This window comes from Helicoverpa armigera, chromosome 1 (genome assembly GCF_030705265.1).
Source record: "Helicoverpa armigera isolate CAAS_96S chromosome 1, ASM3070526v1, whole genome shotgun sequence".
NCBI lineage: Eukaryota > Metazoa > Arthropoda > Insecta > Lepidoptera > Noctuidae > Helicoverpa > Helicoverpa armigera.
In genome coordinates this window covers 941,506-1,013,594 of record NC_087120.1, presented here as the reverse complement: position 1 = coordinate 1,013,594, position 72,089 = coordinate 941,506, and the positions used below count along the sequence as shown (strand labels likewise).

At 36.8% G+C, this 72,089-nt stretch overlaps 5 protein-coding genes and 1 long non-coding RNA gene across 7 annotated transcripts in view; 3 read left to right on the top strand and 3 right to left on the bottom strand.

Annotated features, from left to right (window-relative positions):
* LOC110379128 (ephrin type-B receptor 2) overlaps positions 1–8,254 on the top strand; it is an 11,734-nt gene extending 3,480 nt beyond the window's left edge. Inside the window, exon 1 of the mRNA XM_021338650.3 lies at positions 1–8,254. This exon is cut by the window's left edge and continues 3,480 nt beyond it. The gene's annotated coding sequence lies outside the window, so the exon portion shown is untranslated.
* A 4,672-nt stretch (positions 8,255–12,926) lies between these two features.
* Positions 12,927–24,237, bottom strand: LOC110379116 (UDP-sugar transporter UST74c). Its single transcript, XM_049840783.2, has one exon. It carries the CDS (start codon positions 24,079–24,081, stop codon positions 22,993–22,995), a length of 1,089 nt encoding a protein of 362 aa, XP_049696740.1. The 5' UTR covers positions 24,082–24,237; the 3' UTR covers positions 12,927–22,992.
* A 636-nt stretch (positions 24,238–24,873) lies between these two features.
* LOC110378022 (protein bric-a-brac 1) lies at positions 24,874–48,062 on the top strand. Of its 2 annotated transcripts, none has more exons than XM_021337106.3 (8): positions 24,874–25,552; positions 28,692–28,865; positions 29,291–29,469; positions 30,048–30,155; positions 31,647–31,720; positions 32,156–32,396; positions 36,455–36,532; positions 42,086–48,062. In XM_021337106.3, the coding sequence occupies exons 1-8, from the start codon at positions 25,367–25,369 to the stop codon at positions 42,207–42,209; spliced, it is 1,164 nt and encodes a 387-aa protein (XP_021192781.2). In that variant the 5' UTR covers positions 24,874–25,366; the 3' UTR covers positions 42,210–48,062. The 2 variants fall into 2 exon arrangements, with proteins under 2 accessions (XP_021192781.2, XP_049696726.1); XM_049840769.2 differs by lacking the exon at positions 24,874–25,552 and adding an exon at positions 25,916–26,065.
* LOC110378792 (cytochrome b-c1 complex subunit 1, mitochondrial) lies at positions 47,873–49,737 on the bottom strand. The gene has a single exon (XM_021338206.3). It carries the CDS (start codon positions 49,677–49,679, stop codon positions 48,282–48,284), a length of 1,398 nt encoding a protein of 465 aa, XP_021193881.3. The 5' UTR covers positions 49,680–49,737; the 3' UTR covers positions 47,873–48,281.
* Positions 49,738–50,377: 640 nt separating this feature from the next.
* Positions 50,378–64,119, bottom strand: LOC110379370 (uncharacterized). Its single transcript, XR_010276623.1, has 3 exons — positions 63,925–64,119; positions 51,832–52,089; positions 50,378–50,529 (listed from the first exon to the last, which is right to left on the bottom strand). It is a non-coding gene; the product is annotated as an uncharacterized LOC110379370 (long non-coding RNA).
* LOC110379353 (cytochrome b-c1 complex subunit 1, mitochondrial) lies at positions 55,731–58,023 on the top strand. Its single transcript, XM_049840734.2, has 2 exons — positions 55,731–55,917; positions 56,499–58,023. Exon 2 carries the CDS (start codon positions 56,568–56,570, stop codon positions 57,957–57,959), a length of 1,392 nt encoding a protein of 463 aa, XP_049696691.2. The 5' UTR covers positions 55,731–55,917; positions 56,499–56,567; the 3' UTR covers positions 57,960–58,023.
* Positions 64,120–72,089: the final 7,970 nt, after the last annotated feature.

Sequence of the window (72,089 nt, the reverse complement as noted above, 5' to 3'; positions counted from 1 at the left end):
GCTGTGCAAGTGATCTTTAATGATAAAATGATGCATTTTGTATATTTTTCTAAAAAACTGCCATAGAGTTTAGATATAGGAGTAAAGGACTTCTTTTCATAGTGATGTTAAGGAAATTTATTTATGATATTGTGCTGTTTATATTTCTTTTTTACTGTTTTTATGAAACTGTTGTATTTGTTTAGTGGTAATGCTTGAGTGACAGGTACTGAATTGCCGGCCTAATTTCAAGACTACTGACATCCACTTGTGGAAGCTTTATGACTACCGTTATATAGGTACTATACAACGAAAGATTTAATTCTAATTTTATTTTGATAATCAAAATTAATATATCCCACTCCGGGCTGAGCATAGAAATAAAGAAATTTATTTAAAGAGAAATTATGAGGTGATAAATTTATTTTTAGTTAATTGGTAGCCAGTGTAGCATACATGAAAACATTATTTACGTATGTAGACTGATGAATTAATTTTATTAATATTGTGTACTTATAACTTTGATACATTCTCTTTACGCTTTTGAAGCTTGTTGTATAAGTTTCTAATAACACAAAACATACAATTATGAAGACACTGTCACGTCATAGTCAGGAAAATTTTACGATTTATGTAAAGATAAGATATGTCTAAATTGTAGTTAGCCAATTTTTCTGTAATCTTTTGGAAGAATATTATGTGTATATTCAAGAAAATTTTAACAGAGTCAAAGTGTTTGCTGAGTGTGTGTCACCTATTCTATAATAGGTTTAACTGACACAGCTTTGAAATATTCGTTGTAGGTTGGCTAGGGCAGAAAGCTGACAACAAGTAAAGCCTGTTATAGAATATTCAAAGCTTATTTATGCTGAACCTCAAAAATTGTGATTGAACTGAAGTACTTAACTAATTTAATAGATTGTCACAAAATTGCATTTAAGTTCATACATATTTACTCCTTTAACATCCATGTACATAAGTTTGAATTATTTAGTGTTAAATTGCTTTAAAATGTATCTCAAAAAAATATTTTTTAATTTTTTGGTTTGGTAAGGGTGGAGACACATGAGTACCTCGATTTTATTTTCAACATTTGGCAGCTAAATAAAAGACTGATTTACATTTTCATTATCAGGTTTAAGTTTTATATCAAAGTTCTGACAATAAGTACAAGCTTCATTATCAGTAGGTACTTACATTTTACTTACCTTAGATCATTTTTAGTCTAATATGAATCACCAATTTTATTTATCATACAAACATGCACACTTGACTCAGATAATGATGCCCAGTTCTCATGTCTCGTTATGAGTCATCTGATGAGTTTTTTTAAGAATTTTGGACACTGCCATAGGTGGTAATAAGGCCAAGATACAGTCAACGTTATAATTATTTTAAAACTTATTATCTTTGACACACAGATCTCACAAGAAATGCCTCATGTTGAACTTAAATTGGAGTGTCTCGTCTGCACCCGGCCTTACACTGCCTGTAAATGTTAACAATGCTAGAATTAATTTTATTTTAAAAAGAAATTGGTTTATAGTTGTACCTATTGTGAAATGCCAATATAGTTTTAAGTGCTTTGCTTCAAAACTTGTGATGTTACAAAGCGAATGTATGTAGATGTTTTGTGCTTGGCGCGCTCCACAGCTAGCGATAGACTTGACTACTGCCGTCTACACCACGTACTCTACTATTTAATCAGTGATTTTGTATTCAGTTTATAATCGTTTATTCGTAATTTAAGATGTTAAGTTCATATTTTTATACAAACGTAATATTATGTGGTGGCAGCTAGTTGGTCAATTCACATTCATGATCATTAAAATTGCTCAATTATCAAATTCATCTTGTACATTTGACAATTACAGATATCTATAGCATTTTATTGATAGCTGAAAACAGCAATTTTACTCATGTTTTTCAGGAAACACTTATTATTTTGATAATATAAGTTTATTTAACATTGTCATTTGTGTATATTGACTGATTGCATTTATTTTTGTGTGAAACATTTTGCAACTGCGATTTGCGAGCGGGGTTTTATTTTATAGAAAGTTAATTTGATATCTTGCGCCCAACTTACTGTGCTCACTCACGATCATCATTTATTAATTACTTAGTAGCGGTCACTACATCTGCACATAGCTAAATAATACCAGTGTTTAAAAAATAAATTTTAAACTTATCCTCATTAAATTCGGGCCTTTGTCACTAACACAATGTTCCAAAACCGCATCCAATTTAGGAGCGAGGCTGCACATTACATATGCAAATTATCTGCGACTTAACTTTAATAACATATTTATAAAAGAGGTTTGTGTGCATCGGCTCAGGTAGTGGAACCCGTTTCGTTTGTTTGAGCATCGCGTGCTGATCTTAAATAGCGTTTTTCCGGCGCAATGCTAGCTTCATACGGTGTGTTTATCTCAGTTTTATAACGTACGCTGAACTATTTCGATTCTACTGTCTGTTTATTTTCTCTTCTTTGTCTATTGGTTACATAAACTGGATTTATTAGTGTGTTTCCTTGCGTTTGAAGTAAGCAGAACTTCGAACCGATATGAGACTCGTATCGTGAACTGCATACCTAAGGAGAAAGGTTATATCTGCTAGGTAGTTGGTTTGCCACATTAGTGACGTCATCCCGTGTCGTTCGCGGTGCATCAAAATACATCGGCCATGACAAACGGAGAATAAGTATCTATAAACGTAATTAAAATTTAAAATCCATTTTCCAATGATTGAATGTTTTTGACCTGTAGAGTAGGTACACATATTATCTTGGGTAAATTTAATTTTGAAGTAAACGTGTCATTTCAATTTAATTTTCAACTACTATCCTAGCTACTATATAGCTTCAAGTAAATATCCACCATTTCAGTTTTAATGCTAGGGTATGACGAACGCCCTTTGATCCAAATTATAGTAATTATACATACATAGTATATACATGTGTATGTGTGCGCAACTCGAGTCTCCGGCTCACGTCAAAGGTCGTGTAATCTCTGCCAAAAAATGCATCAGTTTTTTTCCGCGACGCGTGGTCAAGTGGCCCAGTCTGCGTCCTTTTGACGCTCCTGCATGCCACGAGCGCTTGCACTGACGAACATAGTTTCACTTATCTTGTTTTAAAACATTCTACTTTTAAAAAATCGAGTGTCTGATCACTTCTATTTAAATTCGACGTCTTTGAACTTGACTCCGATAAATTATACTTGTCTATTATTAATGTCATTTGCGTGCGACGTCTCAATAGATTTTCTAGTGCCGTTTTATTAAAAATGGAGCCCTGTCTCTATTATTGAAATCTTATTTTAACAAGTATATATAAATTTAACTCCATTTGCCTGTGATGTTTTATGTCGAAGGATAACCCAAGGCCACATTTAAGCCATGTGGTTTGATTAGCCGTAAAGCGTGCCTGGGACGTTAGTAGGGGAGAGCATTTTAAGCTCCTACAGTAAATCAATATCAGACAGTCGTCATTAGGCAATAAATATTTAGCTTCAGACAGTCATTGTTGTAGGTATTCAGTGCAATGCAGTTTCTAGCTTATGCGATCTGGCTTGCTAAATAAACCACGCATCACGTGGTATATTTTTTCTCGCGTATACCACCCTTGTTCTCTCGTTTAATGTCATCCCGGGCAAGAGATGAGCTGAGCGTGTTACCAGATCAGCAGATACTCTCAGACAGTGTTTCTGCAATAATAACTAATTTAAAAAAAGAAAAGATCAATCCGGTTATCCTATTCCTGTACGTTCGCGGATCTATGCTATTTTCGTACTATTCTGTCTCTTATCTCTCTGCATATTTAAGGGCGCCGAAAACGGCTCTCCGAATTCTATACTCGATTTGGCTTTTTAAATTGTCGGGCTAAAATAGAGGCACTTTGACTGACAAAATATTTTTAACAATGTTGCCTACGTAAAGATGCAGTAAAGCTAAGTAAATAACATCTTGTTTGCCATAACCGTGAGAGAATCGAGTCGCGGGTTCTGTGCAAGAGCACGCATTATTTCGCAAATTGTCACGGGTTTCAGTCGCTGGGAGGCGCGTGCGTCGCGACCTCGGTGGTCCTAATGCCGCCATTTTGTCTCCGTCAAAAGCCGCGCGAATACTAAATATTGTCTTAGTTTACACCTCCATTGAAACCTAGTATTGTCTGGACCGTTAGTTTAATCCTAAACTTTATATTCTGAATTATCATTAGATATCGAATATATAAAATACGCATTTTTACCGTCCGCAGCCCAAAAGTCAAAATTCTAAGATCATTCCGGATTATCATATAGGTCACAACTGTTTTTGGCCATTTGATTTTTTATCAAGTGGTTTTGACCCCAATGATGTGTTATCATGCCTATACGTAACAGTTTTTATCTAATTTCCGCATCCGCTTAACTATTTATTAAAATTAATTAATCTCTATAGAATGGACTGTATGGCGGTCCTTTGGTACGCGGCATAAAATATATTGCTATTGAGCGAGTTATATTTCAATCATATTAATCCTTTTGTTGGTAATTAAAATAACGCTGGATAAAGGAAAATGCAATTTTATATTTTTCATATCTTTTTTAATTACACGTTTGCATTGCTTCACAATAATTTTCCCAAAGCCGGTTATATGTAATAATATTGCGAGAGTAAATTCATTTCGAAGTTTTTAATCCCGAAAACCAATTTACATGTGTATTCAATTTCGATATCAAATATAATGTTTCTGGGAAATTATTTAAAACTGAGTGTTTACGTAGCACGAGCTATTAACGTGAATTCAGTGTAGTTTTAATCCCTGTTCCGTAATTCGTAAACGATATATTCATTTCTGTGTAAAAGCATTCCCTATTCACGTGTTTCTGTGAACAATTTGGACGGGTTGCACCGTGTAACAAGGGTGAAATTCTATCAAAAGGTTTCGCACACATTTGTTGGCCAACCACAAATGTGGCCGAACTCGAACCATTCCATGGAGTTCACCTTTGTTGCGCATTTCTCGAATCAAACGGGCGTTGCGTACAATTGTTTGTGTGCTTTGGACAGTCGATCAGATGAACCGTTTGTGCTGCACCCTGTGTGCCACAGTGAACATTCCACTTAACCGATAACCAGCCGTTGAATTTCCGCTAATAGATCAAATTAAATTGTTTATCATAACGTTTTAACGGTTCAATCCACACTCCACATTCATATTTAAAAGATATTAAAAATTATCTCTTTATTTTAAAAAATATTATAAGCTATCAATAAGGCTCGGTCAAAAGCTCAGTCTTTATTCCTATATCATATCGGATGGAAAAACGTATGAGCTAGGGTGCCTGGTCACGTGGTAGTATTCGGGAGCGTTACCGCAGGCGGCTTTGACAGGCCTCCGCTTTGTGCAACGTAACCGCGCTTGTTAAATCGAACGTATCGGAATAGATTGTATGTCATCCGCACTGCCTGTCAGGTGAACGGGCTCGCTGAAATTCTAACTTCGATTTGATGGATCAAGTTTAGATTTTCAATCTATACACTAGCTAAATTGGCAAACCTCTTCGTGCTCTCGTAGATGAAGACGTCACTGGGATAGTTAACATGTTTATTTTAACTCTAGTTATTCCACGCGATTCCACCAACGTACCAAGAGAACTTCTTCCCATACCCGGAAAAAGACTTTTATGTCCTTTTTTAAGATCTAAACTAGCCGTGTACCAATTTTTATTTAAATCGGTTCTGTAGGCGCGAAAGCCAGACAGATTAATTAAAACCTATGCTGAAAATCTGAAAATGAAATACGTCCTATTGAAATATAAAGTCGTTTGCTCAATTGCATATTGGTTGGTACCTAAATCCAATTTCCCGGCCACGCGTGTTACCTGTCCAATTCAATAAATCAATCAATTCCGCGGAATGGCATTGCCTGGTGCGGGTGACAATATGCCCGATATCCATCCACTACCGATTACCTCTCAACCATTGTACGCATTCTATTCGGCTAATTGAATATTGTTATCTATAGGAATTACTGCTTTTTAATTGAAAGGTATTAAAAAAACTTTAAAAATAAAACCCCGCTCGCGAATTTCTAAGACAGTCGTGCTGTGGTCGTTATTGGTACGTATAACAGACCATGAGATGTGGTCTTTTGCCAATAAGTTTTCTGCAAGCTTAAGTTATATATTGCATTTGAAAACGCCATATGTGTACAACTTGCTACTTGCTCCCTCATCTCTGCTTGAGGTCTCTTATCTGTGCCAAATGACTCCACATTATTCTGTCCTAACTGTATTTAATATGCCTATAATATTTATAAAAAACTTGATATAAAAACGTTTATTTTCAATATATATTGTCTTCCATGTATTTGTTCGATGATGGTTCAACAGATATTAATCAATAAAATACAATTTATTTAAATCGTTCCATTGAAAAATTTCGATGGTCCAATTAATCGTTTTCCTCGTAATATAACTGATACTCATGTAACATATGAATGCAAAATTATTTGAAAAAACTATTTGAATATTGAGTCGAGTGTATGCTTTCACGACTGACTGAACAGAGAAAAACTCTCATACGATTTGTAATTAAAAGTATAGCTGCAATCGTGTGTAAAAACTTGTGTACCAATCAACAATATTTTTTCATAAAAATCATCTCTTTTTGAAGTACTTGTAAATTGTGAAATATTGTGCCACTCGAAACAGTACACTGATTTTAATAAAAACGTTGTTAATTGCAGTAAATATTTATCCTTTGTTTTTGTATACGGCACACAATGTTTTACACTTGATTTAGTTTGTACGTAAGTGTTTGCCATTCTAACGGTACTCTAAACACAGACATGAATGAAACATTATTTTTGGCTAAGTGTTAGATAATACTTCAAAAGGGAACTATAAGCAATAATATATGAACCCCGAGACCTCGTACTAATTATAAGTGGAGTGCGGAGTTCGCTCCGAACGTCTGGTTAATTTTTAACTATTGCTAAGAGTCTGCACTCCGTTTGTTTTTAAAACGGCTTCCGAAGTCTGAGCGTCTTTATTTAAAACTTCATTAGATATTGATACGTTGACTCTTTGATAGCTTAAACGTCGTCTGATTCCAATGAGTTTGTTTTTAAAAAGGTTTTATTATTTTTAAATTGCGGTAAAAGCTACTTGAGCTGTAAACGATTGAAATAGCTCTGATTACTAACCACATGCTAACCTTTGTGTAATTATAGCAAGGTTAGTAGTATTGTGCATAATGATGGTTTATCCTAATAATGGGTAATTTCAAACTATAGTAGAAGTATCAATGCATGCTTTTCTGAAATTAACCCTATTAACAAAATGCGGTCCTCATATTTTGCATACTCAACTCCTTTTAGCGCCCGGTCATTAGGCCAATGCTCAACTTGTGAACCAGCAATTTTAAAATTTTATCGACTCTCTAAGATTAGAAAAGCCGTTTTAAAAGAACAGCAGCCTTATGAGACATGTCTGTGTTTTGATTCTTTAACTAATTAGTGCCGATGACATTATCAGAAGTACTCTACGTTACTTACGCCATTATATCTTGCCTTGCAAATACTATGTTTCACATTCTTATCATTCCTTGCCATTTTGTACTGATTTATTGTAAACTTACCCGTTCTGTTGTATAATCCATGTTCGTAAAAAACAAATAGTTTATTATCTGCACAATTGTGGTCATATCCACCATTTTGTATTCCCATTTTACTGTGATCTTATGTATTTATAGTAGACATAATTAGGATTGCCTTCATGCCACGATCACACCAATTCATAGTTCATACTTATAAATCATTAAGTATATAGAAGTTTATATCTACATCTAATTTTATTCATGAATTTTTGACACTTGAAATATTTAATAGTACATTTCATATATAGATATAATTCGATCACTTTCATGGCAACTTTTTATATTCAAGGACGCTATTCATTGCCTAATATAGGGTTAATTAGCAATAATCATTTATCGCAGGATGGTCAAGTAGAGGCGATACAAATAAAAATATTTTTACAACAAATGCCACCAGATATTTTTCTATAAATCTTATATTGGAACCTGGCAATTTTGCACCCTTTGCTGTGCATTCATTGGACCCCATGTAACCCACTAGTCGATCTTCTAGCGTCCACATTTATACATTAACCTGGAAACATTCATCTCTATGTTAGATATTTGGCCTCGGCCCAGCAATATCACCACCGAGAGTCATCCCCACATGAATAATCTCGGTTGCGTGAGCCGTGAGCGCCACAACTTTTTTTTTATTATCAAAACATAAAAACATACAATTTTCTGTTACAATAGCACAAATAAACCACTGAGGTTTGTCCTTATTAACTAGTTACATACATTTACACTGCTCTATTGTAATCGAACAACTCTTAACTTGATCATCCTGTATAATAAAATATTATCAAAAATTCATGAATAAATAACGCTTGACAAGGTTGTCGTAGGTCACGCTCATAGGAAACCTAGTTTTTATACGTGAATCGGCTAGTTTTAGCGAATGTAATGTTCGCGAACAAGGATAGAGTTCATTAGGTGTACGATTCGAGACGTGCGGCAACCTCGCCACTCCTTCATAACACCAAACCCATTCAATAGTTACAATCTAATAAAAATAACATTTATTTACTAATACTTAAAAGAATTAGCTAGTATAAATGAAGAATATAAATAAAAGTTTTGATACGTTGGACAGACAATCGAAAACAAATTAAGTCCAGTATTTGAAGGTTAGTCTAAATCTCAACGGTTAATGCAAATGGCGGATTAAATTTTGGTCCTTTTACATTCGGGCCAACTTAATTCGTCCTTTGTGTTATAGAAAATGAACTTAATTGTTTACGTAATAAGATGTATATTGTATCCGATAATAACTGTATTCGTTAAAGCAATAAGTATGCCTCGATTATTAGACAGTGATGACGGACAGGTTACAGCGTCCATCTTGAAACGAGTTTTGTCACAAAATATGTTTTCTCATTGGTTTGCGCTATGATTTAAAAGCGTATCATTCATTCATAGTCACAAGACTTCATTAAACTGGCGCCCGTTTAATTTAAAAGTTATTGTTTTACTCATGAATGTGTGCAAAGAATATTTATTGATAAACTGACCTTTGTAAATTGAATTCTTGCCATTTATATAGCTAAAGATGAGCACACATTTTTAGGCAAACAATTTCCGACTTTACCTAAGTATAAAGGTCGTAAGATGTCGTAATAATCTTTTATTATATTTATCGTTGGATGTATGCAGCGAAGGTTAATGAGGTTTTTGAGTAATACAACCGATTGAACAGTTTCTGCAAATACATTTTCAAATCCATGCATACAGTGATTGCAACCAAGAGGTTTAATGCTTATTTTTTTACATTTATGGCCGAGTTTTACAACCCATTTGTAATCAACGCGCAAACTAATAGAAAGGCCTGATATGTGATACGCTGTTAAGCCATAACCTTAAACGATTAATTAGTTTTAAATGCTTATGCAGATCAAATTAGGAATAATTTTTATCAGACGCAATTGGAATAGGAACCGTAGTAACACCAATCATAGCCTAATTAATTATAACATAGAGTGATGTTAGATTTTATTTATAAGTATTCTTTTTATATAGATTAAGCAGGCGTGTGGTTAGGGCAGGTTTGTTCCGGCCTCGAGTATATTTTGATCGCTACGCGCCTGCGTCGTATACAGAGATAGAATAAATTAGTGCAGTTTTAAATCTTTACTATCAGTATAGGTGAAAGAAACAATGAAGTGTAAGCTTGGCTATAATTTATGTAATAAACTATTGATATTTAATATGTGTTGTTATTTCATTAATCCCCGAAGTGATTGTTAGATATACCTGTCTATAGTACACAGAATACATTGACGCATGTTCCCGGCTAATTATAGGCAACCCTCCGTGAATGTTGTAAGAGTGTAGTATTCACTCAATACCCTCTGGAATGCGAACTAATTTACAAAATTGGCTATGAGCTCTTCATCATATCTCTTTAGTTCGCTTTTTTGACGAAAAGCATTATCAGAAGAGTGTTTACAAACTCAAAAAAGTCAAAGCTCCTTATTCTGTGTTCATAAGTTACAAGGATGTAAGTATGTACATAATATTAAGTCCCACTCTACCCTGCTCTTAAAGCGTACAGAAATAATAAGTACCTAAAACTAGGTAAATTATAAAGAAAATAATAACACCTCAGGTTGCTTGCTCTCAAAGTTTCAGCAGGCTATAAAATCAATTGTTTTATGTTTCTCAACATTTGATGTGACGAAACTACGGTGTAAACAACAATGCAACCCCATCTCCAATAAATTATTGGGTAAGTATTTGCAAAGTGTCGATATTTCTACGTGTACAAGGACAAATTGCACGCAACGACGGATCAAAACGATTTATTGCAGAGATAGTTTATGGCCTGAGAATGACAAAACGGACGGGTCGTGTGACATACAGCCTGGGCCGAAACTACCGAACCGCACTCAAAATTAACATGCAACCATTTATTCTCAAGCAGAATTTAATTTAGGTACAAAATATCACGAACAGTAGAGGTACGTACAATGTTAGCCGAGTAGCGTTACAGGTAAACTCCATACTTCCAAAAAAACGAAATAGGTAAGTATGATGAGATAATAATGACGGTCTAACCGGGTTCATTTCGAGTCACCCAATTTTAGGCTCCGCTGAGATCCTCCGTGATGTTGCGTTTCACCTGATGACTAATTATGAATTGTCATCAGCAAACTAGAAGTCGCTTTCACTAGCCATTTGTTGGACAAATATTTACTTAAGCGGTTAATATGTAAAGGCATTTAGCTCAGTAAAGATGCATAATTTTGCAGATAACGTCTTGTCGAAGGGTTAAATTGAGCGAGGCCTGTTCCCGTTTGAAGGGTTTGGGCGACAGCGACGCTGACGGTATAATTGCAGCCACACGACACTAATTTGAACGTTGTAGGTATTATGACTGTGTGATGGCAGGCACGGACAGTCTCTTTACGAAGTTTATAACACTTAGAAGAGAGATTAAAATTCAAATACATGTTTTTATATTTCAGATTTACCCATTATAATGTAGGTAAGTATTTATAACTTAACCTAATGTAAACGAGTATATAATTAAATTCACAATTACATTTAATGAATATAAACCAATTTACCGTTATATAATCAATTCAAGAGTACCTATAATAAATTGGTTTATTTGGATAAGATAGGCGGCCAGACGGATTTTCGGAAACGGTGGCTGTTCTCTTAAAGGAGATCAGCCGGTTGTGCAGAACAAAATACTTGTAGTATATTTGTATTAAGACAGATGTACTCTATTCCCTCACTCACATAGTCCGATGGGACGGCATCGCGACACGAGCGATTTCTACCTGACCCGGGAATCGAACCCGACTCTTTTCACAGCAGTCGCTCTATGCGATTACAAGACCATCGTTGCAGTTAGTCTTAGGTACGTTGGTTGTTATTAGTATTATTTACATGGCCACCTACTTAATATTCATAACTAACAGTATTTCATGTAACATACATCACAATTAAATTACACTTTAATTAATTGCCGAGTTATTCATAATAGGCACGCACGTGTTGCCTTGACATATTTTTGCACCGAGGCAATTAAACAAAAGTACCTACCTACCACTTTTTGATGTTCTGAGTATACTCCATTTGAGTATGCACTCAGGTAAACGTAAACTATCTTGATAGGTCTTACACAAACTTATAAAAAAATTAAGTAATACCTACTAGTAATATTGATGTTTAGCGGCATCTCAGACTGAATTTTTAAGTGAAAAGTGATATCAGATTGATTATCTTCAGTTAATTGCTTAATTAAATGGAGTAAGTCACCTATAGTTCATATATTCATCCTGTAATGGTATTCACAACTACCAATTAATCCGAGTCAGTTAGGACAGTTAGGTACCTATTGTGATTGGCTGATTACCTATCTAAGCAAAGGCTAGGACAACTAGCTATTCTCTCACCTGTGCACAATGCAGGCAGATTAGACCGATTCTATCTATGATGATCCATGACCATCAGTACCTAGGTACTTACCTATATATTGATTGCTGGTTACTTCTTTAAAAAAAACCGGCCAAGTGCGAGTCGAAGTCGCGCACGAAGGGTTCCGTAGGTACCATTGTATATAAAACGGACAAAAAAAAAACATGTTTGTTGTATAGGAGCCCCCCAAAATATTTATTTTATTCTAGTTTTCAGTATTTGTTGTTATAGTGGGAACCGAAATACATCATCTGTGAAAATTTCAGCTCTCTAACTATCACGGTTCATGAGATACAGCCTGGTGACAGACGGACAGAAGAGCGAAAACAATAGGGTCCCGTTTTAACCTTTGGGTACGGAACGGAACCCTAAAAAAAATGCGGGCGCTTATCTGCGATCCATGCCATTTCAAGGAACTTTATAATTGTGAGATTCCTCGCTATTTTAATAGCAGTAATTAATACCAGTCAAGTGCGAATCGGACACGCGCGGGCTTCTTGCATCACAATTTAATTTGTCCTAGGTATTCTGTTTGGACGATACTGGTGTAATAATTTTAAGATTGAAGATGCTTTATTTTTGATTCAGTTACTTTGTACATCACTCCCTGTACAATAGTTAGTTATTTATAGTTAGGTAATTACATCACCTCCACAAAAACAACAAGAGATTTAAAGTTGGAGATCAAAGGTTAAGGTTTAACGTTGTGTAATATTTTAAAGTAAATAACTAAGAACAGAAAAAGAAGAGTTACTTCCTAAGTTCATGATTTGCCCTAAGTTGGAGAACTTACCTAAATTATATTATTAGATACTAACCTCTTTTACTCAGCCAAGTTTGCACCGACAGCCTGTAGGAATAAAAATAATTGTGAAGGGATAAAAGAAAACCACTCATCACTGTAAATATCTATATTCCTTTATCGAAATTGAATTATACAAAATAATATGGCTTCTTCACTTTAAATAAGGTAAAAGCTAATTAAATTAAAATTTAGAATTTTACAAATACTTTATTAGAAAGGAACTAAAAAATAAAAAAATAGCCCAAATTTTTATGAACACAGCCATATGATCACGATAATGATCACAAGATCAGCAGTTGATGAATTTAATGGTCTGATACCAACTTACAACTAGGTTTATATTACTGAACTTACTCATAATAAATATATAGTCATATAGCATACGTACAAACAGATGAACAGTCAGTCGCAAAGAGAGACTACAAGAGACATTTATTGCACAAAGTGTTATTTGTAAAAACCAGACCCAAATAAAACTAAAGCGGAAATTTTTCCATCAAGAATCTTAGCAATGTTTTATGATTTGAAATTACTACGTGAGGTCTAGACTTGACAACGCGTAAATTCCCTCGCTGCAAACCTGCATTACTTTGAACTTTATTTGAATACCCTTAAGGATAGAACTTGTCAAGCACAAAATCAGTCGCGTTTGGCTGTACACGGCGGCTCTGGATCCCACAGGCATAATTTCCGGAGTTCCTTTGCTTTCAATGACAAGCTTTAGGAGGATATTTTAAACAAGGCCAAAGAACTTGCTATACTCGTTTTATATAGCTTTTATATATACGAATATCAAGTGCATTTCTGATTATAGTCCTCACATTATTGACACAGCTTGCATTACAGACTACTCGAGTTTGCAACTGACTGATATTACAACAGTTATCTGTAATTTAAACGAAATATTACATTCACCCTTAACTTAAACTTTAAAGTAAAAAAATAAACAGTCATCCTGACTTATACAATGTGTTATTAGTAATAGTACCTAATGTTTTAAATAATATTCTATGGAAAATGAAGTTTTTACGTCAAGCATATTCATTATCTGTTGAACAAAATATTACTTGAAAAATACATAATTATAGGTAAATTGATTTCATTGTTTTATACATAGTTATATGTACACGTATGTACATAGATCATTCCCATTGTATTTTCATATAACTTTCACTAATATTTTGATTCCCATGCGAAGAACTTATGATAATCATTCCGGAGATAAAAGTACACCTATTATAAAACGTAGTTTTAAAAAATACTCTCAAACCAAAAACTTATTTAATAGTTCTTGATGGTTTAAAACCTAGAAGTTTAACCCTAAGCCGGCATTTTTTAAGACCACGTTTCATATCAAGATGTTTGGACTTTACATTTAAATCAACAATCAGCTTTAACTAAACTCCAAGTACTTGCAAAAAATATCATAATTCTTAAACAACGGTCCAAATATGTACGGTATCTTGCACCTTACATATCATACTTTGAATAGCAAAGGTGTAAAATTAATTTTACAGAATGCTGGCTTTGTGTGACACTTTCCAGCTACCGCGTACTTTCACTGGACAATTAAATTGTTAACTAGAGTTCACACGAGGCCGGCTAGCCATGAATCGTTAAAATGTCAACGGGCCTGCTAGGAAAACTCTTCTAAACTTTTAAATTAAACGTCCAGTAGACGGGGCCCGATTAAAAATCTGCCAACAGCATTAATCGCTTATTGGCAGCTTTGTAACTTCATGCCAAACACCATTTTGCAAATTGTAAATCTATCAATACATTCTTCGTATATCGCTGACAACGAGGCATGATGGCTTAGTTAATGCTGACTGTCTTTTTAAATAATAACACATCGGAATAAACATTTGATATAGTAATAGTTTATAAATAAACGCTTTTATGCACTCTTTTGCGATACAGCTAACCTCATCATTTCGCAATAAATTCAAACTGCAATAAACGATCGATAAGGAATAGTTTATGCTAAGAATAAATTATTGCATTTGCTTCTTATAAAATATTTAAGAGACGATACTGAAATATGAGAAATGTGCGCGAAACCTTAACACTAATTAAATAATTTGATAGTACTTGATAAATTGTCCTATTTGCTTGTTAGAACAGCGTTGTGGTCGAAGAATAGCTGCTAGTGAATATTGTATGTCCAGCATAGCGTTCACAAGTAGGCTAATGTACTAGCATATATCGATTTTAAAGGCTTATTGAATTTTAAAGCGACAAAGCGGTTTAAATTGCCACTGCAGCCTACAGCAGCGCTTCGCCTAGTAATTTTCAGTGATTAGGCGAACGTATCACTGCACGCTACATGTCGACCAAGTAAAACGACGGATTCAATAATAAATTGTACCACTTGACGACTAACGTGTCACGGAAATAGAAATATAAACAGCACGTAATGACCTGACTAACAATATAATCGTCTCGTTAGCCTGTCAGACTTAAACCAATACACATCATTTATTTATCTTTGACCACGTTGCTCAAAACAAGGCGACCACTAAAGATCTAACATTGCTCGCTATTTTAGAATCTATTACAATTACAATAAAGTCTAGATTATAATCTTATAATTAAATTCCCATTTTCGGCGTGTGATCCCATCAATATGGCTTGGACATTGTTGGAATAACACGGATGTACACACTATCATAAATATTTGTTAACATTATATAGGTAGGTATATCTATAAATGCTGTATTAACAAGAAAATAATAGGCTTACACACAAAACTTACGTACAAGAAACTATTACGAGTGGTTTTACAATAGGTTTTTAGAATCTCCTTGCGTTATAGACTAAGTTTGAAAAGTCATTTTCAGCGTTGACATGATTTCGGAGTTCATACAAACTATGCTATGAAAATATTCCTTACATTTACTGCAATAACAAATAATAATATATCTAGATATAATATAAATAAATTCCTGCTAACGAGGCACTTTCAAAGTAACTACATAAAATACAATATACATAATGTTTTTACTTGATAACAATCTGTACAGTCATTATTGCGATTGTCAAATATGAACATGGATGAAATAAGAGCTTTGATTCTCGTGAGCTTTAATCCCATTGTTCTTAATTCAGTACGAGGATTTTAGGAACGGAATACCAAGGACCGCGATACATCAAAGCGGTGAGAATTTCGTTGCAAAAAGGGATGCTGCTATACGCCGCATGTAGCTTCATCCCACTCACTGTACAGTGATAGCAAAATCTCTTCATGTGGTTTCAGACTGATATAATCCTACATCTGAAGATTTTGTCCCCCGTGCATAAAGCCGTCTGGGAAATTGCACATGTAAGCAGGAAAGGACATTGAAATGTGGACAGATTTTAGTCTCTAGATATTCTGTTTGAAAAGCAAGATATGCTGTGTTTCTACGGTTAAATAAGGTTTTAGCGCACATGAAAATTCTCTGCATTTTGAAATACGGACCTCAGTTTAGGTGGAGTGTGTTCATGTATTAACATTTCACGTAACCAACTTCAGCTAGGCTCACGCAGCTTTGAAACAGGCTGTTTATCTTTGCTTCAGCGGTTTCGATTCCCACAATTCGAATATTTGTAGTTGGCAAAGGCGTACCTAGTCTGCGTGAGTGATCATCGGTAATTCCCAAATTCGGAAATCGAGTAAACAAAGTCAGGTCAGGTCAATGTGGAGCCAAGCCAAATAGTTTTCTATCTAGGTAAATCTGAAGTACTTTAGATACTTATACGTCGACGAAATATTCAAAAAAATAACTTGAGATCAAGTAGTTAGACATTCACCGCCGTGAACGCGTAATGAATACAAATGAACGTCTGCAAAGAACAGTTTATTTTAATCAAATTTATCTCGAGCCTCGTGTAAACACGTAAGCTGTGAATCATCACTCGTTAGGTAATAAAAAGTAGTGTTATATGTAAAACAAACCAGCGGTACAGAGCATCCTGAGACCAGGATATAGTCATACGAGTTATATTGCAAAATTGCAATCGTTAAACCACTTTATTGGTGCTCTGAGAGACTGATTGCACTGTCTTAGATTTGCATACACCCGGCCTATACTATCTCACAGCGTAACCAAGATTTGGTCTTTTAATACAATTAGATAGGAATCTAGGACGAAAGATAGTAAATACTCGTTAAAGCAATATTCTTAATCTGTTGCAAGTGTTATAAACACGAAACTTAAACGATAAGATAGCGTGATAGCATCGGCATCTCAACATTTAGAACATGTCCGCATGTTAACAACATTTCCGAGTAATTTTGTATTTTATTGTCAACTATGCGTACATTTAGATCTAATACTGATTACAGAACAAACATATAAGCTGATAAAAGTTTGATGCGCTTACATTTTCCTCGAACAATAGGTACGCGGTAAAATATTCACTTCAGTTAACTACTTTGTATTTATGAACACCAACTACTCGTAGTAAGTACTTAAGTACTTTACCAACAAGTGGAAATAAAGGTACAAGTATTTCAAAACGAAACGGTCGACCGCTTAGTTCAAACAGACTTTAACGAAAATGTGCTTTGTATAGAATTTAATTAATACGCGGCGAGTTGAATAAAATAACGACATGAAATAAGTTGTTTCGAGAATTATAAACAGGTTGCTTTCAAAACTTATCACTGTGGGAATTATTCCGCGCACCCGTATGAAAAGGAACCTCAAGAGTATACATATAAATGGGCTTTCTCACAGTGGAAATAAATTCAAATCGATCTAGTATATTCCTGAGATTAGTGCATTCAAAAACAATAAACAAACTTCACCTACATATACTGGTACATGTTCTCGCAACTCTTCATAAGCAAAATCCAATGAAACTAAAAATAGCTCGATCAGTACCGAATATCGAACAAGCCTACTCGGTTCGAGAGGTCTGGTGGCCGGGAAGTTCCCGATTCAATAGCACGTGGCAATTAGTAGCTTTTGCATCCCATGCTAACATACAGATATCTTTGTATACCTGAATTCAATACCGTACTTCAATTTAAAAAAAACACGCTCGATAGAATATATCTTTCAACTTTTTATATCTGAAATTGAAACTGAAAAAAATACTGGTCTATATTCTAGTGCATATTCAGATATTTAAGATAGTTCGCCAACTTTATACCACATTTCATAGTGTGGTTAATGTTCGCTTAAAAGTTTTAGCGCGTCGGGATTTCAGCTTTAACTTTTTAGCAAAGCACTTTGTGGATGTATGTACCTTCAATTCGCTAGTTAATTTAGTACGTTAAACTTTTAAATACTATTTACGAGCTTCAGTAATAGTTCAAATCCTAAAACACGCTAAATTATTTTCAAAAAGGTTGCATATTTAGTTACAAGACAATAAAAACAAGTAAACAGTATTTTCAGTATAAGCGAGTAAATATACAGAAAGGTGAGATTCTCGGCTTTCAGTCTACGTATTGAATACGAAACCAATTATACTGTAATTGCTGTAGAAGTACCGAAGTAAATACCTAGGCAATTGCATTCGAGGAAACGTGAACCAAGAGGGTGGAGTCGGGGGCACTGATTGTATTTTATTTTTTTAACTTTTCTACTGTTCAGGGTGTTTAGACAAAGCTAATAAAGAGTAGAGAGAGATGTAGAGCTGGGATAAGAGCTTTCTTTTTAGGATTAATTCCTTATAAAACACAAGGAGCACTCTTTAGTTTTTCTCTTTGAAAGAATTAGATAGATGGAAATAAAATGAACATTCGCTGTTTTGATGCACCATTAAACTATTCTGGATTACCGAACCATTTTCATTTTCAGTTGTCGAATCGCCGATTTGACAGGCGACAGGTACACGGTTCGCTATGGTTTGGTTATAGTTAAATAACTGGTGCAATTCACCCTCGGGCTGCGTTCAAACCAAACTGACTGCCAGCCGTCGAATGTCAGCGGCATGGACGCATAACGTACCGTCGGTTAAATGTTAACGTAATTTTTTATGGAAATACAATAAACTGCGTAAAGTTCGCTCACAAACGCGCGTATTTTTTGCGTCGCGTTGGCGTATTTTACGACCATGTCGGGGCGAATTTTACGCGCGTATTTACCGCATTATGCAAATTCGATTTAAGTTACCGTAATGTGGGAATTTCGAAGTAATTATACATGCAATATATTGTTTTATAAATAATCTTCAGCTGTAAATAAACGAAGTGAGAAACTGTATATTGTTTATAGGAACATTGAAACAATACATTTGTTTATTGAAATGCAGAGTAATTGTATTTCATTATATTCAGTAGGTACAAATAAGCGCAGATACGTAATTGTATTAACTAATGCCATTCGAGGTGTTAGGCTAATTAATAATTATGTTCACACTTGCATATAACATAATCTAATCAGTTTTATAGGATCTTGATCAATTTAGATATGCAATAAATTGAAATTATTATCTTGATTCAATTAGGATTCATCGATAAGTTTGTTTGAAAAAAAAGAATTTTCATTGACCTATTTTTTAAATTGATTTCGTTTTTTGTATAGTTTATAAATACATATGTTAAAGGAAACACGTGAACTAATGAATAAACAAACACGTATCTGGTATTAACTAAGAGGCATTTTCAGCAAATGTTTGAAATGTGTGTATCTGAATTGCAGAATTTTTAATTAACTTTTTCGCATGTTAAAATTTTCGTTTAGATAAGGCTAAATTAAAATTACAGATCATAAAATCCAATAGAGTTTGTGTTTTTCAGTTTTAAGGAATGAAACCAACTGGACAAGCCATTGCCGTGCGTTCCTGTACCAAATCGAATGGTTTGCACAAAAATACCGAATCTTTTAGTAGTATAGGTGCATCGATTACTTATTAAAATGGCATTAGCGGTTTTCTCTAACTTTTCAAAACACTGACGAACTTTCTGCCAAGAATTCGAGTCCAACAATGTTCTTAGAATACACTCTTACTCTTGCTTCGCTAATCCTTTTGCTGTTGTTAACATATTCCAGTCATTAAAACCTTTTGAAACATACACACGAATCCTTAAAACCGGGATTCACTCAAGTGCCCGTTTTTTTGCAAAAAAGTTCTACTGTCGCCTCGCTCCCGTTCCTAAATTGGTTGACTTTTGTTTCACACAATATCACACGGCGGTTCTAGTTGGTTCAATGCTCGAAGTTTTCAGTACTTTATCTTATCGCGGCCATTAGTTTATACATGCGTATATTAACATGTTTACACTAAATAGGTATTGCAAATTCAAAACTATGACGGAAACTATGGAAAATGCACACTTATTAAAGAATAGAGGCTTTATGTAATTTCTTACAGTAGGTAAATAAGCGTTTCTAAGTCACATTATGTAATGCTCAGGTACATAGGGTGATTATTATACCTTTTAGTGTCGGTAGGTAATTCACGCTAATTCAAGCAAATTATTTCACACTATAACACTAATATTATAGAGGCGAAAGTGTGTGTATGCTTATGTTTGTTACTATTTTAAATACAAACGGCTGAATGGATTTTGATGAAACTTGGAAGTAATGTAGCAAAGCCTGTAGTATCTTATTGATTAGAAAAACATCCATGTATAATGTAGGATTTTCACATTAACGGAGAAGAAGTCTGTAGGTATTTTGAAATCGGCCAAAAACTGAAGTATGATTATAATTTTTTATTAAATAGTATTTTGGTACCCTTACATTTTAAAAAAATCGAGGTAAATTAAAATATAAGTATTAAATATCATGTTCATCCTATTTGCAGAAGATTGGTTACGATGCCTAGTTTGATCAATTTAAGTCCAATTGTCTGGTCCGTCCATATTTCAATATTATTAAGAGAAACTGATTCATGTGTTACAATCTATTTTTCAATCAACATGTGAATAACAAATAGAGTTCAATTTAATTGGTATAAATCATGGAGAACGAAATGACTAGCAGAGATGTCATAACGCAAAATCTCCTAAGAAAGTAGCGCGCCAAAGAGCAGGAGTTCGGGGAACGAGGAACGATACTAGCTCCGCCCTTACATGCCTTCTATGGAACCCGCCCATTATTTTCAAAAAGACCAATCTTTGACAGATAAGTTTTGATTTGACAAGGAGCCCAACCGCTTCGTTAGTTCGAGTAACTGACCACATCTACTTGACCTACAAGAAGGCGCCTGACCTACCATCCCCTTATGGCATTTCCGCTATCTTTCCTTCATCTGTGGTATAAATATAATAACGGTGTATGTATGTATTTACGAAAATATCTTAAAATGCTTACACTAATTTACAATATTTGTACTAATATGATTTATTGAGAGATTAACCTATCGCAATGATTAATATTTTTTAGATCCAAGTTCACCAACAACATAAACTTCAGTTTTTTCTTAAAACAACTGTTTACTTTGAAAAAAGATCTCGACGAATTGGGAACCGTCTCTTTGGGAAGTCGGTTAAAAATTAAGCGTGAAAATTCATAGTAAACAGTTGTTTTAAGAAAAACGGATGTTTGTGTTGTTGAGGAACTAGGGTCTGAGTGTGTCAACATTAAATATTGGGCAGGAGAGATGCTTAGCTTATGTTCTTTCAAAGTGGCTAGCTTCAGGCTATTACATACAAACAGAAACATCCACTATTGTCTATACTTATAAAACTATACAATAACTATATACTTTCCTATATTCCTGTATAAATATTTGATAAAATTCACACATATATTTATTTGTATCTTGGCTACTATAAAATCTAAATAATGCACTAACATGATAAATATCAGTCTATTAATCTTCTCATAAGGCTTTTTCCATCTTTACTTGGAGGTGAGATTTTAGTAAATAAGGTATCCTTGGTGCTACTAAATATTTTGAAATTGCCATTCAATGTAGAGTTCAATCTCAAAATTATCAAAAGACTTTAAAATTTGAAGAGGTTGAAATCAGCTCAGAGTTGCTTAAATAATAAAGTTTCAATCTAAGTCTTGTTACAAGGAACCATGCTAAAGCATCTTAGGTAGGCAATTCCTGTATGAATAACCTTTTTTACACATTTTAAATTATCATTGTTTATGCGTATTTAGTAAGAGTGTTACATAAGCTAAGCACATCTCCAGCCAGATATACAATCTATACGTATAAAATGCCTATTTCCAACTAAGTTATGAGTAATATATCCTTTAAAATTTTCTATAAAACTAAGCATTATGTACAGAGCCTCATAATCAAAAAATATTCTCTTAAAAAATCATTTTGCAAAGTTTTGTTGATCTTCTATCAAGCTGCATTTAGTTTTGTGTTCTGTATTTATTGAATAAATAAATGTGTGGTATAAATGTGAATTCTGTGTGTTTCATTTAAGAAAATATTATAAATAGCTAATGTGTGCTGTTATATACACTTTACATGACAATACAATTTTTCTGTACAAATATATCTCCTGTATTACTTATATAATATATGGTTTATAATAAGTAAATATTTTTGCAATAGAGTTACAATATAAATATTACAAGATAATGTATTTTTATTACTGAACTGCAAATGAAATGCTGAGGTGTACATTTCAACATTATTATCAGCTCGTTTAAGTGTATATTAACAGTTATGATAAGCTTGAAAACTTAACAACTTTGCCATCAAATACTTACAACAGTAATTATAGTTGTTACATCATATATATTTTTTATTGCTCATTAGAGAATCAAATAAATATATTATACACAGAGCATAACATATTTATTTTATGTTTCTCATTATGAAGCTTTAAGTATAAATTCTATACAATCTCGGCAATATTATTGTTACAAAATATACTAAAATTGTTATAATATAGATAAATATTAATAAGTCACCATGATTTGGTTACTATGGCATTAATTGGTCTCATTGACCATATAGCTACAAAACATTTAATTAATGCAAATAACACTGGATCATTCAATGAATATTGTTTGATATCACTCATACCCAAAAAAGCTGGTTGCATTTTAGATCTATTGAAAATGTTACTGCTGCACAGGGATTGTTGATATTTCACGAATGAACTTCATAAAATATGTTCTGTACAAGTTAAATGATAATAATATGTATTTACATGTCACTCACTGTCACAGTCATCTTTGGCACCACCTTCAATACTATACTAGATATGTAGAGCACTGAGTCGGTCTCCTCTTACGGTACTGCTATACGGTGTCCACCTTCGAGTTCTCCACCAGGATGTACGAGGGAGTAGGCTTGCGCTTGAACGTTACATATGTGTACAGCAGGCTGGCCAGCACACTGATGTTCAGACCCACAAAGTTCAGCCACGAGAACACATAGTCACCACCAATAACCATCCCCAAATATGTCACCAGGATATTTTTCAGGCAGCCAATGATTGTGGTGGTGAGTGCACTATTGTACTGAGTGCAGAGCATTACACTGTATGACAGAATAAATCCCATCACACATGACATTAGGAACTGTGCTAGGAACAGGGAGTCACCCCAGTGCTCATATTCTGCAGATCTGTGTAAATCACCAGTTGCCCAAGCAACTACTGCAGCTGGGACTATCATGAACAATGCGTTGTAATACATGAGGCCATATTTACCAAGGTCTTGGGCATCCAGTTTCTTCTTCATGTACACACCATTGGCAGCAGTGAATGCATCATTGAGCAGCACCAGAGTGTATCCGGACACGGAGAACGTGACGTCATCGGCGGCAGCCAGCAGGGCACCACCAACCATGGCAAACACACTGGTTTGAACTGACCAGGAGGCTCTCACGCCTAACACGAACCTCTCTCCAAGCATCGTCATGAGTATGCTGAAGCGTCGCAGCGCCGTGAACATCGGCAGGCTGAGCTCCTTGGTCCCGCCGAGCCCGGTTGCCATGTTGCCGAGGTAGATGACTGGCAGCGGCCATATGCGCCGCACGATGCCGCTGTCCAGCGCCGGGAACTGCACCACCTGGAAGGAGCGGCCGCTCCACAGCACCATGATCGTGGCCACCATTTGGCCCAGGCCGAGCACTTGGTACGAGGGGAAGGCGTACGTCGTAAGCACAGTCTTGTTCACTACGGTGATCATGAATGAGGCCAGCGCGTAGAAGGACGCGCTCAGGATCTTCTTGAGCATCTGCGCTCGGTCGGCGGCTTCCGCTTGCTCCTGCATGCTGAGAGCCGACATCGTGCCACCACGTATGTAATTAAAGTAACGATCTACACTAACATGATCGATTAGAGAACGCGTCATAAAACCTCGCGGTCGGTCACGATTTAACATGGATGTTCGTTCACGCACATTACACTCTCATGGTCAATTCAATGATCCTTTCATCAAAAGGAAAATAAAAAAACAAAGCCCTGATTAAACGGCATGCCGAGCTGTGCATATTCTACTAATGAAATGACAGTTCAATGACTTCGACTTGACATTGAGTTGAGGTTGACATTTGGCATTTGGCGACGTAAACATTCGGTACATCTTGAATTGAATATTTGAATGCATTTCCATAACATTTTATGCCCTTCATAATTTTTCTCCTAAACTGCTAGCTCAGATTTGATGATTTTGACTGTCGTAGATCGTGATCGATACCATCGTTGCAGTGCATATGTAGACCCGATAGATGGCATTGTTATCGACATGTTAATAGTTTCAAAGTTTCCAGATGATAAGATGCCAGTAAAATTTCTTCAAATGTATCCGGTTAGTGCGATAAAAAATAAAACTAAACTTAATGTATATCCTACTGATCGTGAATGTGCTACTGCCTTGATTGAGAAAGTTTGGACTCTTCATTCATATTTTCGGGAAAATATTTTATTGCCTTGTGTCCTACGATTACCTACGTAAAGCTGGTAGCCATATCAGGGGATATAAAATAGTCGAATGAAACCGGTTAATTATTTGGGTCAGTAGTTTTTGAGACTGATCCATTCAAACGTACGCACACAAAACCCACATCAAGTTTGCATCTGTAGACGCAAGTGAAATGTTTGGCTTTTGTGTAGTCTATGGTATAAACAACAAAATGTCTGGTCGAAATTGGTCTATGGTTTTTTAGTATTTCAACAAAAAAAATATTTATTATTCTAGTTTTTGCAAAAAATATACAACTTAAATAAAAAAGTAACATTAAAAAAATTTAAATATTTTTTAGTACGCTTAACGAATACATCAACATTTTCGCACATTTTCAGTTTTTTTCATACGTTCTGACATAATGTTCATGTTGTTTGTCGGACAATGAACGGTGCATTGTGGTGAATCCGCGTAGCAAACCAAACCAAGCGACATTTTGATTATTATACTATTGTATTGCCATGTCAGTCAATATTGTTTGTGTTTTATAAATAATCGCGGGTACCGTCGTAGTGATGCGTTGTAAATAATGTTTGAGGAATAGAACGTTCCTACCCGATTCGTATACGTGGTCAAAATTCGCGTTTGAGTTTTCAGTTATGTATCACCGTAGGGACGCGTAGCTATTCTGAAAGTGGTACAGGTATTGTAAAGAAGGCGTTCAGTGTTTTTTTTTGCGCAATCGTTGGGGTTTGTCTTCGGAATGGCAGTGCCTGAACAGTTCTCGCTTCGATGGAACGATTTCCATTCGAATTTGTCACAATCTTTTCATGCCTTGTTGGAAGGCGAAGACTTGGTGGATGTGACCCTGGCAGCCGGGGGCCAGTACGTGCAGGCTCACAAGCTGATCCTGTCAGTATGCAGCCCCTACTTCAAGGAACTCTTTAAGGTACGCATAATTTTTTCGCATAAAATATCCCTCATTAAACTTGCTGAAATCCTGATACGCATCAGATAATCACCGTAATTCGTTATTGCATCCGTAATTCGGGAGAGGAAAGTTGGCACCCTTGTTTAAATCAACCCCTATCTTTATAAATAGCTACCTGGCTAGACACAAACATAGGTAGATGTATAGGTATGTACCTCACAGGTAGTTGTTGATGTGTGCATATCTGATGTTGTACACAGATTGCTGATGTAGTAAACAGGGTGCATCCTGCCCGGGAGCTAATTGTATTGATTTTTGGCTATAGTTGATTAGGTAGCTGTCTGCAGCCACCCTCCCTGTGGGGGCAGACAGAGGGTGATCCGTACCTTCCCTGCACACCTCACCTCTGCCCAGAGGGTCTGAATTATTATTACATTGATTGTGGGAGGCTCTTTCAATTGTTCTTTGTCATAGAGTCCGGTTGTCTGATCATACTTTATTCAAATTGTATCCACAACTCTTCATGGATTGGTAAGTTTATTATTGTATTATTATAATCAGTTACAAATGTAAATAACTAACTCAATATTGTATTGTAAATTAATATAATTTGCATTATGATAGCTTTTGAAAATGGTGGCAGGTAGGTAGGGTTTTTCCAGAGTTGCAGCCATTTTTAATTTAAAATTGTTCTTGTTGTTTAGTTTCAAAAGTTAATTATGTTGTTATCTATTGAGGCAGTGAGTAATAAATAAGACTGCTTTCTTGTAGTTGTAAATAAATTCATGACATAGATAAATAATATAATCAATTAGTAACTTATGAATAAGATGTAGAAAGGACAATGTTCTTTTCTGTGAGGTATATTATTATTTGTTTACTATGTTATCAACAATCATCATATTCATGAAATATATATTGAATATTACATGGTACTCTAAATAATTTCATCATCTATGATTGACACTGGCCATACATTTTTCCACTATGAGATAAAACATCTTGCAAAATTGAACAATACACTGATGATTTTAGACTTGTTCAACTTAAGATACCACCTGAAAATAAAATCCCAAGATATTCTTTAAAAGTGCTTTATCTTTTGGAAATGACATTTTTGGTACTCAGTACCTAAATAACAAACCCTTTCCCGACTATATTGGGGTAATTTTTTAATGTAACCGGCAGCCGCTGAGTACAAGGGTTTTACCCGAGCAATCGGATACCTCTCGCTAAAACTGGTTGTCAGACTTAACCCTGTTTGACATAACCCAATAACATACCAATTCAATACATATGTACAAGTATCAAGAAATTCAATGATTCACTTAGTATTATTGTTTCAATAACCTTTGTTCCATATCTCTGGTATAACAAATAAAAACCCTACATATTATAATGTAATGTCATGAATGCATACAATAGTTGTTGTTAAATAGTCTTTACACACTATCTAATGCACCAGAATTGTATGATTTGAGTTTGTTTACTTTGACTAACTATTCCCATTATTTTATCTATCTGTAGTTTTGCCTACTAGAGATGGACTTCTGATTAGCTCTATGCTAGTACTGCCAGATACCTATCTCTGGCAAACGAAATAAGCGATGGATAAAATATTGGGAATGGCTTTAAATAAATCATAAGGAATGAGTGTTTGAATGAAATTAGGTATAATACACTCGCTCTCTTGGACTAAAAAGTCTGATATCACTAACCCGCATTGAGCAAGTGTGGTGATTAACACTTTATCCTTCTCTTTGAGAGAGGCCTGGTGTGAACAGCAATGTGACATTACAGAAGCTGATGATAATGATGATGATTCCCTCATGTTTAATTTGTACAGAAATCACAATAAAGATGCAACATCTTTCTTAATTTTTATTTTGTCAAAGACTGGTTTAGCTAGAGACTACAAAATTATAATAAAGGTTTCCCAATGCACTTATTTTGTTTGTTGTTCTATATCAGTGACCAATGATAGTTATTATTAGTTTGTTTGCTGGTAGTTTAAAGCAATAAAGACTAAACTTAGTTACTGACAAGATATAGATACTAAAGTTGTATGCTGGCATACATATTATGCCATGTTTTCAGTAGTTTAGTTTAATCATGCATTCTTGCAGTTTGTTACCGTTGTCTTTATCAGTATGAATGCATTAAGATTCAGATAACATGTATTTGAACATTATTTACTTGAGAAACAGATAAAATACTTGTAACACATAATAGTGAAAGTTACATTGTAAGCATTTTAATAGAGCTATAGAAGTTAACCTCGATTTTCATGAGCAAGTAATATTCTAAACAACTATTTGACTACAATGTGGTAGCAATACTGATACTCAGCTGCATCTGGTTAGGCTTTAGCCAAGTGGTAGTTCTGAATTCCAATGGTAGAATAGAAATCTACCATGTTACTACCATAATAGAAGAATTTACTATATAGTTCCTACAGAGGTGTTCAGTAGTTTGCATCCATCTATGCACTCACAATGGTAACTGCAATCATCCTATCAGAGTTCTATGCAGGGAATATATCAATATGGCCTTGTTACCAGCTCCAAGCTCCTAGTATCAATCACTAGTCAAGTGTACATGCAAATAGTTGGTACGGCTTAGTTCAGAGTCTCTTTGAAACTGTCTGAATTTAGCTGTGCGCAACATAACAGTGAATCAGTATTTTATTTCAGTTGAAAGTAACAAAGTTAAGTGTCTTTTACGATAAATGCTAGCTGTGAGTTGTGTTAAATTGTTACTAGGACAGTCCTGTAGGTTGATCCTAGTAACAGTTTTGGTATGTTTTGGAATAAAGACATCTGAAGATCACGCTCTGTGGTCTACCAAAGGACAGTAATCATTTTAAGAACCTGCATTATTATGTATCCATGTATAATTTTATTATGTACTAGCTGTTTCCCGCGTCCCGAGTGAGTGAGAGTGAGAATATGTGAACAAAGTTTCATGTTGATCGGTTAAGCACACTTACGCATTTATTAGTTTTATCAATCCAAAATAATAGTACCCTTAACTCAGACTTCACAAAGGTTCTAATTTTTTACTTTGAAACTGGAGTCTTGCACTGTTTTCTTGTGATCTTCTTTATTTTTGGTTATTTCGGGTATAAAACCTAATTATCACCACTTTGTCTTCACAGATGAACCCGTGTGAACATCCGATAGTGATCCTGAAGGACGTGGCCCACCAGGAGTTGCGCCAGCTGCTGCAATTCATGTACCGCGGCGAGGTGCACGTGCGTCGCCAGGAGTTGTCCGGCTTCCTTCACACCGCTGAGCTGCTGCAGGTCAAGGGTCTTACCGGCGGACGAGAGGTTCGTACTGGGATGACTGGGAGGGAAAGGGGAGGGGGGGATGTCACACAAAAGGGATGACCGGAAGGCAAGGAGTGGGGGGAGTTTGTGTTGGTGTTTATTACTTCTTCACCTCTATACAGCTGTCTGCTGTACCAATTTGATAAGATAGGTAGAAAGCTGATATTCTGCATTAACAAATATGCTGCGGAACGATAATAATATTGTGTCCTGACCATAGATACGTCGTGTGAAGTGTTGGTCTAACTTCTGAGAACGGAAATTTTAAGGACAACTCAAACATCTTTCTAACTCTATCACCCTTCGGTACTTAATTTTCTGCAACACTGAGTATTTCCAGATTACAGTACACACTAAATTCTCTCTCTCTGTTTGCGTATATCAAGGCGTTTCCAAAACTTTCATATCCCCCTAAACATCGACAGCGGAGCGAGTCCCCCTCAGTCATGGCCGACGAGACCCCGAAGCCGGCGCCCTCGCAGCCGGAGCCCGAGCCGGCGGCCGAGTGGGCCCCCGCCGTGGAAGACACGTCTTCCGACGTGGTGCCCGAACCGGCTGAGACCATCACCATCAAGGATGAGGCGGCTCGGAGCCCGTTGAAGCGGTAGGTCAAGTAGTTTAGTGGTAAAAACATCTGATAACTTCAGCGTCATCGTCACAGGTACACAGCACAAAAAAAGTAGATTAATACTCTGGTAAGTTATCAAAGACACGAATTTAGATTTTTTCAGCTTCTTTTGGAGCTGACTGCACTATGTTTCATTGGCTGTGTACCTAGAATATATTCTCTTGTACCAATAGGTAAGCCTTGGACATCCTTATGTCAAGTTATTTTGATGAATGTTTTGTGAATGTTTATTTCTTAATTAGTAAAGGAAGACCAACAGCTTCTGTGTATAAAATAACAAAAACAGAAGAATGAATGTTTGACACAAGAGGATAACTCAATATTTTTTGTAAGTAATAATGTGTTTAGTTCTTCCAAAACTTGAAAGGGTCATCAAATAAACTCCGCTTTTAGGTGCCTGCATACATAATCATATGGCCCATGCCTCTCCCACTATTCAGTCTTTTGTACCTGAGAACATCTGCAAGAAATAGTTCCTGTTGAAAAGTTCCTATTGAACTGTGTGGTAAGGTTACTTACATTCTATAATAGGTACGTTTATATACTAACCACAGATTACTGAAGAACACCCCGACTAAGAACAGCCACAACGTGAAGAAGAAGCCACGACCCATCAAGGACAGCCCCACCCACCCGGAGAATACCGACTTTGCTTACGACGGGTGAGTCTTCCCCTATACTGTCCTCTCTGGCCTTTAATATCATCATCAGCTTCATTCTTCTTCAGCTTCGAAAATGTAGAGGTATAAGAAAGCATGCTAAAAACGCTTCAACTTGTCACGCTGTGTCTGAGATCGCTGTACGGAGGTGTCATATTTCTTTCTTATTTTTATTTATTTTATCTTTATTACTATATATATACGAGAATCTCTAGTGCAGTCATGTAACTCAAACTTGAAGTGAGCGAGATATATCTTTCTTCTCCAGTGTAGTGATTTCTCTGGCACTGTGTGACACCTCAAAGCTTTGGCTAAGACTGCCTTTACTCTTGTAAGTTTTGCTCATGTAAGTAGGTTACGTTATTTACTTACGATAAAACAGAATGTTAAACCTCCTTCGTAAGTTACTTGCAGTAATTTCTTGGAACTTACGACTAGCGGAAATAATTTTGGCGAAAACAACTTACAAGTGTAAAGTGGGCATTCCATTCCATTTCCATTCTTTATATCTCTGTATTCCAGAATATGATCTTCAATTATAGCAAGTTGTATGATAAAATAAATTCCATAATAGTCACCTATAAAGCTTGGACTATAATTTTTGTTAATAATATCTTAGCTTTGCACTTTGCTTGCTGCAAAATAGCCGGCTGGCTTTGCAAACATGCGTTTTGTACATAGAGAGAAAGTCGGAAATATGAATCTTCTGCGGGTTTCCTCAACATATGCAATGGCAACGACAAAATCTCCTTTAGATTTTCAGGGTGCGGTAAGAATACTAGCTGAATCCTAATTCATAATTTTCACGACATCATTTTTAGCTGTATTATATGAATATTTTACCAACTACGGTAGGGAGTGGCAGAGACAATACAACATTGAAACAGAATTTAGCCAGCTTATTAACTTATTTCCTTCATCTCCTTGTTCACTTTTTCACCATTTACCTCTATTTAAGTAACGATATGGCTGCTCGCCCATGGCCGATATCGGTGACTGATTTTTTGTAGGAGATAATTAGAACACACGCATAGCAATAGTGTAACGCACACAACTTAATTTTACAATATTAATGATAATTTTACAATAATTAGCTTGATTAAAAAAAAGAGCTGCTGTAAAATTTGCCTGAACTAGGTAGAACTTGTGCTTGTGCTTATTTTAATGTTCATAGCAACAAATTAACAATTAATGACTCATCATCATCATCCTCCTGCCCTAATCCCAAGTTTATTTGGGATCAACGCAACACGTTTCTCCTTCCATACTCTTCTATCTACCGTCATCTCACAAGTAACACTCTTTCTTACCATATCTACTTTCACACAATCCATCTATCGCTTCTTTAGTCTTCCTCTTCCACTATATCCGTCCACGTTCATACTCATCACCTTCCAATGACTATTGTAACTAAAACTATATTATTGTGACGTGGGCGTTTATCTAAGCTTGCCTATAAACCGCTTGAATACTGAAGTAGCGCATTGCTTGCAGCGAACCGCTGATTGACTTCGACAACGACCTGTATCACAGCGTGCTTGTGCTCCCCGAGTCCGCCAAGGAATCTGGTAAGTCCTGCTTTATATGCCCTTTAAAATATACTACATTATGTATGTTAGGTATACCTTTTTGGTTGTACTTGGTAAGTAATTTGTGAACGAAGAAATCTTAGGTTGTGTGAAGTAAAAGTCAACAACAATGATTCCTTGGGAAGGTGCAGCCTGAAAGGTCAATCAAAAAAAGCCTTAAATCACTGCACAGTTTTCAATTTACTCTAATTAATCTAAACTACCACTTAGTGACTAGATTTAGCTTCTAGACAACATGTAGATCTATCATCATCATCAGCCTTTTTTATGTTTTTCAATGATCAAGCATATTGACACTGGTATATTTCACCATTGAAGATAGTTCAGAAAGGCATTGACGCACGACGATCCAATTACTTTTTTATTGTACCTGTAAAAAAAGCAATTTGTAAAGTTAAAACAAAACAACTTCAGGTTGGAACTGCAAAACGGGCGGCGTAAAATGCCCATCCTGCCACCGATTCTTCGCGAACCGCTACAACCTTAAGGTGCACATCCGAGACAAGCACGACACGCGCGAGGGCACGCTGCAGTGCGACATATGTCAGAAACGTATGCGCAACCCGTCGTGTCTGCGCGTGCACATGTATCATCATCGCAAGCAAGCCGCTTACCGTGCACAGCTGTCGTCGCAGGGAGGACTCATGAACCATGTGTAAGTGCACCTTTATATTATTTTTAACTAACCTCTTTCTTGCGGTTTCTCCCGCGTCCTTTGGGAACTAATGCTTCACGTTACTCGGGAAGAGTGTAGAGTGGTCGAGTGCTTTCCAACAGTGAAATAATTTGTCAAATCGGTTCAGTAGTTTCGAACAAACAAAAACTGTTAGATGACATAAGACAGTACTAGAAACTACTTTCCACACCCGGATAAAATAGCATATGTCTGCTCTCAGACTCTAGACTGTCTGTGATAAAGGAAATCCCATAAGTTTTGGTACAAAATGAAAACCCAGCAAAACGTTTTCAGTAGTTTTGGCGTGAAACCCAAAGACTATAAAACCACTTGACTGCGCATACAGTGCCCCGACGCTCGCCAAAAGTTAGTGATTTTGCGCGTACTATAAGGCTACGATCAGTACGATCCTTTAGTAGCGACCGTGAACTGACCAATAGTAGCCGCGGATTATGCCGCGTCCCCCCGCCCGCAGTGGTGAGTCGTGTTCTTAGAAGAAATTGGCGAGTGCGCTCTCTAGTGGTTATTTACTTTATGGTGAAACCGTTTCATTTCAAATTTTAATATTAGTAGGTATTAACAAATAATTAGATACTATGTCAAAGTCAGCATTAATAAAATAACAAAACCAGATGTTCAAAAAACTGTCATTTTATTACCTGTCACTTCGTACCGTTGTTACAATGTTACAAAGTATGCCGCGTGACGTCACGTGGGCTTGACTCAGAAAATATGAAGCGCATTCCACAAATACCGGTTACTGATGATTGTACTCACTTGTCTACATTCCCAATATTTTATCTATCCGCCGATTTGCTTACTAGAGATAGGAATTTGAGGAATTTGACATTGACGTGTGTGGAGCTAGTGTCAAATTCCTATCTTCTAGTTATAAAACAAGAGATGGATAGAATATTGGGAATGACCGTTACTGAGTTGAATAGTAATCACTAATTACAGTGTTGGACGGTAACGTTACTGTTATCAGTAGATTTGTTTGTGTGTGACTAATAACTGCAAATATTTTCTTTTATATATGAAAAGAAATTGTTGTTTGTTTGTGTCACTAAAATTCTATTATGGCTATACTTAATTCGCTAGTTTTGGTCTTAAATTGTTTGTATAGGTTTTAATTTTAAACTATTTTTAGGCGTTACGAAGTTTGCCACGTCTCTCCTTTCACGATAAACTCAAAACGATTGAATGGGTTTTCATTTTCACTAATAGTTAGAGGGATTTATGAAAAAGGTTTTAGCATATAATTTATAACCGTGTGAAACCGTGGCAGCTAGCTTGTGTTATATGTTTGAAGCATTTTCATACAAAAAATATTTTGGTTTAGATCTTATGGTAATTTTTCTCTCCTTAAAAACTCGGGTGAAACCACGGAAAATTTGCTAGTTGTTTATAATTCGTTGGTCCACTATAATGTAACATTACGATTCAGTGCCTAGAACTATAATGCATATGTAATTCTTTAAGACAGATATACTTGCGTGTATGGAATATTAATGCGGTTACCATTCTTTGAGGTATATACTGTTTAAATATCTTAATAGTAGGATTCTATTTATAGTAAAAAATGCCTAGAAGATTAGTCCTATACACGGGCAAAAAGTATGCACAATAATTTGGGAAATTGACTAAAACATATGACAGTATTTATGCTAATCAAGTGAACCAAATAGGGTTTAATAGACTAGATTATATTTAATAGACCTTTTTACTCTGGGACTTCACGGCAGAATTGAGTTTTTTATTGTATTATATTTTTTGTTTATTTGTTTTTTCCTATGCATTGCTCATGCGTTTCCTATTCATGTTTCATTCATAATTTTGCGAAATATGCCTCTGCATGAAATCTATAGATACCTGCGGCTGCTGCTTCGAGTCAAAACGGTTTCATGTAAATACATACAAACCAGTAATGCAGCTGCGGCACGTGCGGTCGTCAGCTAGCTTTCAAAACGTACCTTTATTGTTCAGAAGTGCGCAAGATGGCCGCCGTGCGCGAAATGGCGGATTCTAATATTTGACTTATTTGTTTTGTTATTGTTTTATAATCGTCTGACCAAATAATAAGTATGTTTATTAGTAAACAGGGATTCAGATCTAGTTAAAAGTATACAATGATTGAAATAGAAAGAAAACAGTTACAACAAATATTTATGTATTTTATACAATATATTGCTTCGATATGTATGTGATATTAAAAAGCTGTAGCGTGCGTTTGTTTGTTAGTTTTAACATCTCGGTAACGACTGGTCTGCATTGAAACTGTCTCCCAATATTAATGTATTATGGAGCAAGCTTGTATACTTGTATTTTGTTGGATGAAGGATGTCTTTTACACATCGGGAAACAGCTAGTTTTTAGGGTTCCGTACCCAAAGAGTAAAACGGCTCCCTATTGTTTAAAGAAATTGCTGAGATAAATTTAGAGCTACGCAGAAGATGCATATAGCAGATGCAATTCTCTCTGATGCGAATATGCTGAGCTATTTTTACAAGCTTTTAACTTACCTGGTTAGTTTTGCTTGAGACAAGTCTTGTGTAGATTTATTTATTTGTAAAGAAATAAACTGATGTCCGGCAGGAGTGTCTACTCATGAGAGAACTCTTCAATGTTTAGGTATAGATAATTACGACATGAAAAGTTTGATGTTTCTCTGATTGCTAGCTCTTCATAGTTAACTTCTATACGTTATTTAGAATGAATTTATTTTACTATTGTAAAACTGCTGAGCGTCCTGCAATGCAAATGTTATATACAAGCAAAATTATGCGATTTTTGCTGTGTTAACTTATTTATACCTAACTGATTACCAAAGCCTGTTTATGAATCTCCCGGGTTCGATTCCCGGGTCGGACCAAAATAGCTTTTGTGCGTTTAGAAACTTTCACAAAGCAGTGGTCATTTATCCTCGAATTCTACTCTGTAACAATTTTCAAAATCGATCGGTAGATTCACATTTATCCTAAAAATGTTACATTTACCTTATAGTCATATTGGTGAAGTCTCTCTAGCATCTCTCTAAGGTTAAAGGTATAGTCTCTAAGGTTTGCTCTTAGAGAACCCAACTCTGGGTTAAGCTCGCCTTTGTACATGACTTCGCTGTATTGTGTGCATCAAATATTTTGTGTACAATAAAGAATAATAAAGTATTCAAATGACAAATCGGCCTGGTAATTTCTTACACGAGTTTGATACCAGACAAATAACTATTGTTATGAAATTCCTTAGTTATTAGAAATCAAATTGTAAGACAATGCTGAGATTAATTTTTATTATGTTAGAAGTAATTTATTTAGATATGCCTTTGTCGAATGTTTTCATTTAGATGTATTGTTTTGAAAAGGCGAATTGTGAGCGAGCGAGCGATAGTATTTAGAAAATGCTGCGTTTCTTAATAAATTGCTCTGCAAATGATAACATAATGACAGTTAATATTTTGTATAGCGAATTTTTTGTACTTTTTGTTATGTTTTGTTGTGATATTATTTTATTTGAATCGGTTTAAGCTTGCTACATGTTATTTTCACCTTATTATTGAGTATTCTTATTATGTGAATGTAATTTGATTTTATCAGCCGTGAGGTCCCGTCCTTTTCAATAATATTTATGCAGGTATCTACAGAAGCTAGGGGTTATGGAAGCTCAAATCTTATCAAGGCTGAATGTATGTTTCTTGCGTATAGTGTTAGATATGTCAGATTAGAAGCCAATCTCATGGCAAAATATACTTGATTTAATTGAAGATTTTTGGGTTTTGTTCAGTAGTTCCCAAGATTGGTGCATTCAACCAAACAAACAAAAACTTCAACATTCTATCATAAGTATGGATAATATACTAATCTGTCCGCTATCGGTTTCACCATCTACTTCCTGCGTCTGGATAAAAAGTACCTTATCATGTTTATTCTGGAGCTAAGGTGAAAAAGTAGCAAGCATAGTACATGCGTACACATCAGTTGTGTTAATATTAGCTGTGTGATGTTAGTACTCAATTATTAATGATTTTTGAACGCTTTTTTCAGTTTCTCGCCGGGCCTGACTCCTGAATCGAATAAGGCGTTCCTCGCGCAAATTGGACAAGGCGAGGCGATGAGGCAAGCGTAAGTAAAAACTAATTTGCTTAATATTAATCAGTATTTATTGGAAACTAGCTTCTGCCCGCGGTTTCGGCGCGTAGAGTACAGTTATATCGCGTTTCCAAGAGATTTCTTCAAAAGTCCGGGATAAGGACTCTTATGTTCTTTCTCAAGGTTAACTCTATCTCTGTACTAAATTTTATTAAAATCCGTTCAGTGGTTGAGACGTGAAAGCGTAACAGACAGGCAGACAGAGTTACTTTCGCATTTACAATATTAGTAGGGATTCATCATCTGTCTAGACTTTTCCAACTATGTTGGGGTCGGCTCCCAGTCTAACCGGATAAAGCTGAGTACCAGTGTTTTACAAGAAGCGACTGCCTATCTGACCTCCTTAATCACGTTAAACTGAAGCTCCCGGTTGTCATTGAATATCCTTTGCAGTCGTTATGGGTATCTAGAAGTCAGCGAGTCTGACCCCAGTCTAACTAAGGGATATTGGGTTGCCCGGGTAATTGGGTTGAGGAGGTCAGATAGGCATTCGTTCTATGTAAAATACTACAACTGCGGTTTGTAGAAATTATTACTTGGTCTATTACAAGTGATAAAATTTTTTTTTGAAAAAATCTAATAACAACTATAGAAATTATTAAACTCCAGTAATTTCTTAGCTAATAAGTATAATAGGGTAATCGTACAAAGAGATAATTCAAAGAAACTCAACAAACTCAAAACTCAAACGTTTATTCAAATTAGTCAGAACAAAAGACAGTCCCCAAAACGCCCGCCCTTCGCCACTTCCTATGTGTTTTGGCTGGGGAGAAGAAGTGGCGGAACAAACTCCCCAGCAACACATGTCTGTCTGTTAGGTTAGAAGAACCATTACAATTCAAAAATCAAAAGACTTTACGATAAGTTTAGGTACTATAACGCTAGGCAATAATACTAGGTACACTACACGTAACGAACGGCAGTAACGCAACGACTTCACGAAGACTCGACGAAACCTCGACCAAGACTCGATCAAGACTGAACTAAGACTGAGCTCCGCGGACGCCGCGCTGACCGCCACGACTCCGCCAAGCGCGCCAAATTGTTGTTTCACCGAACACGCCACCAGAGGGCGCGCTTGCGTGACGTTTAGTGTCCGTACTATTGACAGTCTCCGACACGTATAACATAGTTTCAACTATGTACACATTCCATTTATTTATTTATTTTCAATTTTTGTACACACAATAAAAATTCGACCAAATGCGAGTCGGACTCGCGCACAGCAAGGATTTCATACCAGAGCAAAAACAAACAAAAGATCACATTTAAAAAATATTTATTTTATGCTACCATGTTACCAAGTACAATAAGGTAAACGCGGGTGAAGTCGTCATGCCCCAATAGTCGTCAATTAATCTTAAAACTTTTATTATTATTTTCTACAGAACTTAAAATGGGCCGGTTTATATATCAACATATTCTTGATAATATATTGCACAATTGAAATAACAATACGGGGTTTTAACAGTCACGGCTTCTAAGATATGTTATTTGAAACGTGTGTGCCCTAACAAAATCGTTTTTTCGTGAAGTTCAGCTGTCAAAAGTGAAACTCAGCACGTGGTTTTGTGTTTTGATTTACATAACTCCAGTTGGGTCTGTGGTATGTTTCTTTGTTTAATTAGATAGTTAAGTTAATTTGCTAGCGATGTAATATGCAATTTGGAATACTTTTAACATAGAAGAAATATTTTTTTAATGTGACATCTATTGGTACTTCAAAACTCCCATTTGACCCAAAACCCGTCAATTTTACAATTATTATGACGACTACTGGGACATGCTCAAAAGTTGCAGCTAAACTCGTCATAATGAGGATATTTTGTATTTTACAGTACAAAATGCGAATAAATAGCTAATATCGGGACTTTTACAAAATTGATAACTGTCTAGAACAAAAATATTTAAGGTTTAGACTACATTTGTTCATAAAACTGCGTTTCTTTTAAGCTTTTTCTTAGGTGTAAATTTTACTCTGCTGGTTCTAGATGCACGTACACAGTCATGTTATTCGATTCAATTCATATGTTTCTTAACGGTTAAATCCCCTGTTTTCTATAAGTATGCACTTTCTACGAGTGTTTTTTCAGGTATATATTGGCCGCTGTAGGCCTCCGCCATTCGATTAAGATCTACCGATTTGGGTACAAGTAGGTCTAGCACTAGTCTTTGTTTCTACTACGCTTGGATTACAATTTGTGGCAAACAAAAATTGACTGTTCTTACACTATGCTTTTTGTTCGAAATAACTGCATTTCGTCACGCATATTGTACCGCGTCTTCCTAATGTGCCTTAATAGCGCCAGTATAAAAATTATGTCATTCAACTAGTTTTGACGCAAAAAATATTAAAATCAGTTTTAAAACTAAGGTGACATAGCTTCCATCGCTGTCACTTTGCTTGTCGTATTCGATATTGATGGGTAAAGAGTAATCTTAAGTAAGATTTTTTTATTTTAAATTGTCTGTATTTAGTGATTGCATGATCGTAATTTTAATAGCAGATCATGACTGAAAGAAACTACAAGCAAGAGGGCCTTTTAAAAGTCATAAAAGTTGTAAATCAAGGGCCCACACACAACATCAGATGCAGCAAAAAAAATTAAAACGCCCTTTTGAGACAACTTTAATGAAATGGTGACACAAAACCGACGATTATCCCTGTATAAATACTACAGAAATGAACCCAAGGACAATCTCCGGTTCTGTGCTAAAGTGTTGCTAACTATGGAGGAAAACTACTTGGGCTATTGCGTTGGGAGGGATGTTAGTGGATTAGGATATGGAAAAAAGTCCTCAAGTATGAGGGCGCGGGTTCGATTCCAGGTCAGGCAAGTACCAACGCAACTTTTCTAATTTTGTATGTACTTTCTAAGTATATCCTGCAATGACACCAATGACTGTGTTTCGGATGGCACGTTAAACTGTAGGTCCCGGCTATCCTTGAACATCCTTGGCAGTCGTTACAGGTAGTCAAAAGCCAGTAAGTCTCACACCAGTCTAACCAAGTCGTATTGGGTTGCCTGGGTAACTGGGTTGAGGAGGTCAGATAGGCAGTCGCTTCTTGTAAAGTACTGGTACTCGGCTGGGGTCGGCTTCCAGTCTAACTGGATGTTAGACTGGAAGCCGACCCCAACATAGTTGGGAAAAAAGGCTCTGAGGATGATGATGATGAGGAACTATTTCACCTGCCGATGGCAATGTATAAAATACATGTTAAAATGGCAGGTGGAGACTCGCCACCTCACTTACTGGGCCCCCGGGAATCAGTTGCTAAATCGCAACAAGAAGGCAACAGGTACATGAGCGGCTGAAGGGTGAGGATACCTCGGCGGAATTTAAACGCAGATCACGCGCTCCCTGTGGGTCCAGCATCACCGGCCCACTCGCCACTTACCACGAGGCACCTACCCTCCGAGCATGGCTGCTAACCCTGCTCTAGCGACTCCACTCTGGTCGGCCAATGAAGGCAAGCCAAGAGGCTGGAGACCTTCACTCCGGCAGGCCATAGATGGGGGACAGTATACTCTCCCCGGAGCACTCGGATATAGCCCCGCGGGGTCGCAACTCCCCGTCATCAATCATCATTACAATTTAAATATTTTAAAAGTAATTATTTTACTCGTGCTACATATGCACATGACTGCATCGTTATTATCATTAAGAAATATAACATACTAGCTTCTGCCAGCGGTTTCACCCGCATCCCGTGGGAACTACTTCCCGTACCGGGATAAAAAGTAGCCAGCCTTCCTCGATAAATGGGCTATCTAACACTGAAATAAATTTTCAAATCGGACCAGTAGTTCCTGAGATTAGCGCATTCAAACAAACAAACAAACAAACTCTTCATCTTTATAATATTAGTATAGATATTTTATAGACTGGTTTTGTGATTCCAAGCGTATGATAGATAGGAATTTAAATTAAAATGCAACTATGTATCTGTTTTATTGAATACCTGCTCTTCTAACAGATTTTGACCTGCTATTCTAAATAGGAATTTGGTTTTTTATCTATCTACCTTCCTAATGTTTCAAAAGCACAAGTATGTTTAACAAATTCAAACACAAAAAAATGTACATAACTTGAACCTTATGTTCAAGCGCAGAGAGTTTACATTAGCATTAAAAGTTGACGAGTACTGGGATAATTTGACGAGTATCCGTACAAATCAGACGACTATTGGTACAAATCGCCCTTTTTTTACTTTTGCCTTAATAAGTATATAAACCCATCAAAATGATTAAAAAAGCATTAGTTACTTAGAATAATGAATACATACTCTATCACGTCATGCAAAAATTTTCATTTTCTATTGAATATTTAACACACAGTAGCGCTTCAAAGTCAGTGATTTCCGAAATCCGACGACTATTGGTACGTTTACCTTAATGTATAATACAATAGTTGTAAGTAATGTAGTTTTTTAAAAAATAATGTTAAGTTCTTAGCAATCGTATTAGGATAAGTCCTATGATAATAGTTTTAAGGTGTTTTTCAATAAAATTATAATTTTCAGTTTTTGTTGTTATAGCGACAACAAAAACACATCATCTATGAAAATTTCAACTCTCTAACTATCACGGCTCATGAGATACAACCTAGTGACAAACAAACGGACGGACAAACGAGCAGAGAATCGAAAACACTAAAAAAGAATATACAAAAATAATGCTTATTTCTAAAGAAATCTCTTCCAGCGTACCTACAAAAGGAAAATGCGAATAAAAGAGATGTAAACAGGTGCGTAAAGAGCAAAAGAGACAAAAATTGAAAGAAAACTGCTGTAAATTGTATATTATACCTAATTAAACAATAGATTCATAAATAATTAATATATACCTAAACTTTTTAATATTATACAAAGGTTATTTAGGTGTACTAAAAATATTAAAATTATACCTCAATATTTCAAGCGACTGTTTATGTAAGATATGCTATCCACTTTAGTTCACCGTTGGAAACAAAACTCGCTCGAGGAAACTCTCCAAGCATTTTTATTTCTATACTAACTTCCACCCACAGGTTCGCCCGCGTCAAGTTCGGCTATATCGCGTTTCCAAGAGAACTCTTCAAAAGTCAGAAACTCTGTACCAAATTTTATTAAAATTAGTTCAGTGGTTTAAACGTGAAAGCGTAACAAACAGAGCTACTTACGCATTTATAATATTAGTAGGGATTATTAGTCAAAATTGCATAAATTAGGGATTATTAGCTAATTTAACGCGGCTGGACAGCCGTTCTGAACGCTGTAACATTGAACCTGTACTTTTTATCTACATTTTTGTGTATCTTTAACTTTTTTCTCAAGCTCAAAAACGTTTATTCAAATTAGGCTGATAAATCAGCACTTTTCGAACATCAAAAACAAAAGACAGCCCCCAAAGAAAAAGTGGCGCAACAAACTCCCCAGCAACACATGTTTGTCTATTAACTTGGAAAAACCAGAATTTTTACAAAACAAGTCAAATAAAAGTATCATTGTTTTTCTTAAACTTATTACCAACATATCCATTCCAGTTTCTCAACATCAACCCCAGAACCGAAGACATCAGACGCGAACAGCTTCCCCCCGACTCCCGAAGCAGCCGTGTTCCCCGAGGCCGTGATTCCCAAGACGGAAGCGGACACGGAGACCGCATGATGTCCACTCCCTTGGCAGCCCATTGAAGACGACTTTGTGCCTCCCGACCGGCTTTACCGAAACTTCACGATGCAGGCGTACTGGACCAAGAATATGGTCTTCAAAACGGGCTTTCAGGTACGGTGCCGCTAAATGTTTAAGGTTCGCACGGATTTTTGTGGCCTTAAGTGGCAATGATTGCGATTTTTGATATTTTTTAACCTTAGAAAGGCCTTTTAAAGATGATTAAAATGTTAAATTACAAATTTCTGGCATTCTTCAAAATGAAAATAAAAATAATCACTTGCATGTTATAGTGACAACACACCCCTCAATTTTACATAAAGCAGTATTTAAATAACTTAAAGTCTTTAAATAACTCCATTCAAAAATCGCTTTGATTACACTTTCTTAAACAAAAGTTCGTGCTTAACTCAAAAGTATAAAAGACGTACATCTGAGTCTAAACGACGTATTATGAACGCATTTTTGTAACTTGAGATTAGAATTGTATTTGATGAGTTATATACTCTGCATTTTTACTTATTGTAAGTATTAACTGTACCTCGAGATTTATGTAAATCCTTGATGTTCTCAGTAGCCGAGATAAACGCTACTATTTCGAAAATTTTCGATTTTATAAACAGTAATCGTTTTATAGAAATTATTTTATGGACATCAGGGAGACGTCTAAATTTTAGAAATCATGTCAGAATTTTACACTTTTTTTATATATAAATACATTCCAATACACAAATTCCAAAGACTGAAACAATATACATTGATGCATTATGTTATTTATAGAAAGCGCGGGATGTGCCGGCCAGATGTCTGTAATCTCATTTACTGCAATATTGCTTAGATTTAAGACTGCAATTGATGCCATTCTTCTTATATTCTCTATACTCTTTACTCTTAACTTTAACTAATAAGTATTACTTAAGATTTTTGAAGGATTTTTAGATTCTGATCTTCTACTCTAGTGATGAAAATGAATCTACGTGTAGGGTAGGTTAGTCTGTGACGGTCGCGATGACATCCTGCGCTTTGGATACAAACGAGATGAATACACTTGTGTTCTATCATTCATTCTTTTATTGCATATGAATTGCTCAAATTATAAACGGTTTGTATAAAATATCTTTTGAACATAAAAGAATGGACGGTAGACGATATTTCATAATAGACCAAGTACAAGTTATTTTAGGCAGCTAGACCGAAACCGATTAGATTTTATAGAACAAACAACGTTGCCATTCCGCGTCCAAGTGTACAAACATTATAATTTTACAAGATATTCACCGTGGGTGAACACCGTATAAAGCATAACCTTACAGTACAAAATACGATATCGTATATTAATCATCTATGTATGCTTTACTTAGGTTTTAAGTTATATTTTTTTAAGTTCTTAATTAAGTCCCCGTAAACGTGAACAATTTTATACGTACAACATAGTTTTAGCAATGTATACATTTTTTTAATATTATACAAGGGTTGTTTAGGTGTATTAAGAATATTAAAATTATACCTCAATATTTCAAGCGACTGTTTATGTAAGATATGCTATCCACTTCGGTTCACCGTTGGAAACAAATCTCTCGCTCGGCGAAACCCTCCAAGCAATTTTATTTGTATATTTTGAAGTAAAATGATTTTAAAGTAAAGTTTTTTTGACTGATAAAGTAATATTTTCGGTTATGTCTTAGAAGGAGCGGGGGTAACGGCTCTTGGAGCCCGGTGACAAATCACATTCCAATATAAGATAAGGTATTAAATTGTCGTCAAATTGTGGCCGGAAAATATCGCACGGGTTGATAATGTCGTTTGTAGTTATGCGGTTACTCGTGTTAACGTTTGTCTGGTCAGGCTTTAAAGCGCGAATAGCTTTAACGTTTTAAGAATTGTCCCATCGTAATGAAGTCGAAATGTATTGTAGTCATTAGCTCTCTTATTGTATGGAGGTGAACCTTGGATTCGAACACACTGACCCACGGCCGGTGTGCGGCGCTTTCATGTATATTTTGTACGACCCACGGGTCCGCGCCAATTTAAAAAGAAAATGTATAAAAAAAAATCAAAAACGTCCAATAAACGGTGTATTTTTACAAAGGTTTGGGTAACTAACCATTAATATTATAAGGGGTAATGTGACTAACACTATGATATTAAAAAAAAATCTCTTTACATTCCACTAGATGTAAGCGTGCATAATCTTAAATCAAAATAGAAACTTTTTGCTAACTATATTATTATATGATATTTATGGATAAGTAACGTAGCGATTTTAAGATTTTAAAAGAGATTATTAAGAGGTATGAGTTAAGGACATTCCATAGTAACGATAGCTCTTGTAGATTTTTAGCATTTATATTGATATATGATGTGTTTTTTACCAAATTATTTTTATACCAATGCTATTTACATTATAGTATATGTCGAGTGTATAAGGTGCAACCGCAAGGCCTCTGTCGATTACGATATGCTCACAATACTTGATTTTATTTACGACGCCATGTTTTAAATGCAATGGCGATACACTTATTGCCTACTTCGTAATAACTCGACAGGTACTGTTAAAGTACCATCTATCTCTAAAGCATCTTAAGAAATAAAATAGAGGTGCAATAAAGAACTTGCATTCGACACAGAACTCGCCACTGCCTTTAAAACATAGTCCTCAGAGCCCGCTCAAGTTCTCGATGGAAGCGCTCAGAATATATTTTACTCTTATTCTATTTAATACTCAGTATAATGTGTTGCCAAATAGATGTATGTTATCGAGTCAGATCGAGGTAGCCTCAACAGTGTTGTAAATTCACGTAAATACTCTCTAAATGTCTTAAATGTAAGAATTTTGATGTTTTTTTATATAGTACTCAGGTCGTGTGACGGCTTAAAATTGGCTAAAATTATATTAGTCGAGCCGATTTTATCATGAAATTAATAATACGTAATGATGTAGAATTACATAAACGTATTTGTAATGGTTTGCGTAAACGAGGCGGCCTCGGATATAATCGAATCAATATCTACATTCTACAGTTAGTTTAAGAAGCGAATGTCGCACTTACGTATCTTATATATTGATGTGACGTGCATACTGTATATTGTAACGTATCTTACCCATACTCTAAGCTTCTACATTGTGCTCAAATATTCATTGAAAGTACAGATCTAAGTATCCATGACAAAACCCTAGTATTTAAGATTGTTTAGTCCATTTTGCATTTCAAATTTTGGGTCACAGCTATAATGATTTAGTGGAGACTTTAAAATAATCTTTTCTATATACTTTATTCTATTTTTTCTTGAAATTACAACTGCAAGTACAAAAAACATTGTACACTTTTATTCTTATTAAAACTAAACGATCAACCTTTACTGTTGTACAATGTATAGTGGAGGTATTTCAAACTTACATTGTAGTCCAATTAATTGAGTTCAGATTATTATATCATAGACAAACCTGAGCCCAGGTTTGTTTTGCTTTATAATAATTGTGAATCTTCTGACAATCTCACATCCCACTGAAAAAAGATTATGCTTCACTATTTCTATCGTTATTCTATAAACTTTTAAACAATTCTCTTCTCCACTATGTATTCAAGACCTGCCGAGTTGAGCAGATTTCAAAGATATTATATTATATAAAGTTTCTACGTACATTTAGGTCAATACTACTAAATTTAGGAATTCAATTGCCCATAATGAAAAAAAGTTTTCTTCAAAATTATTTAATAGTCAAATCATTTGACTTGCCACGACACGACATGTTACCATGTCTCATCACAAAAAGTAACAATTGATGCACCATTGAATTTATAATACTAAGACTCATTTAAAAGAAACTACCCGTTTTTCTTGGTTAACACATGTATTATTAAAGCAACATTAAGTTAAGCAGCGTTTGTATAGGTGGGGCACCTAGCAGATCTCTCGTTAGAACTTTGAAATTCAAAATGGACTGAAAACATAAAGTTGTTCGTTCACAACGATCACTCAGCCATACGACACGTTTTAGGCAACTAATCAATCGTATTAATATCAAACTGTCCGTCTTTAACATTTAATATTAAGTATTTTTTACGAAGCAAAATAACCAATAGAATGATATTCGTAGATTAGATTTAATTCTCATCTCTTAACTATCTAACTGTCACTGTGTAAGACAGATCTACATTCCATTTTATACTATTCTAGTTACTATACTTCTTATACTATCATGGTAAGCGATTTTTACAATATTTATATACTTATATGTGTGTATTTTGGAATTAAAATATCTTGGTTTGTACGACAATAAATTGTCCAACAATTGGCCAGTATTCTTCGAGCCTAGGTACTAAAATGATCATGTAATAAGTCTGCATTCGAAGGCAGCATTGAATAACAAAAGTCTGACTTTTTATATGTGCCGAGTTGTATCTCACAACACATACAGCAGTGATATTTATGTATATTCGTCCGAAAGAGATGGAATCTCTTCTAAAGGCTGCTATTGAAACATTTGACTGCTAAATTTTGACGACACTCTGTCTCAACAAAAAATTGTCGAAAACGACTTGGTTTTAAATCAATTATTAACATTCCTTTTTATATAATAAACTGCATTGCAGTAATTTTATACGTAATATTGTGAAGTAATTGTAAAGCGTTTTAACAGTATCGAACAATGTTGCTCAATACTTCTTATTTATTATCTTATCAATACACTATGTGAAGATTAACCCCGTCGGACCCGAAAGGTTGACATTGCTCAGGCACATGATCAAAAACTGAAAGTGATTTGAAAACATTTCTTTTTGCCTTGATACAATGCAATAAGTTCTCTAAAATTTAGAGTTTTCTTTCTATTCATCATCCGTGCTATTCTGATTGTGAGGCGGCTATTGTGTGGCAAGTCCTAGGTGCCAACACAAGCTTTTGACTTTCTCTTAACTTCAAAATGTTAAGCAGAACACCTTCACGGGTCGGATGGGGATTTCTAATATTATGGTATAAGTATTATATCGAATTTATAACGTACATGTATCGAATTTACCAATATTTTAACCATTTCGAAGTAGTTGTGTCACTTTTTTAAATGAATTCTATTTATTATGAACTTCCTCTACTTTATGGGAAAATAAACATTTAAACTCATAGTTGTAAAGACGATTCAATTATATTTCGGGCTATATTATTTATCTATCTTCAAATGATTTTGTCTACATATTTAAAAAACCGATCTGCCCTATGTTTTATTACAACGAAAATGGTGATTTGATTCTCTTAAGCTCTCTAAGTTGTGATTATAATTATTTTTTAAGTTTTAAAACTTCCACGTTCTTAATTACCTGTGTTGATGTCGAAAAATATTATAATTTTTTCTTACACTTTTCAAACCTATTCGTATTTACTCACATAGATAAAAATTTGGCGTTTTAAAATAAAATAATTCACACGGAATCTGGGGGACTTGATGGTATTTCTGTCAAGTCAAATATTTTTCGACATCGGTATTTGTAATCTGATTTTAGCCCAATTTCGCGACTACTCATTTTAAAGATGCATTCTGTGACCATCAATATCAAAAGATGGAGCGAAACTCTAATAGTTGTCTGATTTTCATGAATTTAAAATTGTCTTATGATTAGCCTAAGTTTTTAAAAATCCGTCATGTCTTACAATCAATTTCACCACGTGTATCTCATAATATTCACATATGCAAGACGGAACTGTTTTATTTTGTGTATTTTTTATTGAAGATCAGTACATTTTTTATGTATATATTTGGTAATGTCACCATGACTATGTGCTCTGTTTATACTCAAATACCTTTTATATTTTTATATTTTAGCTTTACTAAGATAATAAATTATAACTTTTGTATGAATATTGTTTCATTTACTGCCCTTATATTTCGTTTACTGCCTAGATCTCAATGTCAGGCATTTATAATATTGAAACATTGGGCTAGTTGGAGCCCTGTCATAAATTAATGTGAGTAGAGAATTAAACACTCTAGCTAACTATGCCTCTGTAGCTGAGAGCAAATAAAAGTCACAAGAAAATGTTAACAAGACACTATAAAGTAAGTATAAATAACATCTAAATTCTTAGCCACCACATGCAGCTGCGGATCCTGTTGTACTCGCTGAGTGCCTCGGTGGGCCCGATGGCCACCACCACGGGGCAGCGGTTGTAGAAGTACTTGTTGCACGTCGCGCGCACCTGCGACACCGTCACGCGGTCGATCGCGTTCATCTGCTGCAGCAGCGACGGCCGGCACCCATAGTACAGCGTCCACCGCCCGATCTCCATGCACGTGCCCAGGGAACTCTCCGTCCGAGACAATATCTTAGCCTTCAGGAAACACTTCGCCCTCTCCACCTCCGACTCAGTGACGCACACACTCAGGTACATGAACTCGTCCTGTATCAACGCCATCATGTATTCTTGCGACATTATCTTGCTGACAAAGTGCACGCCGAACAGGCCGCAGTCTTTATACGTGATGTTGAATGCTTTGTAAGCGTCGCACATATCGTGGCAGGAGGCCTCGCGGGCTACCCGCACCGGGTGCGAGCGCCCACCCGGCTGCGACCTGTCCCACCCTCCTATGATGTACCGAGCTATATCCATTACTATTTTGTCGTCGTCGCATAGACACGGAGCCTCGACAGCTATCAGGACGTGCGCGGTGGGCATGGAGTCGTCTCGGTAACGCACCTCGGACCCCGTGTACCTGTAAGCGTCCATATCGATGCACTTGAGCGGCTCCAGCTTGCCCATGAACGTGTTAGCCAGTGAGACTATATGGTCGTGCTTGATCCCGCCTACCGCGGCCAATACCGTCCTGCACGGATCGAAGCACTTGGACAGGTACCGACAGATGGTAACGTCTGTAAAGTTGTATAAGTTTGAGCTAGGTCCCATCACAGTTTGAGCCAGCGGTGTGCCCTGGAATGCTGAGCTGTGAAGGTAATCATACAATAGCTGTTTGGGATTCTTATCGTGGGATAGCATCTCAGCATAAACAGTTCTCTTTTGATACTCGATTTCGTTTGGGTTGAAAGAATTATTATAAATGCAGTCGGCGAGTATCTCAGTGGCGAGGGCGGTGTCCTGAGAGAGACACTGCACGTAGTAGACGACCAGCTCGCGCGACGTAAAGCACTTGAAGCGAGCGCCGAGGCACTCCATCTGTGCCTCAAGGTCTTGTCTGGTTCGGGAAGTCGTGCCTTTAAAAGCGATATGTTCGAAGAAATGTGCTATTCCATTCTCGAAGCCGCTCTCGTACCTGGAGCCTGCGTCCATGAAGAGGCCGATGCAGCTGTTATAACACTCTCGCTCCTCGGTGACCACCGTGAGCCCATTGTCCAGTTTCGAGTAGAGGGTGCCCGGGAGATTTTGTAGGAAATGTGTAAATGGTGCCGGATACGTATGCTGTCTGGTAAATGATTTCAGGGGTTTCCATACTCTTGTTAGCAGGCCTATTCCGTTCATCGTTATGTTATAAAAATATCACAAGGACAGTGCTTATGTTTAGAGATTTGATTGAAGGATTGACGTTTCTTTAGTGAGACCATAGTAATGCCATAGCATCATAGCATCCATTTATAGACGGAAGGTCAAATATGATTAAGAAAGCAGGATTTACTTATAGCATGTGTGTCTACTGTTATCCCTATACAGAGTCATTTTCGCTAATTTTACTAAGTGAATCATTAAACCCTTCTGAGATTGTGATTGTGCCTGCAACCGTGTTAGAGGACAAATGACAAGCTAGTTAGATAGTGGTATGTATCAACTAGCTCAAACTACGCAACTAGTGAGTCCAACATACGTACTGTATGTAGTTATAGGCACAGCTAGTTGCTTTGTGCCGAGCGCGCCCAGTTGACTTGTTTTCTCGTTCAGTGAGCGATTTCACACGACCCACTCACGCCGTATTATTTAGCTTTACGTGACAACTGACACGGCTTAATTCACGTCGCTTGCTACTGTAAAATGTTGGCGGTAGTGTCTTATTTAGAAGGTAAAAGTGTGGAAAATATGTGTTTTTAGAAACACCTATATAAATAAAAATATATATAGGTATATAGAGTAGGTACAACTGTATAAGTAGTAGAAATAAAGGGCTTTTTTATGAGTAGTATAGTGAGAACCTACATAGGCATTCCTTGAAAATAAAACACGATAGCTAAACGTATGAAATTGTTAGATATTTATTTATTTGTTGGATATCTTTGGAAGACGTCTCGTCACGGCGCTGTCACACCAGTCACATTGCACCTGGGCTGCCGGCGGCCGCGGTCTGCTCACGTGGCCATTCGATAACGTGTGTCTACCATTCCTGAAACACCCATACTAATTATGTCTACAGTTCACAGAATCCAAAATCAAAACATTTAAATTCTAATCTATACTTCTATACCAATATTATACACTAGTTCGTGCCAGCGGTTTCACCCGCATCCCGTGGGGACCACGGCACGAACGGATAAAAAGTAGCCTTCCTCGATAAATGGGCTATCCAATACTGAAAGAATTTTTCAAATCGGACCAGTAGTTCCTGAGATTAGCGCCTTCAAACAAACAAACTCTTCAGCTTTATAATATTACATAGTATAGATATAGAAGAGAATTTTGCTGGTTTGCTTGTAATAGATAAACTCAAAAATTACTGGACCGATTTTAAAAGTTCCTTCACCATTACAAAGCTACATTGTCTGCGAGTAACATAAGCTAAGTATATTTCACTCCACACTTTTACACGGGAGGAAGGAGAAACCGCGGGAAACGAAGTGCAGCTAGCCTTTTTCAAAAATTTCAAATATGAGGGTTTATAGACTCATAAGTTGCATTTATTTAGCGGGACTTAGGTAATTTAAAGTTGTAGTAGATCTAGGTAGAAGTTAATTTTATACACCTTTTTGCAAAAATCTATGACCTTAGCTGCACTATCTGTTTTAGACACCTACTTATTTTGGGAGCGGAGGAGTTATCAAACAAACATGGGAATTTAGTTATTTGAACGTTCCGGTTACTAGACGCCGAGGCCAGTATAGTTGGGTAAAAGGAGCAGATCTTATAAGTATTCATGATATGATATAAGTATAGGTACCTATTACAAAAGGCCCTAGTGGGGCCAACCAGGGCTAAAGCCTGCCGGTAGGTACTGCTGGGTTATTCAAAGGAGTTGTATGTAATGTAAAGATACTTTTTTGTCAATAACCATTATTTTATTTTAGTTAAAGTGGCCCTGGTGCATAAGCGGCTTAAGAAAGGGTGTGTTTTTGTCAGTAAGTCTAACACTCACGCTGCACCCACAGCGTTAGAGGTCATTTGATGATCACCAATTAGTAAAAAAACCGGCCAAGTGCGAGTCGGAATCGCGCACGAAGGGTTCCGTATTTAGAAAATGAGCAAAAAAAATTGTATGGGAGCCCCCCAAAATATTTATTTTATTTTAGTTTTCAGTATTTGTTGTTATGGCGGCAACATAAATACATCATCTGTGATAATTTCAACTCTCTAACTATCACGATTCATGAGATACAGCCTGGTGACAGACGGACGGACGGACGGACATAGGAGTGAAAACAATAGGACCCCGTTTTACCCTTTGGGTACGGAACCCTAAAACAGGTGATACCTGGTTCTAAAATCTTCATACATCCTGTTGTATTTAATGACGCGGTACAAAGACCGTGGCGAAGCTGTCGTTGGCGGTTGGGTGGTTCTAACTGGCACCTGGAAGCTCTCGCTGGTGTGAAAGTGGATGAGTCGAGGCGGGGCCCTTCGTCGGGGCACCTCCGTCAGTGGGATCCGGACCAGTGGCGCGCTGAACAGTGGCATGCATAACACAAGCAGTGCTGACGTGCATACTCCGTGCATCCCACGATCAGGTCACCTGGAAGTTTCATATGTGGTAATGTAGCCCAGAATATTTGTATCCATTTAAAACATTTAGGTAAACAATTTATTTGCTACACAGACACGTTACATTACCAGGACAACAAACAGAATGAGATAATGATGTGTAGCAGGAGACTCAGGGGCCCGATTCTAAGTTAATTATGTCAAAATTGAATAGAAATTGAATCGCAATAGCAGTTTTAACCTTAGCGGGCATTCTGCTACTAATATAAGACCAATCGTATTCCAACGACGTTCGAGTATACGCTGTGCGTGCAAGCACTTTTATTTGGTAAATAAATTGAATCTATACTACATTAAGTAGGCACATCGCCGTGTTTGCCGAAAGACGTCCACTGTTGGACAAAGGCTCCATTAAGTAGGCACGTTTTAAAAGTAAACCATCTTGACGGGATTTTTTACACAAATAATAAACTGCGTAAAATAATGATTCAATTAATTAAGTAAATAAACTGGGTTTTAGAAAAAGTCATATCAAGATAGTTTACCTTTAGATAAATGCCAACACAAAATCAGACGCTCTGCAAATTGAGGCTTTAATTAAGAAAGCACTTCAAGTTCATTTGTGGTGTTTAGACGTGCCCAGAGTTTTAAAAAATAAAATGATGTTAGCCTATATTGCATTGAATTTAGTAGATACAAAAAATACTTTACTTTCAAATATTCCTTTCGTACAAAAGCATAACAATTGTAACACAATAAGCATAAATCACAGACATGTAAACGTAAAAAGAAAACTAAACTTTTATGTGCGCTCAATATTTGACTGCATTTTATACTAAGTATTGGTAGGTACTACCTGTTTTCCCGCGGTTTCACTCGCGTCCCGTGGAAAATATATAGTTTATGTTACTCAGGAAGAGTGTAGCTTTCCAATAGTGAAAGAACTTTTCATATCCGTTCAGTAGTTTCATCGGATCATTTTAGGGTACAAACAAACAGACAGACAAAAAAAAATATTCGTCTTTATAACATTAGAATACATAAGTGTGTAGATGTCATGGTAGTTCTACGTGAAATGTTTTTGCTATTTTCTGTAGTTGCATCGACTGTATAACCACTTCGCCCACACGTCAAGTCTCATGTACTCTACGAAAGCCTCTTACTAACGTTTGTGGGACCTTTAATGATGTCCTCAGAACTACTACATAGGACTTTAATGTTGGATTCAGAAATAGTTCTGAGTAAAAAAGATCTAATAGCTGGGAAGTGGAAGATGAAAGGTGTACGAGCATCTTTTAATGGTCCCATACATATGTAGTTGTTTGATGTTTTGATTTTCAAGAACTGCAAACTGTGATACTTCAACAAAGAAAAATCATTCTTATTTTTAGAATAAAAGTTGCGAAAATATTAAAAACAATATTTAATTACCTTTTTAGTACCTAACATCCAGACTCCATCAAAGCAGTAAGTTTTTAACCAACCAATAGAATCACTCCACTCCTCTGAGTACCGTCTACTTTGTTTCTTAGGAGAACGAGATGATTGAATAACGTAATCATATTGGTTGTTTAAAAACTTCACCGCCCCACTCTGCTTGATTTAGTCTGGGTTGAATGTGTAATACTTTAGTCTTATAAAAGAAATCCATAGTTGGACAATAGCGGTCGAGAAGGCCATAAAAAAGGGTGATCGTAAAAACGACGAAATATGTCGTAAAACAAATTGTTTTTATGTTATTCCTTAAAGCCATAAATATTTCAAAGTTGTATTAATAATGCTGTTATAAGTACAAACGCTACAGCGTGTTTATGCTTTGACGTACCTACTCAAACAACGCTGGAAAATGCTCAAAAAACTCATGTTTTTCTATGCTACATTTTTTTTTGTAAAAGGATCCAGATATAAAAATAAAAAAACGAGTCAAAAATGATTGAACAAGAAGGTCTGTCCTCTTCATACTTTCATACCACGTCAAGTATATCGACCTCTTAATAAGTTCTATCTATGCTATACATCAGTGTATCGACAATATTCATATCGACTTGGTCCTCACAAAGCCGCCGGCTTTGTTTGAGGAGTTTTCAACGAGAATCGCTCCGGACTGAATGCATAATACATAAAACTAGTGACTTCCTAACTTTATACACAAGAGATCGCCAGGGCTGCTTTTATTAAACCTATCCATAAACATTATAGTCTGGAACCCTGTTATTTTCAGTCTAAAATTTGAGCTTAACCAGGAGTATGCGTTGCTCGGGTTTGAGGAGTTCAGATAGGCAGTTGTTCCTTGTAAAACACTGTTACTCAGCTGCGTTCGGTTAGACTGGAAGCCGACCCTCACATATTCAGGAAAAGGCTAGTCAGGAGATGAATCTGTCATTTTAATGCTGGAATAGAAAATAAAACAAATTGCTTGCTGCAAAGCTCGTTTTATCTTGCAAATGTATTTTCCTTACGTCGCCGTCGTTTGTGTGGTAGACCCACACAAATGTTGAGGTTACTATATTTTTCGTACGAAGATTCTTCCGCAAAGTCGTTAACAGTATCGTGCTCAAGAAAAACTTGAACAATCCTTGCCTTGAAACGACGTCTGTCCTAAATCTTCACTATGGATCTCCGGCAGCGCTGTGATGCGGCCACTATGCTAGCTCTCGTCTCAAAACTGCCATCAATTTCTCTCTATACATTTTCACTCTACTTTTTAGACCGTAAAGGTAGTTAGATACATTCTTCAAGTCCTGACTTGAAGTAACGTTGAGGTCCCTCGTCCTCTGTATTACATGGAATTTATGTGGTGTAGTAATCACCTTCTGTATCCAGCTGAGGTAGGGGCTGAGAGGCGTGTAGTGGCGGACGGAGCTCATGGTCTGGCTGCCGATGTGGACAGCTGCCACCTTGCCGTCGTAGAACAGCGGGCCGCCCGGGTCGCCTGGCAGTGTCATTTGTTCCGCGTTGGAGCACTTCGGAGCTACGCACAAAAACGGCCCGAATAAGTAACCATTCATCTTACAACCAGTCGCGAGGCCAGAGCCGAGCTGGAGTGGCCTAACCTGGTCCTTTTTGAAATTCGTTTCGATATCTTTAGACCATTCTTTCTGTGTGAACCCGTAGCCAGCGAACTCGACGGCGTGACCTTCAATCACCTTGTAGTCAACTGCTGAGACCATGGCGTACGTCTTCATGGGCACCGTATTAACACATATGAGTCCTAGGTCCGGCCCCAGCATGTTAGTGGACGGTGGTTGCTCCGTCTGTAGGACCAGTCGTTTGGATTCAGTAACTTCGAAGGGTATCGTCATGTCACCGAATTGTATGTGTGTGGTGGAGGTGAGGCAGCGTGCCGCGGTTAGAACCCAGTTGGGAGCGATGAGGGTGCCGGTACCTCGCCTGTAGTACTTGATAAGTGCTACTACGTAAGGGTACTTCCCCTCGGAGTCGTCCACTCCCTTGTAGATGCGTCTTTGTTCGATAGCCACCAAGTGACAAGCTTGTAACACTGTGAACACAAACGTGGCAGAATTCATCACAGTTTTGTACCACAAACAACTTGAAACAATTTTCTTACAATATGCAATTGCATTACGTGAGCATTGCACTCATAAATATTTTATGTACTTAGTTATTTATATTTTATGGATTATATTCCAATACGTAGTTCACGTAAGATTTAACCAGTTAAAATAATAGCAAAAAAAAAGTGAAAAAAGAAATGAATTGTTAAAAATATAATTCATAAAAATGCAGCATTGTAGGAGCATAAAGCCGTTTTCAATCCATGGAAAAAAGGAATTTCATGTGGGCTCATGAACACCAGCCTACTGCTGTAAGATGCATATAGTAAATAGCAGACATGGATGTAAGTATCTAAACCATCAACTCAACCAAACTCTGTAATCTCGATACAGGCATTCTCTCAAATCTTATTGTAGGTCGTTCGAACCTAAAAAGACAAGTTGTCAAACTTTTAAACCATAAAAAACTCCTATCTTTCTGAAAAACCGAAGGAAACATTGTGTATAACTATTATATAACTATCTGAGTATACAGTGGCTTTATTCCGTTGCTTTTGTCAATAACATTATAACAATAATGGCGAGCACACACTATTAGATCATAACATTAGAGTAGAGCAGAGCATACACTGGAGGCATTATCAGCCGCACGCTCTATTAGCTCCTATATCTCATTAATATGCAAAACTATTCAATAGGAGCGCGTTACTTAGTTTATCTCGCACATTACAATGAATTCCTGCTCGCATTTGTAACGGGTTCCAGATGATTTACTCGACCATTGCTATAAATAATACAGAGCGATGTGCAGCTTTATGTATGAATAATAAGATATCCTTGGCAAATCGGTAAACATCTTCGGTTTCGTGATATCGCCTAGTCATTCAACCTTCATTAAAATACTTAATATATCTATACTTTTTAGAAAATCCTTCATGCAGGATGACAGACATAATCATTTTCACGTGACATTATACATACCAAGATTACAACAATGTTGAAAACAGTATCAAAATATTCGCGGGATGTGAGCAGGCGCTGGAGGCGGCGGTACTCGTGGTGCCCGGAGGCGCCGGTGGACCCGAGCCTCAAGGTGTCCATCCTGCCCAACGGCGTGCGCATCGCCACGGAGCGGCGGCGCGAGGCCCCGCTGGCGTGCGTGTGCCTCACCGTGGCGGCCGGCCCGCGCTACGAGACCCCCTGCACCAACGGCCTCACGCACTTCATCGAACACATGGCCTTCAAGGGCTTCCAATCCGAGGACAAAGCCGCGCTAGAGGAAGCACTCATCTCCATGGGTGCCAAGATGACTGTTCGCACTACCAGAGAATTACAAGTATTCTCGGTGATTATACCCTCTGTAATTGCGACCCGTGCGATCGACAAACTGCACAAAATCGTCACCGAACTCGATCTCAAGGACTGTGAAATGAACCAGGAGCGCTGCAACATTGACATGGAGCTGGAGGACGCAGACGCTGATCCTAAACAGGTGGTGTTCGATTACCTGCACGCGACAGCTTTCCAGGGCACCCCACTAGGGCAGCGCGTCATCGGCACTTCTGAGAACCTGGAGCGGTTTGACGCCGACATGGTCAGCAGCTTCATGTGCGAACAGTACCAGCCATACAAGTTAGTGTTGTCAACGTCAGGCGACGTCAGCCACGACGCAGTCATGTCGTTTGCTGAACCGCGGTTTGGCGGCATACCGCCGCAGCCGTGCATCGAACCGGAGAACAGTATCAACCGGTACACTGGCTCTCAAGTAATATACCGCGATGATTCTATGCCTTTTTGTCATGTAGCTATAGCGTTTGAAGCGCCGGGGTACAGCAGCTCTAAATACTACTTCATGCTGCTTATGAAGTACATAATCGGTTCTTGGGATCGGAGTCAAGGAGGTGGAGTGAACAACGCTCCCTTCGTGGCGCGCGCGGCCTCTACGTTCAAGTCGTGCGAGCGGTACCACGCGTTCTACACAGCGTACCGCGACGTGGGTCTGTTCGGCGTGTACTTCGTCAGCGACAGGTTGCTGGTAGATGAGGCGCTGTTCTCCATTCAGGAGCAGTTTATGCATTTGTGTACAATGACGCACCAGGGGGATCTCGACAGAGGAATAAATCACGTTCGCTTGAAGTTGGCGCGCAAACTGGACAGCGTGGTGAAGTCTTCACAAGATATCGGCAAACAGTTGATGTACACCAATAGGAGGAAGTTGCTGCACGATATAGACGACAGTTTGTGTATGTTCAGGGTACAGAACCTTAAGGATTTGGCAATGGAAGTGTTCTACGACAAGTGCCCGGTGGTGGCCTCGGTCGGACCCTCGGAGACGTTGCCTGAATATAACAGAATTAGGAGCGGACAGTGGTGGTTTAGAGTATAGTTTTGAAATAAAATGTATCCTTTTACTTCGTGCTTTTTAATAAAAAGTATATTTCAGTAATCAAGTCCAGACTCATTTATGTGTGTTCATCGTGCAAGTAAAGTATAGCTCTTTAATACAATAAAATATGAATCAGCTAGCAGAGAAACTTCCAGGCCAGAGTTAGTCCGAATATCAGCATAATAATATTATCTGAACTTATACGTGCTATATTTCAGGGTGCGGCTCCGTAAAGCCGAGATTTATGCTCAGAAACTGTTCGAACCGTGGCGGTAGCCGATAGCTGTAGCCAGGAATCGAACTTGTGACCAATAAACGTCTATCGCTTTAGGCCACCGTATTATTTGCTTGGGCTATTAAAAGCTTTATGATGATGATGACCGATTTGGATGTATTTTCGAAGTATATGAAAAGAAGCTAGAATAAATTTAAATTAAAATTCAAGGAAAGAATCCCACTTCAGTTTGCTAGGCTACTTACACAATGTTCGTTTGGTGTCGAACGTTTATCATAATATGCAGGTGCAGAGAAGCAGCTTTTAATTACAGAGGAACCTATTCACTTGATTTCACTGAAATGTTTTAGATAGATACATATTTCTATTTTTACACAACAATTACATTTGTACACTACTCAGAAGTTAATATTGTGCTTCACTACTTATAATATTACAAACATGCCTTCAACACCAATAAAACTGTCACAGCAATTTTTAATTAAATTAATTCTGAACACCACAAACGTTTAATCAAAGCTGTGTTAACCCTCTTCCAACTAGCTGTCCGGGTGACAAGACAGCAGCCCTCTGTAGGAGGTACGGGGGGGTAGTTAGCCGCACCGGTTGCCCCCCTAATGGGGGATGATTACCCCCCTTCCTATTTGTTTACCCAGGTACAAACTTCCGCCATTTCTGAGATTACAGCGGACGTACAAACACATAAAATTGGACGGTGCCACATCGGCTTTGGAGGCTATCGAAGGGTATATATTAAGATTAAGTCTATATAGTGGGTTAAGTTCATTCGGTTTTAGTAGTTTAGTTCAAGTTTTTTGAATAAAAGGTCCTTTATTTTGAGGATGACTGAAATTAATGATGTATTTGTAATTATTTTATACTTATGAGTTGAACATGATAATGATATCAAAATATTTTTCTAAGCTTAGCAATTATTCTTTTTTAAAGTTATTTTCTTATGTAAAGGTGTAAATTTTATAATTGTTTGCTAACCTAATGAAATAAAATCTCACTCACTTGGTTGCATCGTAATGCAATTGAGTGTAATCCTCTAATATTTTCGAACCCAAAATAAAAACAAATACACAAAAGCAAAAATATTCCTAGTCGTTTTTTGAGCGGTGCACTATTGAAATAACAAAGAGCATTTGTTTTTCATTTTCGATCCCCAATTAATAGACTGTTCTTGCGATGCCACAATCGAAAAAATAAACAAGATTTTTGTTTGCATCCTAATGACTAGTTAACGTAAATAATGGTACAACAAACTTGCTGATCCCCGCGGTTTCACTTGACTCCCTGAGGTAACTATTTCTCGCACCCGGATAAAAGTTTATTTCATTTCTCAGGCTCTAAACTACATCAGTATCTGCTTAGTTATTTTGGCGACCAAGAAAAGCTGACAGACAGAGTTACTGACATACTTTTTTGGGGTAGTGGCGAAAAATTTTGACGAATATCTTCGTAATTTCTCTCTTCGGTTCTCGTCTCTGCAGAAAATTTTAGACACACAAACGATACGTTCAAATAGCCGACAGATGTCTTCAATTGGTTTTAAATCTTCAAGTAAAGGTCATTTGATACAATACAGTGCTCTGTAGGCACTTCCCGGGGAGCGTTTATGAGGGAAGCTATAACTGAGCGCCATCTTGCGACGATAATAAACGCCAATGTCATTATTAAGGAACAGACCTTCCTTATTAAATTGTTGATCGTGTTTATAGAGTGGCTGCTATCAAATCTTACTTAACTAGCTTTTGATTGTGGTTAGTGAACTTCTTGGCGATAAACATACAAAAGACAGCGAAAAAAACAGTCATGAAGTCTTAATGTACTTACATTGTAAAAATACTTAAAACTAAATAATAACAATTATAGGAGTACATAACACAATGAATAATTAAGAACTTGTGAACGGTCTTATTACGAAAAAGTTAAACAACCTCTATTAGAAAATTTTGCATAGAGTATTTTCGTTAAACATGTGGTTAACATCTGTTTAACTTTTTTGTAGTAAGACCATACAGGATGAGAACCAATGTTTGAAGTTATCCGTTCTCTGCAATTACCGTATTAATCCAATCCAAGTACGGACTCACAGGAGTATACATTGAGTATGAGTCCTCCACTTCTGTGGAGACGCCAACAATGCTGCCATCATGAGTCAGGGGACCGCCATAGTCCGACACAACTGACTCCTGACTTCCAATGCACTTCTGTACCACACACACCGTCGGACCAGGGAATTCTTTGTCCTGGCACATCATCACAACACCAGTACCCACTTTGTACCCTGTACCCTGAGTAAGCGAGTCATTCACCTCACGATCTTGGGACTTTTTGTCGACCCAAGGACGTTTTATCGCCCCAAAGCCAACACCTTTTCCCCGTTGGCGCTCTATTTTGCTCATTCGACGACTGACTAACTTAACTTTTGCTCTAAGCGTAGTGCTAAAGTTGAATTGCATGAATTTGACTTCGTGACCCAATAGTGCGAGGTAATCGATGGCTGACAACCGAGCGTAGTTAGGAGAGGACACAGCTTCGACCAGGGCAAGGCCTATGTTGTTCGCTTTCGGGCTGAGTGAGCTTCTGTCGTCCAAGCTCGAGTAGCAGCTTCGAGTGTTCATGTGGTGGATTCGCTGGAGTATGGCACTGTAGTTATAGTCCAGTACGTTACTCGTGTTGCTGTAACGTATTCTTACAGCCATCTCTGTAAGACAGTGCGCAGTAGTCAGAACCCACCTGCTGGCGATCAAGGAACCAGCACAGAGAAAACTCCTGAAGCTACCTTCTCTTTGAATGCTAACTACGTAATTGAACTCGTTCCCTTGCTTAGTTATGTCCCCAGAAACCAAAGCAACCAGAGTTATCGCTAAACCCAGTGATTCCATATTGACTGGTTTTCAAAGAAATTGGATTAGATTTTTATCGGTCGTAAAGTTTTTATCGTTCGTTTTGGTAAGGCCGGAGGAGACGCGTTGAATTATTGAGCACTGCGCAAATCTGACAAATTGGGGACGAAGGTGTAGTGAGTAACTTTACGGAAAGGTTTGGTCTCAGGATAATGGACATTTTACTACAAACTTTATGGAAGTTTATTTATTTATGCGCCACCGCATTCCGGAAAACACTCAAGGGAGTCTAAGTTATTTAGCCTACCTGATTTTGACCACTCGGTAAAAAGTATAGATATACAATTCAAGCAAGTACAATGAACTCGTGAAACATTTACAATGGATTATTAAAACAATTTAATCTCCAATAAACTAGTGAAACTCCCGTCTTGTCAATATTATAGTGAAGGAATAGTTTGTTTAATTCAACGATAGCGAAAGGCAATATCCGTAGACCCGCTCAGAAGTTAGAATATGCAAGGATTTTCATCCGGCTGGCTCGCCGGGCTACTGCCTCACCGGCTGCCGAGCTTATAATGAGGCAAACTACAGAATTGTTCGAGTACTTGTGGATCTTTCGCTAACTTTCCCTAGTGGTCGAGAGGGTGGAAACAATATTAATAATTGCAAGCTTTGAGGTACTGTGGCTTGAGTAACGGGATCATTATCATTGTTGCGAAGTAGTCCAGCAACTTGTGGTGTGAATAACAATGTCTGACCCATAACAATATTTTAATGTAGAAAGCACCTGTTTGATATTTTTTTTTTAAATAAAAACTTCTATTTAAAAGATCATTTACTTCGAAATACCATTAGCATGACACTTTCACAATGGTCTGCTACGTTATGACAAATGTTCTATACTTATAGCTAGCTACTAGCTACATGAATGTTCCCTGCTCACCGTAAGATGTCGCCATCAATATTCGTCACGTCGCCATTGTTACTCCTCAACAATGGAATCAAAGGCGATATGATAACGATTCCGTTTCAATTTATGACGAACCTCCCTGCGGGTTCTGTTTGCCTGGTCTTTGTCATGTTTTCAGAAACAATTTGACAGTTCTTGACTGCCGCAATCTTAGAACTTGGGGTAAAATCTGTAGTGTAAAACAAGGCATTGTCTAAGCACAGTTAAGAATGAGAATAAATATGTACAATAATTCAGATAAAATATGCACTACTTACAAACAGCTACGATTGTTAGAAAGGTCTCACTTACGTAAACATGAGCCGGTCGTATTTTTCCGTACGTACGTACGTTTTTTCTCCGGGCGAAATCGATTGGTTTACTAACCAAGGCAAAAAAATAACGAAAATTGTTTGTCATTGTGAACGGGCTGTTAGGGAGGTTAAGGTGAATAAGCAAATCATGATGAATAAAACTACGACTTAAAAAATAACACTAACAATATATTTAGGGAAACGACACACAGAAGCATACCTAAATACAAATCAAGAATCTGTCTCGATAAAGTAGTTATAATTAAAGTTACTTACAAAATTGATATCACTATTTATGTATAAAATCGTTCACAAAACAGAACATGCACCAATCATATCAAATCGAATTTAGAATACTATAGATCCAGTCGAGGTAAGGGCTGATCGGAGTACAAACATTAGACGAGTTGTGAGAAATACTAGTAGCAATCACACCGATAATTTTACCATTTTCTAGCAAAGGTCCACCCGAGTCTCCTTGAGCCACGGGACTCAAAGACGACACACATTTCGGAACAACACATATTATGATGCTGGACGTCTTCTTAAATTCCGAGGGACAGGATAAAATTGCACCTTCGCCAACTTGCAACGCCCGTTTATGATCGTCATCTGGTTTGCTGGTCCTCCCGCCACCTACGTACTTCACAGGCAGACCGATCATAGTCAAGTAATCCACTGCAGATAATATTCCGTATCTTGGGAGGGTGACGTCATTAAATCGCACCAGACCTACGTCATTTAGGAACGTACGGAAGGACGGTCCCTCGGCGAGTGGCCCACGAGAAGTGGGATGTGGAAAGTATTCAGTAACTGCAGTGTATGATTCGGTCTCCAGGGGTGATACAGCATGACTTCCATGCCAAACGTACAATGGCGAAGTTGATCTTATGGTTAAACAATGTGCTGCAGTAAGTGCGTAGTTTTTCGTTATGATGGAGGAAGTACAATGTCTTAAAAACGATGTTTTTGGTTCTGGAATTGTAATTAGCATGGCAATGAACGGGTATGCAGCAGTTTCAGCATCTTGAGCGTGATGGATTCTGAGTTTCGGTGTCACTTGACGCGGCCATGGCGCTTTCTTGGTGGTTTTACCTGATTCACTTTTGTAACATAACAGAAGTAATAGTACGGGCAGTTTTAACATTTCCGTAGCGTTAGAGCGACTAATGCTCAAATGTCGTGAAAAAGCAATTGAATTGTTTATTTTATTTAAGTGCCGGCTTACGAATTGTAACAACAAGTGATTGTAATATTTTATGGTTTGTGCAATAAGTATATGTACATATTTATTACGACTAGCGGTTTACTGTGGCCATGTTTATAATCTTTTTGTAACAATGTTCAGTAGAGTACTCGCAGAAAACTTTCTGCGAATTTTCTGGAACATTCGATTAACACAGACCTACATCAGTAAATTGACAGAATTCAAGATAAACTTCACGCGCTTCTTCTTTCCTATCTCTCGAATCGACAGCGAAAACTAGTCATTAGCGTCTGTTAATAGTCATAACGTGTAGTTGTGCAGCTAACATAGGAAGAAAACGCAACGCTTGTGTATTCTGATTATTTCTACGGTATAATTATTTAAAGAAACCAATATACTCACGTTGCCTTCTTCTTCGAAAAATCACAGTTGACCGCAAATACATCAATTCACTTTTAAAGAGATACTCATTCCATTAACACTAGATACTCGCTTTCTTCTTAGAGATCAATTGCAAGCGGATCTGATTTCTGCAGTACACGGTCTATTCGCAATATAGTTTACTTCACACGTGCAATCACCTCGAAGATCCGGCAATTATATTGTGATGAAACTGTACATTGTATATCCCATCCGGCTTAGAGATCATGGACCGTGTGAACTTAGCGCGCGTGAATGATCTTATCTATACTAATATTATAAAGCTGAAGAGTTTGTTTGTTTGAACGCGCTAATCTCAGGAACTACTGGACCGATTTGAAAAATTATTTCAAAGTTACATAGCCCTTTTATACAGAAAGGTTATAGGTTACGTTTTTATCCGGATTCGTACAGAAAACCCCGCTGGCAGAAGCTAGTGTGATATAAGAGAATAATAATTTCTAGTTGTGGCATAGTGCGACTGCTGTGCACGAGGTCCCAGGTTCGATTCCCGGGTCTTACCGAAATCGCTTTGTGGGTTCTAGAAATTGTCACAAGGCAGCCCGAATCCTGGAAGTTGGCGATTGATACACCCGTTCATCGGATAGCACGTACATGTTGTCTCCCCTTTCTGGTCGTATTGTATTTGTATTGTCATGAGAGTGAAGGAATAGGAAGTGCACCTGAGTCTGCGCAAATGCTTGTGCACTATAATATGTCCTGCGCAGCTGGTTGGTTTCCTTACAAAACAGCCGCCGTGACATAAAGTCGATAATATTTAGAAGTGAAAACTATTCATTCAAGAAATGACGTCCACCTCATTTCGCTTTGTCCTTATAACTGCGTAGGCTTAAATGCCAAAAATTCCCCTGAACACACGACAATAGCGTTGCATGGAATGATTGTCTTGCGTTAGTGTTGTTCTTGACTGTGTTCCAAATTTCCTGATATCCCAGTCCTAATTAATGAGGCTCATAACAATTTGCGTGGCAGTTGCCCTGCCGGTATTTGGAACACCCTGTATGTAAACACAGGGTGTGCTATTACGATTTGAGGTGGCAATTCAGGAATGAGGCCGTTCGTGAGAAACTGAATAATAATTCCATATTTTTGTTGTATATCACTGTTAATCAAGTTGGCTGTGGATAATAATAGGAAAAAGTACTGAATTGGTTAGGAAGGGCCGAAATAAAAATAGAATAAAGTAGTGTTGTTTGAACATCTCCTGCAGTCGTTACAGGTAGTGAGCTTTGTAGTGAGATGCCAGAAGTTCTGACAACCAGTCTTACCTAGGGTATTGGGTTGCCCGGGTAACTGGTTTGAGTTTTGTTCAGTAGGTAATTTACATTTATTTACTGACTTTCTTAACGCATGCGATGACGAGTAAAATTATAGGTCTGTAACTTAACAGTAAAGCAGTTTCAAACGATTTTGTTTTTCCTATGAACAATATAATGTTAAGTTATACATATTTTTACTCGAAGCCTTACGATATCGCGCCTAAATGTTTACTTAAATAGCCTGCTACTCACTATACAAGCAGCTTCGCGAAGTAAGTGTAGTTTAAGGTTCACCAGAAAGTTCAGTTCAAATAACAATGAGGAGGCAAAGATTTGAAAATATCCCTCTTTTACCCGATTGCCTGGAGAGGGGGTTGAAGACGGGCGTAATGCGGATGGTAGTAATATTGAGTGGATGATACGAGTGCAAATGACTCAGCAGCTTGGTAATTTTAAGCTGTTCCCTCGGCTTCACTTGCCTCCCGAGGGAACTACTTCGTGCAGTTGGATAAATAGTATCTTTTGTTTTTCTCTCAGTCTCTAGAACATCTGTGTCCCAAACATTTGGATCGGTTTGGTGATGACATGAAAGCTGAATGATATTCTATGTTCATCTTCTTTTTCATCTAGTATCCTATTGAACTTGAGAAGCAAAAGGAATTACTTTATTATAATTTTTGTAGACCCATTATTATGTTGATTATTTACAATATTTATGAACCTTAGTAGATTTAATAAACCATTATCAAGGGTATCGCAATTATCATTGAACGCTACGTAACTTAAGTAGTTTCAAACTTTAAAGTACTTTCTCCAATACCAACTGTAGAACTGTTTCAGAACTTAGTTACAGCCTATTTATCGTCCCACTGCTGGGCACAGGCCTCCTCTCACACGGAGAAGGATTGAGCATTAATCACCACGCTTGCTCAATGCGGGTTGGTGATTTCAGACTATATAGTCCAGGTTTCCTCAAGATGTTTCAGAACTAGTCTAGACTAATTAGTGGTCTGAGTGCTCTATGGCGTGACCATTGAAACATCGACGTTGCTTTAAATTGTTCATTTGTTTGCATGTAATTGCACTTGATAGGCAAACGGTATAGGTACATGAAAATAAAGTCACAGTACATTAACAAACACTAGCTTCCATCAGCGGATGCACTTACGTCCCGTGGGAACTACTTCGTGTACCGAGATAAAAGCATGCAATAATAAGTTTATAAACCTTCCTCGATTATTAGATGACGTCGTGTTCACATAGCTATGATAGTACATAAAACACAACCAGTGCAATTTTATCTATGCTATTACTAACCGCTTTCCCGTGGTTTCACCCGCGCCCTGTGAGAACTTCTGCCTCTACCGAGATAAAATACAGCCTATGTTATAATGTTACTCGGAACGAGTGTAGCTTCCCAAATGTGGAAGAATTTCTCGGACCCGTAGTTTCTGAGATTATTACATTCAAGCAATAAGAATCTCTTCAGTTGTCTAATATTCGTAAAAAGTTGCTGATAGACCGAGCACAGGCCCTCGGGGTCTTAAAATATAACTCTAAAATTGCAATAGTAGGCACTATAGTGGTTCTTATGAAGTAGGTAATTACCAACGAAGTTTGTAGAAGCGACTGTGTCTAGCAACACTAGTAGCCTTAACCAAACAGCTGCCGTTTCTAGTATTTGCGCTCCACCACGGGGCTGTTGACTCACAGAACTATTAAATCGAGGTAAAAACGTTTTTCCTACTGTTTTAAGGAAATTAAAAAAGTCTCGCGGTAAGTTTGAATAATGGACGCTCAGGAGTTTTGACACTTTTTTATCGTTTTTTCCTTGATAAGTATCACAAGGCCACTTTTGGGAGGCAAGTTATTTTTATTCTGGCATTTGTGTGTATTATTAAAAGTCTCTATTTAAAACAAAAAAAAAACTTTTTAAGTATGCAAATCCTGCGAGTTTGTTTTGTGGTGTAACCGTAAAGTTGTTTCAGGTTTCGATTTTTAGAAGATTTTTGCGAAAATGTTTTTCTTACGCTACAGAATTTCCGTCACATTTTAATGGAGAATGTTGGGAACAGTTTTAGAAACTGGCTGTAAACATTAAGATAGTTTGAACAACCGTCGAGCTTCGCTTGTGATTTTAGCGTCATTTTATTTGCCGTTCAGGCCGAGAAAGGAAAGGAAATGGATTCATGGAGACAATGGGAGGGAAACCTATGTTGACGGTGTTCGAAAGAAAACATTTAACCATGTAACAATAATGATTACTATGTGTTACTTTGAAACCAATCCATCTATACAGAGTGTGTTGTACCTAATCATATTAAATTAAATACGTTAATATACTGGTTAATATATAATTAGCACGAAGAAAAAAATAAAATACGTGAAAATAAAATAAATGTTTTTTTTTTTTAAACATAGTCAGTATAATAAAATAATAAGATAAATAGAATAAAATTTAATATGATTAGGTGCGGCACACCCGATATATAAATACTATTATAATGAAGCTTGAGAGTGTCAGTGGTTGATCTAAATAACAACTACACTGATTTGTAAAATTATTTCAGCGTTCGATATATGTAGGTACCATTAGAATTAGATTTACCAATTAGATACACTATTATCTCATACTGTAAAAATGCTAAATAAAGCGAAGATAGCAAATAATTTTAAAACATTTACTTCCAGATTACATGGCTAATAAAAATTTCACAAATATTGGTACAGAAGTTAAAACGTTTGGAGTGCAAATATTTGTTAGTTACTGGCAACGCACAAAATGCCAGGATTTTGTTGGAAAACCGCGAACTGTATTTATTTGGCGCCTTTCAGTGAAGTTTATTCTATATGTTAGAGCTACATCGGTTACTTTGTTTTTGTTGATACTCGCGTTTATTTAAAAACTAGCTGTTGCCCGCGACTTCGTCTGCGTGAGCAATATAGAATTTCCAATTTCGTTTATTTAATCATACATTGCTCAACTCCCGTAGGTGATAGCATGATAATATATAGCCTATGTGTTGAACCGGCCCCCAGGTAACAGTCATGCAAAATTTGATTTAAATCCATGCAGTACTTTTTGAGTTTATCCGGGACTAACATACAGACAAACAGATAAACAGACATACAGACAAAAATTCTAAAAACTAAATATTTGGGTTCAGAATCGGTTATGGATCATCCCCCAAGTATTCTTTAAAAAATATATTCAATGTACAGATTTGACTTTCCTATCATTTTATTATATGTATAGATTCCGCGTAGTGCTAAGCTGTGTTCACATGACATTTTTAACTGCAGTGCGAGAGTTTTTATGCTTACATAGAACATAGCATTAATCCCATGCTGTGTTTGTATTATTTAATCACCATGCATGCTCAGCTTAATGAGGACTGGCGGCAGAATTTTAACCCCTCTGCTCGACAGGGTTTTGACATATGACTTTACCGTTGATTCGGCGGGATATTTTGAATCGCGACATGGAAGTCAAGAATTTGTACTAACTTTCAACACATGAATTCTGAAACTGATCAAAAGTATTTTAACTATAACTTTAGAGCTCACTTATTTGTGCCAAATGGGGCCAGTTAATTCAGAAATAAATAATCATAATTACGGTGTTTCTAAGTCTAGGCATTTCAAATTTGGTCCAACTTACCAATTAATAATCGCATCACTATCTCTAACACAACACAAACGTCATATTTATAACATTTTCAATCCGTTGCAACACATTTCGTGCACTTATTTATGTTTCATAACTAAAAAATCAGCACATAAAATACACAATAAAAATTAACAATTTACACGATCAAAGTCACAGACAAGAAGTAGAGTTTGGAATAGAGTTTTTTTTTTTCAATCATCGGTGTGCATTCGATACCTAAATCGGATATTTATTATAAATAATCGAATACCAATTTTATGTATTTTTTTAATAGCAACTTATTTCAATTTTATTTCTTAATTTTAAATTATAGGTTCAATTTGTTTTTGTTGTTAAGAAAAAAAAAAAAGTTTTATCAAATAATATAAAATTATTAAATCGATTCTTTATTTTAACGAATCGGATCATTTCATGCAATACTTCTATCACCGTCGCTATCTTGTCTATGCGCCTTCAAATTAAAAAAAAAACAACTAATGTAAACAAACATGGCGAGTTCGATCAGAATTCCCGGAAATTACGATTGGATTTTCAAAAGGTATATTTCTAACGAGATGCTAAATATGAAAGGTTTGAATGCGTAAAAATAATTTAAATTTATTTAGTTTTTTTATTTAGTACACACAAATAATTGTAATAAATTGATTGGAAAGAAAATAAATATGAGCGTAAATAATTAGGAAAGTGTATGACTTACGGACATAACATAGCGATTTTATCTGGAGATACAAAGAACTTTTTCATCCCACCATCTCGGAAAGAGTAGTTTTACCCTTTGATATCTGAGCGCAAAATCCGTTTTTATCCTCTAGAGCGGTAAAGTGATTTGAATTTAGAACATCGTGTGCAATACTCCATTTGTGACAATCTACATACAATTTCAAACAAATACATATTAAACAAATAAAATACTCCTTAAAATAATTATTCAATTAATTAAGTAATTTTTATTATTGTTTTTACATAGATTTTTAACCTCGTTTCATTTTTAAAGTGAGTTTTCAAATAATAGTTATTTGTTATACAAGAGTGCAAAGTTGCTTTTTAACCGCGAGCTCAATTTTGATGACCGAGCAAGCGAAGGATTCTAAAATTGAAACACAAGCGTAGCGAGTGTTTCAATAATTAGAATCCTGAGCGATAGCGAGGGAATCAAAAGAGCACAAGGTGAAAAATCTTTGCACTCGAGTGCAACACGTAACTTTTCATCCCACCTCATCGAGGAAAAAAAACAAAATGGCGCGCACATATGAGTATCAAATTAAAAAGAAGAACCTATTAAAGTTCATTTATTTGAAAACTCAGTTTAAAAATGAAACGAGGTTAAAAATATATGTAAAAACAATAATAAAAATTACTTAATTAATTGAATAATTATTTTAAGCAGTATTTCATTTGTTTAATATGTATTTGTTTGAAAAGTCTTATCAAGATTGTCACAAATGGAGTATTGCACACGATGTTCTAAATTCAAATCACTTTGCCGCTCTAGAGGATAAAAACGACTTTTGCGCTCAGATATCAAAGGATAAAACTACTCTTTCCGAGATGGTGGGATGAAAATGAACTTTAATAGGTACTTCTTTTTAAATTGATACTCATATGTGCGCGCCATTTTGTTTTTTTGCATTTAGTAATTTCCTCGATGAGGTGGGATGAAAAGTTACGTGTTGCACTCGAGTGCAAAGATTTTTCACCTTGTGCTCTTTTGATTCCCTCGCTATCGCTCAGGATTCTAATTATTGAAAATTGAGCCCGCGGTTAAAAAGCAACTTTGCACTCTTGTATAACAAATACCTATTTTTCGAATGCAATTGACTACGAGAACCAACTAGATTGTAAGTTACACTGTATGTACGAGGTTTTAAATAAATGAAATTTTTCTATCCATCGAATACCCGCTTTATACATCCACGCAGAGCTATTGCAACATGATAGAAATATTTGAAACGCCTGCTTCAGTATTTCATGATGAACTATGCGAGGTCTGTAGCTCAGTAACGCATACTTTATTCACAACTAGGTCAACCTGTAATAGTTTACTTGCTATGCGTTATGATAGATCCTTTACTCAACATTGTTGTCATTATACAACAAAGTGACAAATACGTATACCTAAAGGCAAGATTCCACTGAAGATTCATATACATAGGTACACTTGCTCTAGCAAACAGTAACTTTCTTGCCAACATTTATAGAATGTCCGAAAAACTGCAAACTTTCCAGTTTGAACTTTCGATTCCTTCCGCTGTGAGTTAGCAGCGGTGAGGGAGTGTCAGACTCTAACTGACTAAACCCGTCGTGTTCCTTCGTAGGCCTTTTATGTACCAGGGCCGCGGTAACTCTTCCGAACAATCCCGCAGCCCCTAGCCCCGCATCAAGATTTTATCCCTGGAGCCCCAAATTGGGGATTGCTGACTCTCTTGAGGAGCGCGTGGAACAATACGTAACTGATATAGGCCTGTTGTCTCCTAGGAGATGAAAGGATGATGTGTCACCCAAATCTGACCGAAGGCGTCTTCGGTCAGATTTGGGTGACATACGGTGACAATTTCTTTCACTGAGATATTACAATTTGAAGTATACAAGTAAAACTCCCATATAATTGGAAATACTCGATATAATATATATGGATAAAAACTTGTTAACTTCAAATCGCAATATCTCAGTGAAAAAAAAAAATATTTGAGCGAACTCAACGCCATTTGAAAGAAAAAGACTTGTTCTCTGAGACCCTTGAATACATTTTCAGCTTAACAAAAAAAGTTTGCCGGTCTACATAGGCCTGAAAATGGTTAAAACAGTGTTTTTCGCACTTTTAGGTTAGAATATCTCAAAATCCCGAGCTAACAGAACAATTCTGATGCCAAATTTGGATTCAGCGCACTGAAAACATCCTAAAAAGTGAAGTCTCATTTCTGTGGCTGGAAGTTGGTCTAATTTTGTTGACCAGTGTGATTGGAGTTCAAATTATGAGAAATAGACGAAAAAACTCTGTTCGCTATATTGTCATGTATTATGGTGTAGGCAAAAGGAAGGTCCTGGCTGAAACCCTCAGCTGAATGACCAGTTATATTTGAGTGTCTTCCAGGGACTGATGTGATATTAGTTTGAGTCTCCTTATCAAGCATCGTAGGATTCCGCTCTGGTGTTGATTCTTCCTGAAAAATGTAATATCTATGTGAACAAAAAACTCG

What these genes read in the sequence shown, in the direction of transcription:
- LOC110379116 (XM_049840783.2), bottom strand. Translation starts at nt 24,081, where the DNA reads ATGTTAAATCGTGACCGACCGCGAGGTTTTATGACGCGTTCTCTAATC.
- LOC110378022 (XM_021337106.3), top strand. Translation starts at nt 25,367, where the DNA reads ATGGCAGTGCCTGAACAGTTCTCGCTTCGATGGAACGATTTCCATTCG. An exon ending in CGAGTCCGCCAAGGAATCTG is followed by an intron (nt 31,721 to 32,155) that starts GTAAGTCCTGCT and finishes AAACAACTTCAG; the next exon opens with GTTGGAACTGCAAAACGGGC. An exon ending in GGAGGACTCATGAACCATGT is followed by an intron (nt 32,397 to 36,454) that starts GTAAGTGCACCT and finishes CGCTTTTTTCAG; the next exon opens with TTTCTCGCCGGGCCTGACTC.
- LOC110378792 (XM_021338206.3), bottom strand. Translation starts at nt 49,679, where the DNA reads ATGAACGGAATAGGCCTGCTAACAAGAGTATGGAAACCCCTGAAATCA.
- LOC110379353 (XM_049840734.2), top strand. Translation starts at nt 56,568, where the DNA reads ATGTTGAAAACAGTATCAAAATATTCGCGGGATGTGAGCAGGCGCTGG.